Here is a 72,089-nt window from a genome sequence, read left to right on the forward strand (position 1 = left end):
TAGTGTCCATGTAAACACAGCTATTGACTATAACAGCTACAGAGGACAACACTTCAGTCTAACCTGATTTAGCATGTGTGTTTTTTAATCGAGTAACTGTTCATTGACTAAAACCAACATAGCCTATATTATTTTATTTACATATTTATTATATTATCAGGTAAATTGTATTTGTGAATTGTTATCATTTCACAGAAAGACCAAAAGCCAAAGTGAGTATTAAACCTACTCAACGTGTATTCAGAGGAGAGATAGTCACTCTCAGATGTGACATTGATGGTGGAGGAGTCACTTGCTGGCAGTACAGCTGGTATAAAGATGATTCAAACAGTGTTTTCAGTGAACTACGGGAACACACATTCAGTCCTGTTACTGAGTCTGACGCAGGTAAATACTCCTGTTATGGAGCAGAGAGAGGAGGATCACGAACATCAAACATCAGTGATGAAGTTACACTGACAGTATCAGGTGAGTTTGATCATCTCTTCACATACACACACAAGTTATTATTGTTAACATGTTATTAAATGTTTGGTTTTTCTATTTCAGATAGAGCCCAGGCAGGTTTAAGTGTTTCTCCACAGAAGTGGTTGACTGAAGGAGATCCATTGACTCTGATCTGTGAGGTTTATGGCTCCTCTACAGACTGGACATTCAGCTGGTTCACTCTAACTGCTTCATCAGGTAAGATATAATGTGCTTCATGCGGTAACTTTGAATTAAAGAAATAGTTCACATTTTTCCATCATTTACTCACCCTCATGATGTTCCAAACATTTATCATTTTTTTCTTCCTCTGTTGAATACAAAATAATTAAAAGAACTATTTGTCAGTAACCAAACAGTTGTAGACACAGACTTCCATTGTATGTTTCCCCATACTATGGAAATTAGTGGCTACCAGCAACTGTTTGGGCAGAACTTGAGGTTGACTAAATGATGACAGACCTATCCCTTTAACAGATTTTATTCAAGTCAAAATTATTATTTAATAAAGTCAAGCTGATCTAACTACATCCCGACCCAAATTTGTTTACGTGGACCAGTGTTACTGTAAAGCTGAATGCGATGCTCAAACAAAAGCAGCATTGCTCTGATATTGCTACAGTGTTCACACATCCCTGGGAAGTCAGACTGTAGTATGAATGGCTTACCAATCCCACTAAAGAAGGCTTGAAGGCCAATGGACATCAAAACCATAAGTAGCCTATGCATTCATTTAAACTGTACTTACAAATAAAAAAAAAAGTTTTGAGAATTACATAAATATTAGTCTTCAAATGTTTGCTGCTAAACTGCTTTTAGATCTTTGTTTCAGTTGTTTCTGTGATGTACTGAAATATAATTACAAGCACTTCATACGTTTCAAAGACTTTTATTGACAATTATGTGACATTTATACAAAGAGTCAGTATTTGCAGTGTTGGCCCTTCTTTTTCAGGACCTCTGCAATTCGACTGGGCATGCTCTCAATCAACTTCTGGGCCAAATCCTGACTAATAGCAACCCATTCTTTCATAATCACTTCTTGGAGTTTGTCAGAATTAGTGGGTTTTTGTTTGTCCACCCGCCTCTTGAGGATTGACCACAAGTTCTCAATGGGATTAAGATCTGGGGAGTTTCCAGGCCATGGACCCAAAATTTCAACATTCTGGTCCCCGAGCCACTTACTTATAAACTTTTGCCTTATGGCACGGTGCTCCATCGTGCTGGAAAATGCATTGTTCTTCACCAAACTGTTGTTGGATTGTTGGAAGAAGTTGCTGTTGGAGGGTGTTTTGGTACCATTCTTTATTCATGGCTGTGTTTTTGGGCAGAATTGTGAGTGAGCCCACTCCCTTGGATGAGAAGCAACCCCACACATGAATGTTGTCAGGATGCTTTACTGTTGGCATGACACAGGACTGATGGTAGCGCTCACGTTTTCTTCTCCGGACAAGCCTTTTTCCAGATGCCCCAAACAATCAGAAAGGGGGCTTTCATCGGAGAATATGACTTTGCCCCAGTCCTCAGCAGTCCATCCACTCTACTTTCTGCAGAAGATCAATCTGTCCCTGATGTTTTTTTTGGAGAGAAGTGGCTTCTTTGCTGCCCTTCTTGACACCAGGCCATCTTCCAAAAGTCTTGGCCTCACTGTGCGTGCAGATGCGCTAACACCTGCCTGCTGCCATTCCTGAGCAAGCTCTGCACTGGTGGCACTCCGATCCCGCAGCTGAATCCTTTTTAGGAGACGATCCTGGGGCTTGCTGGACTTTCTTGGATGCCCTAAAGCCTTCTTTACAAGAATTGAACCTCTTTCCTTGATGTTCTTGATGATCCTATAAATTGTTGATTTAGGTGCAATCTTAGTAGCCACAATATCCTTGCCTGTGAAGCCATTTTTGTGCAACGCAATGATGGCTGCACGCGTTTCTTTGCAGGTCACCATGGTTAACAATGGAAGAACAATGATTTCAAGCATCACCCTCCTTTTAACAAGTCAAGTCTGCCATTCTAACCCAATCAGCCTGACATAATGATCTCCAGCCTTGTCCTCGTCAACATTCTCACCTGAGTTAACAAGACGATTACTGAAATGATCTCAGCAGGTCCTTTAATGACAGCAATGAAATGCAGTGGAAAGGTTTTTTTGGGATTAAGTTAATTTTCATGGCAAAGAAGGACTGTGCAATTCATCTGATCACTCTTCATAACATTCTGGAGTATATGCAAATTGCTATTATAAAAACTCCAATTTCCAATATTTATGTAATTCTCAAAACTTTTGGCCACGACTGTAGATATATTTCTCTAGCTCTGATTTAAAAATTTAAATTTGGGCAGCCCCTGAAATGGGTCAGACTGACATTACCTAAGCATTTTTAATTAATATACTATAGTTCTCATTCAAGGATGATCATTTACTGATTGGAAGGATCAAGAACACCTAAGTGTCTAAATGAGTTCAGATGAGTGAATAAAACCATCTCAACCTTAATGCTGTTGATCTGAATGTAAAAATCAAACAATTTGCAAAAATTGCAGAGCTGCAGACAAAGTAGACATAACACCAAAGTTTAAAAATATCTATATATCTGAATATTTATTGTATGGTTTTATAAAAAAATCTTACTGACATTAAAAGTGTAGAATCGATCTGAATACATCAGTTTACAGTGAAAATCATTCATAAGGAGCATACAGAAATTAAGTATCTTCGGGAATATTTTCACATTCTCACTTTAAATAGAAAGCAGCAATAATTATCAGCTGCTCTCAGACCGCAGCAGAGGAGCTGGAGGAAACTACACTGTCAGTTCTGCTGCTCTAAAACACACAGGAGTTTATGTGTGCAGAGCAGAGAGAGGAAAACCAGCATATAACACAACCTACAGCAACACACAGCCAGTATGGGTCACTGGTGAGTTCAAACACTTAAATTATTGGTTTTCATTATTTTTAAAAAATCTCAAACATTTCTAAATGCTTAACTCTAATTGTCTTCTCAGATGTTTCTCCTCGAGTCTCTCTGATCATCAGTCCCAGCAGAACTCAGCACTTCACATCTGTCTCTCTCTCTCTGAGCTGTGAGGACCAGAGTAACTCTGATAGATGGAGAGTGAGAAGATACACAGAGAGTAAACAGCTGGAAGATTGTTCATCATCAGTGTGGGGATCACAAACAGGATCTACATGTACAATCAACTCCACCAACACATCAGACACTGGAGTGTACTGGTGTCAGTCTCAATCTGGAGAGAAATATCATCCTGTTAATATCACTGTACACTGTGAGTCTGTGTGAATTTATTAATTTCACTGGTAGTTTATAATCAAAGCATAAAGCAGGTTGATTAAACACATGCAGGACGCATCAGTGAGGCAGGCGGCACAAAGAATAGTTTTGTCAAAATATATAAACTATTTTTTATTACTATCTTTTTCATATAATTTTACTATTTTGCCAACATTGCATGCATCCTCTGTTTCTGTAGCTGGTGTGATTCTGGAGAGTCCTGTTCATCCTGTGGCTGAAGGAGATACTCTGACTCTACGCTGTTTATATCAACATTCAACTCCACCAAACCTCAGAGCTGATTTCTATAAAGATGGATCACTCATCCAGAATCAAACTACAGAGATGATCATCTCTACTGTCTCAAAGTCACATGAGGGTTTCTACTACTGCAAACACTCAGAGAGAGGAGAGTCCCCCAAGAGCTGGATCTCAGTCAGAGGTGAGACTAAGAAATATAAAAACTATTGCAATGTTCCTGTATAATTTACAGCACTAATCTGAATTTAAACTGTATTTATCTCAGCTTCCTCCAGAACATCAAGATCTGAAGTGTTCAGTCTCGTCATAACTGGAGTCACTGCAGGACTGACCGTCACATTTGTGATCATTGTCTTCTTGGTACTTCTGTGGTGCTACAGAAACAAAAAAGGTTCATCATCTGCCATATTAAAATTCAGTGGCACATCTGCAAACACTACGGTCTGTTAGCCACCCTATGTCAATCTAAGCTGTCTTTCTGGTCTTAGCTGGTCTCCCGACCTGGTAAAGCTGGTAAATTGGTTTGTTTCAAAAGGTTTTGGGGGTAGTTTTCAGACTGGGACATTTTAAACAAATTTCTGAGTGTTGCTGCATCAGTGTTTCAAATTAGCCATTTATGTATGCATTAAGAGATCAGAAGTCAGTTTTTATTTATTTTTTATTTTTATAATTGATCCCATATATTTCCTCAAAATATGTACATAATAATTTTATGTTTTCTTAGGTGTAAGGTCTAAGTCTCCCCCTCGTGTCAGTCAACAGCAGAACAGTAGTCAGACATCAGAGCAGAAACAGAGTGACGTGGGTTACAACACACTGCTGATTGGTTAGATTTTACCCATTAACCTTAAATAAATGCTTAAATATTTAGCCCTTAATTATTTATATTTTCAGTGACAACAATATATTCTGTTGGATTTAAAGAATTCATGATATGCATGACAAAAATTATTTTATTTTTTTATCGAAAATGATTTAATGCATTACTTTATTACAGGAACTGCTCATATTTATGACTCTGTTGGTGCAACTATCAATAAAGACATAAACACAGGTAACTAATGAAGCAATTTAAAGTATTTTATATCATGATGTTTTTTCCTAAACCAGTAGTTATTTTCTACTGTTTGAACTGCAGATTCCTAAATCCTAGGTTATTTTTCTTATTTCCATATTTGCTGTGTCAATGTATGTCAATGTGTCAAAGTAGCATACACCATGTTTAAATAACAGCTCTAGCTCTAAACTGTATTTTTTTTTTTATTCAAATTTATGTATTTTACTTCATCTTTTGACATTTCCCCTTCTAATGGTGAAACGACTGTTCCTACAATGCAAGGTGCTTCTTTGACTGTCTAAAGCATGTGAATATAAGATTAAGTCATAACATTACCAAACCAGCTCTTTTCACATAACCCACATTTTGCACTGTAATAAGCCCATGTGAAACATGTCTTATTTGTTTCGTTATAGACAGTGTAAGCAGGCCCACTGAACTCATTGATGCTGAGATTGAACTGAAATCTTCCAAGAAACAAAAGAAAAAGAAAGAATCAAAGTTAAAACAAAGTCTCTGGGTCCTATTTTAAAGATCTAAACGCAAAGTATAATGCTCACGGCGCAGGTGCACTGAGGGCGTGTCCAAATCAACTTTTGCTACGTTAACGACGGAAAAACGGGTTGTCCCTATTCTTTTAATGAGAGTAATGGGTGTTTTTTGGGCGTAACGTGCAATAAGTTAGAGTCTCATCTTCCATTTACTTTAAGAGCCAGTTGCGCTCGTGCAATGACCGATTTGCTATTTACATGGCGGAATTTTGCAAGCGCGAAGACAGAACGTGTCTCCGAGATGAAACGGAGCTGCTCGTGTGCGAGCAAATAGATAGCCTAATTCTGATACATGCGATGACTATCCATTATGACATGTAGGCATATTTATATTTAATTAGCCTACGAAAAATTCTTATGCATTGCAATCCTTTTAATTTTTAATATTTGGCATGTTTGTGTGCTGCTGTGTGTTCTTGTGTTTAATAAGCAGCGTGTACGTGCGTTGTGGACCCGCCTATACTAGCACGCTCTTTAAAAAACAAAGAAAAAACATTGCGCCAGACTTTAGACCAGGTTTGAGTTGTTCCATGGTGCAGTCTATTTTCAGCTCCATAAAATAGCAATAAGATAGCAATGTGCCTGAACACACCTCTTTTTAAGACCAGCACGCCCATGGGCGCACAAATGGGCACAAATGCATTTGCTAATTAAAGGACGTGGCACTGGACGGGAAAATGCAAATAGCACTGGACTGAAACTAGCAAACACACTTGTGCTGCGCCTTGCGTCGCATTGCGCCGGGCGTATGATAGGGCCCTCTGTTCTTTTTTGATCACAGCAGCAGCTCCTTTGATTTCTCCATCAACTCTAAATAGTTACAAGAATCACAACAACAGTACCATTAAACATTAAAATGTTCAGTTTAGCATTCTGAATGAATTTCTCTATTTTCAGGTGCTGGATCTTATGATATGACTTATGGTCATAGTGTCAGAAGTTCACAATGGATCAGCTAAAACTTCCAACTGAACTTCAAGGAAACATCTCAGAGAACTGGTGAACCTGAATATAGAAGTTTGAGCTGTATCTCATTGCAAGCACAGGAATGATAAAATGTACTACGTTTCTTCACATTGCAGATGATAAAGGACTAATGTGATTCTGATGAGGAATGGATTTTGATGAGGAAGAATCTAATGATTTTGAAGCTCTGAAAGAAAAAAAAAATTATGCATTACTGTGAAGCATGGCACCTAAGGCATTAAAAAAAAATACTGTCAGTGTTGTGGACTTGAGTTACCTTGTTTTACCCCAGTCTTAGTTTCCTTATTTGGTCATGTTTCTTGTTCCTGTCTTCAGTTCCATTAGTTCCAGTTGTTTCCTGTTTTAGTTAATTTGGTTCCAGCCGTGTCCCATCAGTGTCTGTCTTTAAATAGTGTTCTCAGTTCTCTGTCTGCTGTCATATGTCATTAAATGTCATTAATCTGAATGTCATTTATCTGTTGGTATCTCTGTGTGCGCATTTAATTAAATATTCGACTACCACATTCTCCTGTATCTCCTGGTTCCTTCTCCGAGCGAAGTTTGACACTGACTGTGGTGGATTTGAGTGAGATACTCTGTGTAGATTAAATGGACTTGTGTGTTTGACGTGTGATCGATTGATTGCTCTGGCCTGAGAGGCGCATGTGAGTTGATGTAGAAGTAAGACAGTAAAGAGAACACTGGTTCAGGGCATAAGGTCTCATAGTGTGTTTATTGGACATACGCCAAGGACATAAAGCATTCTGACAAATATATATATAGAACATATACAAAACTACAACATGGTGTCTGAAGACGGTGAGTACAGCGAACCGACTGTCGATAAGATCTGAACGTCACACCAGCGAAGTTTTGAATGCTAAAGGCTAGCGAATATGGACCAGTTCAAGCCGACCAACGCCATTATTGTTAACGGGCAATTTAGCAGAAAATTGGCGAAGATGGGAACAACGTTATCGTCTGTACATGACCGCAACGGGAGCGAATACTAAACTAAAGCCAGTCAAAATTGCAATTCTGCTACACACCATCGGAGAAGAAGCATTAGAAGTGTATAATACACTCACCGTCCGTCTTGCTGATCAAGAGAACGAGACGATAGAAGACGTGCTCACAGCATTCCGAGACTATTGTAGTCCACAAAAAAATGTTGTATTTGAAAGACATCAGTTCTGGTCACATCCCATGGCAGAAGGCATCACAGTGGATAGATTCGTCACAGAGCTGAGACAGAAAAGCAAAGACTGTGAGTTTGGCCCGATTGAGAATGACATGCTGAGAGATAAGCTGGTGTTTAGCATAACGAACGCTTCTCTTAAAGAAAGATTACTCCGAGAAAATGATTTGTCGCTGCACAGAGCTTGTGAAATATGCAGAGCAACAGAGTTAGCCAAGACGCAGATACAGGCCATGCAAAGTGCGACAGTTGTTCAAGACTCTCAAGTGAACGCTTTAGACAAGGCAACAGACCAGAAGAAAATAAGCGTAAGACAAAAGAGCAACAAGAAAACAACTATGTGAAACTGCAGCAGATGCGGAAAGAGCCATGAGCCTCGCCAATGCCCAGCCTTCGGTGCAGTATGCCACAAGTGTGGTAAGGATAACCACTTTGCCATGGTATGTCATGCAGTCACTCGCAACGATAACAGATCAAAGACTGTGCACAGCATAAAAGGTGAAACAGAATCCATGTACATTGGCACTTTAACACAAAGTCGAGTGCAAGAGATAGACCACACAAAAGACAGTATATGGTACACAACAGCTACCATCAGAGGCGTACAGATAAAATTCAAGCTAGACACAGGAGCAGAGGTGAATGTGCTACCTGTATCAATAGTCCAGAAGATCCCTGGTCAAGTTAAGCTTCAGCGTACAGTACATCAACCGTCTTAGTGGCATTTGGAGGAATATGATCTTCCCCAACAGGTGTTGTGTTGCTGAAATGCAAAACAGACAAAATCACAAGCAATTTACAGTTTTATGTGTCCGATCAAGCAGATATACCGATCCTTGGAAGAACAGCGTGCGAGCAGCTACGGCTGGTGAAAAGGATTGAGGTGCTTGCAGAGAAGTCTGTGACTACCAAAGAGGACCTGGTCAGAATGCATCTATCAGTCTTTACAGGGCTTGGTGAGTTCCCAGGTGTTCATCATATGCACATAGATCAAACAATCACGCCTGTCATTCATGGATGCAAAAATATTCAACTAGCTGTTCGAGATAAGCTAAAAGAGACACTTCAAGAGCTTGAGCACAGAGTGGTCATAACACCTGTAACAGAACCCACAGAATGGGGTAAACAGCCTGGTCATCACACAAAAAAGAATGGATCACTAAGGGTTTGTTTGGATCCTCGTGACTTGAACAAAGCCATTAAAAGACAGCACTATTCCATTCCCATAACTGAAGAAGTGTGCAGCAATTTGTCAGGGATGTCTATTTTCACCATTCTTGATGAGAAAGATGGTTACTGGCAAATCAAATTAGATGAACCGTCCTCAAAGCTCTGTACTTTTAACACACCCTGGGGAAGATATAGATTCTTGAGATTACCGTTTGGCATCAAGTCTGCAAGTGAGGTGTTTCAACAGAAAAACTGCAAGACCTTTAGTGACATACAGGGAGGCCACATCATTGCAGACGATATGATAATAGCTGCCACGTCACAACAGGAACATGATGACATCCTCGCTAAAGTGATGGAGAGAGCAAAAGCAGCCAATGTGAGATTCAATGGTGATAAGATCCAGTTTATGATAAGTACTGTGAAATACATGGGGCACATCATCTCACCTGAGGGCCTGCGACCAGACGAGGCAAAGGTGAAGGCGATCATGGACATGCCTCCTCCAGAGGATAAGCAAGGTCTTCAACGCCTACTGGGTATGACCAAGTACTTAGCGCAGTACATCCCCAATGAAGCTTCAATCACAGCACCCCTGAGACAGTTGCTGAGGAAGGATGCTGTATGGCAATGGGACCCACACAATGATGCTGCTTTAGAGAGATTGAAGTCAGCTCTCACACAGGCGCCTGTATTGAGGTTCTACGACCACAAGAAGCCACTAACAATACAGGCAAATTCGTCAAAAGATGGGTTAGGAGCGTGTCTCTTGCAAGAAGGACACCCTGTGTGTTATGCATCACGGGCACTCACTGACACTGAGCAAAGATATGCTCAAATTGAGAAAGAGTTGCTCGCCATACTCTTTGCAGCAAGGAAGTTTCATCATTACATATACGGCGAGCCAGTGATGGTACAATCAGACCATAAGCCCCTGGAGAACATCATGCAGAAACAACAGTGCAAAGCCCCTGCAACATTGCAACGAATGCTACTACAATTGCAGAAATATGATCTAAACATAGCATACACACCGGGCAAGCACATGTATATAGCTGATACGCTATCACGTGCGACTGCGAGCAAAGAGGTTGATGAGGCTGGAGATCTCTATGATGAGAAAGTCGTGCATGGCTTGGAAGCCACTGATGCACTGAGTCCACAGACTTTGCAGCAATTGAAAGAGGCCACTGCAGCTGACCAAGTCCTGCAGGATCTGTGTGAAAAGGTAAAGTCAGGCTGGCCACAGAAACGACGCAGTGTAAACATCAATTTGCATGGTTACTGGGCTCTGCGACACAAGATCAGCATTCAGAATGACATTGTGATGGTAGGTGACAAGATAAATATACCTCATACATTCAAAAAAGTAATCCTAGAGAAACTACATAAAGCTCATCAAGGTGTCCAGAGAACAAAAGCCAAAGCAAGAAAATCCCTCTACTGGCCTGGGATGGCTCGGGACATCGAAATGATGGTGGAGAAATGTGCACCGTGCCAACAGCTCCAGCCGCAACAGCAGAAAGAAACGCTCATCAGACACGATGTTCCAGAGCTACCATGGTTGAAGGTTGGTGTGGACATTTTTGAGTTGAGAGGCCAGTCTTATCTATTGCTGATGGACTATTTGTCAAAATATCCTGAGGTCCTCAACCTGTCAGACAAGTCAGCCCACACAGTAATACTGAAAATGAAATCTGTTTTTGCCAGACATGGTATCCCGAAAGAAATAGTGAGTGACAATGTTCAATTTGCAAGTTACGAAATGAAGTCATTTGCAGCATCATGGGATTTCAAGCTCAATACAACCAAAATGCCAAGACACTACCTGAGCTACCTCCTGGCACTATAGTACACATGCAGACCAGACATGGTTGGAAGCCCGCTGTGGTGGTGCATAAGAGAGAAGAGCCTCGGTCATACATGGTGCAGACACCAGCTGAAAAGGCATTCAGGAGAAACAGGCGCCACTTGAGGAAGATACATTCAAGTCTGTTCAACAATGTTGATCCTGACGGACGGAAAATAATAGTGGTAATGTAAGTGAACAAGTTAGTAATGTTCTAAATGTAAGGTTTGGTTAGTCATGCTAAAGTTCATCTAAAGTCACTGTTATATAGGCTTTAATACGTAAATGAGGAGATCTGAGTTAAGTAAATTTGAATGTATAAATCATATCTTCCTTTTGATTTGGGAAAAGGGGATGTGGTGGATTTGAGTGAGATACTCTGTTTAGATTAAATGGACTTGTGTGTTTGACGTGTGATCGATTGATTGCTCTGGCCTGAGAGGCGCATGTGAGTTGATGTAGAAGTAAGACAGTAAAGAGAACACTGGTTCAGGGCATAAGGTCTCATAGTGTGTTTATTAGACATACGCCAAGGACATAAAGCATCCTGACAAATATATATATAGAACATATACAAAACTACAACACTGACAGACTCGTTGATCCGAGAGTGCATAGTGTGTACAATGATTAAAGCTCTTGACGAGGAAACAGAAGTGATTGTAAACAAAATTAGCAAGTTGAAGCTTAGTAAAAGTCACCTGAGAATAGTGATGTTCCAAATTCGTGGGCAAAGAAATAAAGTAATTGTGCCAGATGCCATTACAGGCATGAATAAAGGAAGTGTCCGGCAAATGCGCAAGTATGCAAAGTGTGTCGTAGAAAGATATCACTTTGGTAGAATGTGCAAAACCCAAAAACAGAAAGACAAAAAAAAGTTCACAGTGAGAAAATATCATGAGGTTGAGCAAGAGTATCACACAGAAATGTTTCGTGGCACCCTTCAAGAAAAGCTGGAAAGAAAACCGAGACCCAGGTTAGCAAAGCAAATGATGCCACAGTAGAGGAAAAAGACAAGTGGACAGAAACACTGAAAGTAAATAAAATAGTACTTTTTTTAAATCGGATACAGGAGCAGAGTGCGATTTTAATGTCATATGAAGACTTCAATAGCAGGAAAATCAGTGACAATGTTCAAATGAACTGTGTGTTAGTTGCATGCTCTTGTCATAAGATGGATCCAAAGGGTAGCTCACCTGCCAGTTTAAAGACAATGAAGCAAAATTTTTGTTCCAACTGATAGAGATAGAATCAGGGAAGTGCACCCTGCACAGAATTAGGACTGGTCAAAGTAATCTACAATGTATACTGAGAAGAAAACACAGACATCATGAAGGAGTTGTATAATGTGTTCAATAGCCAAAGACCAGTTAAAGACCCACACAGACCACCAAAAACCTGCTAATGATGTTGCAAGAAAATCAAAAAGATCCTTGCATCCCCCTTCTTGAGGAATACACAACAAGGAAAAGTGAAGTTATCTCATGCACAGCTTCTTATGAGTTGTAAATTGAAACCAGACTACCAACAATGAATAACTTGCTACATTCATAACTGCACAATAATGTTCAGAAAAGCCCGAAAGACAGACAGAGGAAACAAAAGTTCTACTTTGAGTGTGGAGCAAGAGAAAGAAAAAATGTCATATGCTGGTTCTTACCAATAGGCAGAGCCCTGACTTATGTACTTTTGATCAAACACTGAAGAAAATAGATAAAGAAGAGTTTTAATTAGACCAATCAGTGAGGGTTCATCCCTGCAGAGGAGCAGTGCCAAAGCACAAGTTACCCACATAATATAGCTCTGCAAGTAACTTGCAATTTTATTTTTCAAACAGAAATGGTACTAGAGAAGCAAACGTTACATGCTGCAATTTTAAAGGCAGGATAAGTGATTTTGGAGATGGTAGCAATAGCAAGTTAACTTTGAAAGCATAAGATTCCAGCCTCTCTGCAAAACACTCTCCAAAGCCAGGTCTCTTCCAAAACACATGAGCATGAACAGCAGACCAGAGGCTAACCAGCGACACGATAAGAGACAGCGTTGGTGGAGGACTGAACGAATCTGACTGAATGTCAGATTACTTCACGTCTCATTCATTGTTGAGAAAACATTACATTACAAAGCACATATTATTACAATAATAACGCCTTCTGTTCTCGCTATCGGAATGTGAAGAGACTTTTAACCAGCATAATAATGTTTTTGAACCATATCACCTACAATGCCTTTAATGCCGGTCTTCTTTCTACTGTACTTCCTCTTTCACCTGCAGTCTCTCGGTTATATATTGACTCATGACAGATGTAGCCTATATGTTTTTTTGTTTTTGTTTTTCTGAGAAAAGGGTAAACAAATAGCAACCGGTCTAGTCCAAACCTGTATTTTATTCACCATCAAGTTGTTCCAAATGTGCATGTGAATTTTTTTCTTTCTATTGGAAAGAATGTACATAGTCTGCTTTTTAAGTGTGTGATCTGTGAAAATAACAATAAAACACTTAAAACCTTTAGCAAGAATCGAACATATTTCTGAGCAGAGTAAAAAAGGATTGCAATATTTTTTTTTATGTTTTTTATGTTTTTTCCTCAAAAGAACAAAAATAATTATTATTTGAACTGTTATGGAGACATTTTTTTAAGTGTTAAATTGTATGATTCCCAAAATTTCATTAAATTCATGATTCAAGTTCACTAGTATCTGCTGCTTCCATTAATTAATGAATACAGATTAATGAGACATTATATTAATGAGCCATCAAAAGATTGTTTCATTTTCCTTGTTCTTTAAACATGCCAGAATATAATTTATTCTCATAATGACAATTCTGAATTTATCAATTTGATAATGTGATTCATGGCAATATTTTTGTAAAACATGCATGTTATTCATTGTGACATTTTATGAAAGCATGTTACAATATTCTCAACATTACCAAACGATTTTCTATAACACCTGAGGTATGTATTTAATCTGTCATTATGTTCCTAAAGATCTGACTGCAGGTTTCAGGAAGTCTTGAGACTTTAACACAGCCTGTGTCTTTAACCGTCTGTCATCATTGAGTCAGTATGGAGCTCAGTCAACTTCCTCTTGTGCTCTGTGAGTATTATTTTATCTGAATATGGTTAAATGGATGATAATTGTTTATATATCATGTAAATGATCAAGAGAGGTAGAGTTCCTTAACATTTGTCTTTCTGCTCTCAGAGATTCAAATCCACGATAAATTGTATGAGTAAACAATGAACTTTAGAGAGCAAGTGTGCAGTGATGTTTGTGAAAGAGAAATGTTCTGTTGCGTTAACTGTAGGTCAGTCTGTTTTTCAGTCATTCAGTTTTGAGCTTTGTAATGTTATTTGCTGAATCAGTTCTGGAGTTTTGTTTTGCACGTTGCCTACTGACTTATATATTCAGTATTTTACATTTAGTAAGAATGTTTTTTAAGTCCATCGCTTGTCTTTAGATGGTTAACTTTTAATTCCCCTCAAAAAGTTCTCTGCTTTGTCAAGATCTATAAAATATCATAATGTTTATGTTTATACATATATTTACAGTATACAGCACTCCACAAAATAAAACTAGAGCTTGAAACACTTTAGCATGAAATTGGTGTTTGACACCATTCTCTGTGAATCTAAAATGCACTAACGATTTATCTTTGAGGATGAAATCTTCTGCTGAAACACTTTCACAACTCATGCTACCAATGATTTTATATTTACAGATTTTACCACACCAACTCTGATTGTGCTGCCACAGAGTTCATTGTTCACTGGAGACTCAGTTACTCTGAGATGTGAGGTGGATCATTCATGGGATGGATGGGAGTTTCTCTGGACTAAAAACTCAAACACTGAATCTACTGAAGCTTCAACTAAAACAATCGATTCAGTGAAAGTCTCTGATGGAGGAGAGTACAGGTGCAGAGCACGAAGAGGAGGACATTACACACGTCACAGTGAAGCAGTAACAGTGATAATATACGGCAAGTATTTTTTCCTCATAAATAAAAAAAACTGCTCGGCTCTTAGAATTATTCAGAACACACTGAATCAATGACTATAACAGCTACAGAGAACAACACTTCAGTCTAACCTGATTTAGAATGTGTGTTTTTCCATAGAGTAACTGTTCATAGACTAAAACCAGCATATATTATTTTATTTACATATTTTTCACATCACATTATTTCCTTTGTGAATTGTTATAATTTTACAGAAAGACCAAAACTCAAAGTGAGCATTAAACCTGCTCGACATGTATTCAGAGGAGAGACAGTCACTCTCAGATGTGACATTGATGGTGAAGGAGTCACTAGCTGGCAGTACAGCTGGTATAAAGATGATTCAAACAGTGTATTCAATGGACTACAGGAACACACATTCAGTTCTGTTACTGAGTCTGACGCAGGTAAATACTCCTGTTATGGAGCAGAGAGAGGAGGACCACGAACATCAAACATCAGTGATGAAGTTACACTGACAGTATCAGGTGAGTTTGATCATCTCCTCCTATAAACAAACACAAGTTATTAATGTTCACATGTTATCAATTAGTGATTTATCAATTTCAGACAGACTCCAGGCAGTTTTAAGTGTTTCTCCACAGAAGTGGTTGACTGAAGAAGATCCAGTGACTCTGATCTGTGAGGTTTATGGCTCCTCTACAGACTGGACATTCAGCTGGTTCACTCTAACTGCTTCATCAGGTAAGATATAATGTGCTTCATGTGGTAACTTTGAATTAAAGGAATAGTTAACCCAAAAAATTAAACATTTGCCATCATTTACTCACCCTCATGTTGTTCCAAACCTTTTTGATTTTGAACACAAAATAATTTGAAGAATGTTGGTAAAAAAACAGTTGTAGACACTGACTTCCATAGTATTTTTCCCCCATACTATGAAAGTCAGTGGCTACCAGCAACTGTTTTGGCAGAACTTGAGGGTGACTAAATAATGACAGAACTACCCCTTTAACAGATTTTATTCAAGTCAAAATGATTATTTAATATGACTACGTCAAGCTGATCTAACTACACCCCAAACCCAACTTTTTTACATGGACCAGTGTTACAGTAAGGCTGAATGCGATGCTCAAGCAAAAGCAGCATTGCTCAGATATTGCTGCAGTGTTCACACATCCCTGGGAAGTCATACTGTATTGTGGTTGGCTAACCAATCCCACTAAAGAAGGCTTGAAGGCCAATGGACATCAAAACCATAAGTAGCCTATGCCTAAAATGAAACTGTTCTTGTAAATATGAAGATGCATTTCTGTAGCCCTGATTTTAAATTTTATTTTTGGCAGCCCCTGAATTGGGTCAGACTGACATTACCTAAGCATTTGAAGTTAATACACCATAGTGCTCATTCAAAGATGATCATTTACTGATTGGAAAATCAGTAAACACCTAAGTGTCTAAAATTATTTCATATGAGTAAATAAGTCTACCATATCTACCTTAATGCTGTTGATCTGAATGCACAAAGCAAACTACAAACTAACTGCTAAAATTGCTGAGCTGCAGACAAAGTAGAAAACACTAAAGTTTAAAAATGTCTTTATATCCGAATATTTATTGTATGGTTTATATAAAAAAAACCTTAATGAGATTAAAAGTATTGAAACAATCTGAATAGTCAAGTCAAGTCACCTTTATTTATATAGCGCTTTAAACAAAATACATTGCGTCAAAGCAACTGAACAACATTCATTAGGAAAACAGTGTGTCAATAATGCAAAATGATAGTTAAAGGCAGTTCACCATTGAATTCAGTGATGTCATCTCTGTTCAGTTAAATAGTGTCTGTGCATTTATTTGCAATCAAGTCAACGATATCGCTGTAGATGAAGTGACCCCAACTAAGCAAGCCAGAGGCGACAGCGGCAAGGAACCGAAACTCCATCGGTGACAGAATGGAGAAAAAAACCTTGGGAGAAACCAGGCTCAGTTTGGGGGCCAGTTCTCCTCTGACCAGACCAAACCAGTAGTTCAATTCCAGGCTGCAGCAAAGTCAGATTGTGCAGAAGAATCATCTGTTTCCTGTGGTCTTGTCCTGGTGGTCCTCTGAGACAAGGTCTTTACAGGGGATCTGTATCTGGGGCTCTAGTTGTCCTGGTCTCCGCTGTCTTTCAGGGCAGTAGAGGTCCTTTCTACGTGCTGATCCACCATCTGGTCTGGATACGTACTGGATCCGGGTGACTGCAGTGACACTCTGATCTGGATACAGACTGGATGTGGTGGCGACAAATATTAGCGTAGATGCCATTCTTCTAATGATGTAGCAAGTACATAGGGTGTTATGTGAAATGTTCCCGGTTCCGGTTTACCTAATTAATGCAGCCTAAAAATCCTTTAACGGATTTGGATATTAAAAGCATATTAGTATGTTATGTGTAAGCCAGGTTAAAGAGATAGGTCTTTAATCTAGATTTAAACTGCAAGAGTGTGTCTGCCTCCTGAACAATGTTAGGTAGTTTATTCCAGAGTTTAGGCACCAAATAGGAAAAGGAACTGCCGCTCGCAGTTGATTTTGATATTCTAGGTATTATCAATTTGCCTGAGTTTTGAGAACGTAGTGGACGTAGAGGATTATAATGTAAAAGAAGCTCATTCAAATACTGAGGTGCAAAACCATTCAGGGCTTTATAAGTAATAAGCAATATTTTAAAATCTATACAATGTTTGATAGGGAGCCAGTGCAGTGTTGACAGGACTGGGCTAATATGGTCATACTTCCTGGTTCTAGTAAGAACTCTTGCTGCTGCATTTTGGACTAGCTGTAGTTTGTTTACTAAGCGTGCAGAACAACCACCCAATAAAGCATTACAATAATCTAACCTTGAGGTCATAAATGCATGGATTAACATTTCTGCATTTGACATTGAGAGCATAGGCCGTAATTTAGATATATTTTTGAGATGGAAAAGTGCAGTTTTACAAATGCTAGAAACGTGGCTTTCTAAGGAAAGATTGCAATCAAATAGCACACCTAGGTTCCTAACTGATGACAGAGAATTGACAGAGCAACCATCAAGTCTTAGACAGTGTTCTATGTTATTACAAGCAGAGTTTTTAGGTCCTATAATTAACACCTATGTCTTTTTCAGAATTTAGCAGTAAGAAATTACTCGCCATCCAGTTTTTTATATCGACTATGCATTCCATTAGTTTTTCAAATTTGTGCGTTTCACCGGGCCGTGAAGTAATATAGAGCTGAGAATCATCAGCATAACAGTGAAAGCTAACACCATGTTTCCCGATGATATCTCCCAAGGGTAACATATAAAGCGTGAAGAGTAGCGGCCCTAGTACTGAGCCTTGAGGTACTCCAAACTGCACTTGTGATCGATATGATACATCTTCATTCACTGCTACGAACTGATGGCGGTCATATAAGTACAATTTAAACCATGCTAATGCACCTCCATTAATGCCAACAAAGTGTTCAAGTCTATGCAAAAGAATGTTATGGTCAATTGTGTCAAACGCAGCACTAAGATCCAATAAAACTAATAGAGAAATACACCCACGATCAGATGATAAGAGCAGATCATTTGTAACTCTAAGGAGAGCAGTCTCAGTACTATGATACGGTCTAAATCCTTACTGGAAATTCTCACATATACCATTTTTCTCTAAGAAGGAATATAATTGTGAGGATAACACCTTTTCTAGTATCTTGGAGAGATAAGGGAGATTCAATATTGGTCTATAATTAACTAGTTCTTTGGGGTCAAGTTGTGGTTTTTTGATGAGAGGCTCAATAACAGCCAGTTTGAAGGTTTTGGGGACATATCCTAATGACAATGAGGAATTAATAATAGTCAGAAGAGGATCTATGACTTCTGGAAGCACCTCTTTTAGGTTTTTAATGCTTTAATGCACCTCTTTTCAGTTTTTAATGCTTTTCTGTAGGATAGGTTACTTTTCCGCCAAGCAATACGAAATACCTCTAGTTTTGTTTTCCTCCAGCTGTGCTCCATTTTTCGGGCTGCTCTCTTTAGGGTGCAGGTATGCTCATTATACCATGGTGTCAAACTGTTTTCCTTAACCTTCCTTAAGCGTAGAGGAGCAACTGTATTTAAAGTGCTAGAAAAGAGAGAGTCCATAGTTTCTGTTACATCATCAAGTTGTTCTGAGGTTTTGGATATGCTAAGGAATTTGGTTACATCAGGAAGATAACTTAAAAAGCAGTCTTTTGTGGTAGAAGTGATGGTTCTTCCATACTTGTAAAAAGAAGTAGAATTTACAATTTTGGCTATATGAAGTTTGCACAAAACTAAATAATGATCTGAGATATCATCACTTGGCTGCATAATTTCAACACTATCGACATCAATTCCATGTGACAGTATTAAATCTAGAGTATGATTTCGACAATGAGTAGGTCTAATGTCTATAAATGCTGATCCCAATGCATCTTTTTCATTATCAACATGGATATTAAAATCAACAACTATTAAAACTTTATCTGCAGCCAGAACTAACTCGGATGTAAAATCACCAAACTCTTTAATAAAGTCTGTATGGTGCCCTGGTGGCCTGTATACAATAGCCAGTACAAACATAACAGGGGATTTATCATTAACATTTGTTTCTCTGGATAATGTTATATGAAGCACCATTACTTCAAACGAGTTATACTTGAAGCCTGCCCTCTGAGAAATCCTGAAAACGTTGTTATAAATTGAAGCAACACCTCCCACTTTGCCTTTTAGACGCGGCTCATGTTTATAACAGTAATCTTGGGAGGTGGACTCATTTAAAATAATGTAATCATCAGGTTTTAGCCAGGTTTCTGTCAAACAGAGCACATCCATATTATGATCAGTGATCATATTATTTACAAAAAGTGTTTTCGTAGAAAGGGATCTGATATTCAATAAGCCAAGCTTTATCAGTTGAATACATCAGTTTACAGTGAAAGTCATCCATAAGGAGCATGCAGAAATTAATTCCCTTAGTGAACATCTTCACATTCTCACTTTAAACAGAAAGCAGCAATAATTATCAGCTGCTCTCAGACAGCAGCAGAGGAGCTGGAGGAAACTACACTGTCAGTTCTGCTGCTCTAAAACACACAGGAGTTTATGTGTGCAGAGCAGAGAGAGGAAAACCAGCCTATAAAACAACCTACAGCAACACACAGCCAGTATGGGTCACTGGTGAGTTCAGACCATTGATCTATAATATAGAACTGGATTCCTCATGACGTCAGTGAAGACATGAAGTGAAGCCGCCGCTCCGTCATATTGGTAATCCCTAGTGTGCGTAAACGTTCTTTTGAATTAATAGGAAACAGTATGATTTTAATGAAAAAAAAAACATCACCTAACAAGTCAGTATTTATAAATCTTAAGTATTTCTGTACATTATTACAATGCAAACACCCTAGGCATGTAAAAGGTTCTTTTTTAAAATGTCGGGAATTTCCCCTACCCTACTTATTAAAAAGCTATGTTCATGACAGTAGTGAACATTATGAACATGATAAACATCAGACAGATATGACCTCAACATATAAAACAAACGACAAAGTGCTCATTCTGAAATCTGAATTTATTCAGAGAAATAACTGACTAACATTATATACAGCACAGATTTAAAGACATAAAGCTTTATTTCCAAGATAGTAAGTTAAGCTTTTAATTTCATTATAGAGCAATATTAACAACATAATTGTATTATTCATTGTAATATATTCAAATCATTTTCCGATACTAATACGTTCATGTTTAATAATTCCTGTATAATTATGTTTATAAAGAAATATATTATATTTAGTGTTGGATCAGTTTACCTGTGTCGTCAGTGCGAAGCAGACACACCCACCTAAACGATTTAAATATATCGCTTATACTGCCCCAAGAGACCGTAAACACTGCAGATAACATCTGAAGTAAAGATGAATTTACATACACATAACATAAAACGAATGCCATTTGACTGATTTGCTTCAAATCGGGTGATTTTAGGTCAGCGGTTTGAATGTGTCTCAATGGTGCTCTCTGCTGGTAGGGATTAGTAAGATGGCGGATCGAACACTTCTGGTGGCTTCACTGTCTGTTGGCGGTTTAGAACGCGATGAGCGATCCAGTCATATATATAGATCAGTGGTTCAGACACATAAATTATTGGTTCATATTTATTTTTAAAAAAATCTCAAACATTTCTAAATGCTTAACTATCTTCTCAGGTGTTTCTCCTCTAGTCTCTCTGATCATCAGTCCCAGCAGAACTCAACACTTCACATCTGTCTCTCTCTCTCTGAGCTGTGAGGACCAGAGTAACTCTGATAGATGGAGAGTGAGAAGATACACAGAGAGTAAACAGCTGGAAGATTGTTCATCATCAGTGTGGGGATCACAAACAGGATCTACATGTACAATCAGCTCCACCATCACATCAGACACTGGAGTGTACTGGTGTCAGTCTCAATCTGGAGAAAACTCTCATCCTGTTAATATCACTGTACACTGTGAGTCTGTGTGAATTTATTAATTTCACTGGTAGTTTACAATCAAAGCATAAAGCAGGCTGATTAAACACATGCAGGACGCATCAGTGAGGCAGGCAGCACAAAGAATAGTTTGGTCAAAATATATAAACTATTTTTTATTACTATCTTTTTCATTTAATTTTACTATTTGCCAACATTGCATGTTCCCTCTGTTTCTGTAGCTGGTGTGATTCTGGAGAGTCCTGTTCATCCTGTGACTGAAGGAGATACTCTGACTCTACGCTGTTTATATCAACATTCAACTCCACCAAACCTCAGAGCTGATTTCTATAAAGATGGATCACTCATCCAGAATCAAACTACAGAGATGATCATCTCTACTGTCTCAAAGTCACATGAGGGTTTCTACTACTGCAAACACTCAGAGAGAGGAGAGTCACCCAAGAGCTGGATCTCAGTCAGAGGTGAAATATTATATTATGTAAATAATCAAGTCAACTAATCTTCCTTAACTTTTTACTTTCTGCTCTCAGAGATTCAAATCCACGATAAATTGTATGAGTAAACAATGAACTTTTGAGAGCAAGTGTGCAGTGATGTTTGTGAAAGAGAAATGTTCTGTTGCGTTAACTGTAGGTCAGTCTGTTTTCCTATCATTTGGTTTTGAGCTTTGTAATGTTATTTGCTGAATCAGTTCTGGAGTTTTGTTTTGTACGCTGCCTGTTGACTTACATATATATTCAATATTTTACATTTAGTAAGAATATATTTTTAGTCCATTTCTTGTCTTTAGATGGTTAACTTTCAATTCCCTTAAAAAAAGTTATCTGCTTTGTCAAAATCTATAAAATATCATAATGTTTATGTTTATACATATATTTACAGTATACAGCACTCCACAAAATAAAACTAGAGCTTGAAACACTTTAGCATGAAATTGGTGTTTGACACCATTCTCTGTGAATCTAAAATGCACTAATGATTTATTTGTGAGGATGAAATCTTCTGCTGAAACACTTTCACAACTCATGCTGCCAATGATTTTATATTTACAGATTTTACCAAACCAACTCTGATTGTGCTGCCACAGAGTTCATTGTTCACTGGAGACTCAGTTACTCTGAGATGTGAGGTGGATCATTCATGGGATGGATGGGAGTTTCTCTGGAGTAAAAACTCAAACACTGAATCTACTGAAACTTCAACTAAAACAATCTATTCAGTGAAAGTCTCTGATGGAGGAGAGTACAGGTGCAGAGCACGAAGAGGAAGAAATTACACACATTACAGTGAACCAGTAACAGTGAAAATATACGGCAAGTATTTTTGATCACATAATGATCTTCTCTGAGAACACAATAAAAATGATTCAAAAGACACTGAATCAATGACTATGTAGCCGCACTGGGTAGCACATTAAAAGTTAACTCAATTGATACATAGGGAATTTTAATAATTAATCAGGAATATGATTAATATATATATATATATATATATATATATATATATATATATATATATATATATATATATATATATATATATATATATATATATATATATATCATATGGCAGTTACATTAAAATTATTGAAGATGAAAAATAGGTCAATTGTATATATTAATAACTCATTACAAGGCACTGTAATTTACTCCTTAATATGTCGATATTCCATTCTTCACATCAGTTATCGTGATATCTTTTACTGGGAATAAATGCAAATTGAACAGTGGTTTGTCCAGCAAACAGCCGTATGATTAACTTATCAACTTTCAATAAAGTTGTCACTTCTTATAATTCCAGGAAAAATAGTTTCTGGCCATGAAACCATTTTCCTGTCCTTATAAAATTTAGGTTACTGAAAAGTAGCAAATAAGCTTTGTAGCTAAGATCAAACATTTCATTGACTTCGTGATGTGAGCATTTTAGACAGAAGCAATCATGAATATATATTGGATTTTAATAATTGAACTAATAATACATCATACTACGATTCACACAGAGTAAATATGCGTACAACAATACAAACAGTAAAAACAAATACAAGACATAACGGAATACAGATGAAAGAGAGAGAGAGAGGGGATGAGAGAGGAAGGTGAGAGAGAATAGGCGAGATCACAGAATGATCGCCCAGTATGGGCAAAATCACAGACAGTAACCTTTTGACAGACAACAAGGAATCAGATCACCATTAAAAGGGAATAGACAACCTTTAAGCAGCATTTAAATCTCTCTAGAAAATATTACTTGCATGTAGGTCTCTTTGTTGCAATGGACGAGACTCACGCAAAGATTCAAAGGTTCACCGAATGAAATGATTCAGAGTTCGTCTCCCTTGTGTAGGGAGAGGCAAATATGAGAATAAACTTAGTAAAGAAAAAACCGAAAAACAGAGATGAGAGCTCCCTAAGGAGCCCTCGAAACAAACGTTCTCTCAGACGAAAAAAAAGGAATGAGAGCTTCCTGGGTCAGTCTCTTATGGAGCGACTGGTTGACGCCTCTGTTTGCGCGAACAACCAATGAAAGTCCACGATCTGACGCGGGAAAAAGTTCCTTTGTCTCTGGGGAATAAGGTTATAAAGTTTTATGACCTGGTCAGGGGTAGGGTTACAGAATCATGACTTTACTTGAGAACATTAATTAGGAGCAACTTTCCAAGTTACAAGTCAGAAAATTATAATCATCGCATAACAGGGCTAGCCAGTTATGCAAAGCACAAACCTATCAAACACATCTTAGTAGTGACTTACATGAGGAGTGTAAAGAAACATTTGTGTGTGTGTGTGTGTGTGTGTGTGTGTGTGTGTGTAAAGGTGCAGAGAGCTGTTCAAACGTGACTGTCGAACGTCTGTTAACACTTCAGGGCGTCATAAAGAATTTAAATCCAGCCACGCTGGCGCCAGGCCGGTCATTTAGCTTGTATAGAGATTGGTTTATATGCATGAGTTCAGAGGCTAAAAGCTTTGGGTTTTAGCAAAAGAAAACTGCATTGTTTTAGATTCAACGAGCCATGATTCATTAATTCAGAACCAATGAATGAATGAACTGCTCATACGTTACAACTGTAACAGCTACAGAGAACAACACTTCAGTCTAACCTGATTTAGCATGTGTGTTTTTTCCATAGAGTAACTGTTCATAGACTAAAACCAGCATATATTATTTTATTTACATATTTATTATATTATCAGATAATTTTTCTTTGTGAATTGTTATCGTTTAACAGAAAGACCAAAACCAAATGTGAGCATTAAACCTGCTCAACATGTATTCAGAGGAGAGACAGTCACTCTCAGATGTGACATTGATGGTGAAGGAGTCACTAGCTGGCAGTACAGCTGGTATAAAGATGATTCAAAAAGTGTTTTCAGTGAACTACAGGAACACACATTCAGTCCTGTTACTGAGTCTGACGCATGTAAATACTCCTGTTATGGAGCAGAGAGAGGAGGATCACGAACATCAAACATCAGTGATGAAGTTACACTGACAGTATCAGGTGAGTTTGATCATCTCCTCCTATTAACACACACAAGTTATAATTGTTAACATGTTATTAACGAGTGATTTCTCTATTTCAGATAGAGCCCATACAGTTTTAAGTGTTTCTTCACAGAAGTGGTTGACTGAAGGAGATCCAGTGACTCTGATCTGTGAGGTTTATGGCTCCTCTACAGACTGGACATTCAGCTGGTTCACTCTAACTGCTTCATCAGGTAAGATAAAATGTGCTTCAGGTGGTAACTTTGAATTAAAGAAATAGTTCAATTTTTTATCATTTATTCACCCTCATGTTGTTCCAAACCTTTATATATTTTTTTCTCCCTCTGTTTAACACAAATTAAATAATTTGAAGAATGTCGGTAATCAAACAGTTGTAGACACTGACTTCAATAGTATTTTCCCCCATACTATGGAATTCAGTGGCTACAGCAACTGTTTGGGCAGAACTTAAGTGTGACTAAATGATGACAGATTTACCCCTTTAACAGATTTTATTCAAGTCAAAATGATTATTTAATATGACTAAGTCAAGCTGATCTAACTACACCCCGAACCCAACATGTTTACGTGGACCAGTGTTACTGTAAAGCTGAATGCGATGCTCAAGCAAAAGCAGCATTGCTCAGATATTGCTACAGTGTTCACACATCCCTGGGAAGTCAGACTGTAGTGTGGTTGGCTAACCAGTCCCACTAAAGAAGGCTTGAAGGCCAATGGACATCAAAACCATAAGAAGCCTATGCATAAAATGAAACTGTTCTTGTAAATATGAAGATGCATTTCTGTAGCTCTGATTTTAAATTTTATTTTTGGCAGCCCCTGAAATGGGTCAGACTGAAATTACCTAAGCATTTGAAGTTAATACACTTATAGTGCTCATTCAAAGATGATCATTTACTGATTGGAAGGATCAAGAACACTTAAGTGTCTAAAATGAGTTCACATATGAGTGAATAAGTCTATCATCTCAACTTTAATGCTGTTGATCTGAATTTACAAAGCAAACTATTTGCTAAATTGGTGAGCTGCAGACAAAGTAGACATAACACTAAAGTTTAAAAATGTCTATATATTTGAATAATTGTTGTATGGTTTAAAAAAAACATTACTGAGATTAAAATTATTGAGATAATCTGAATACATCCGTTTACAGTGAAAGTCATTCATAAGGAGCATACAGAAATTAATTCTCTTAGTGAACATCTTCACATTCTCACTTTAAACAGAAAGCAGCAATAATTATCAGCTGCTCTCAGACAGCAGCCGAGGAGCTGGAGGAAACTACACTGTCAGTTCTGCTGCTCTAAAACACACAGGAGTTTATGTGTGCAGAGCAGAGAGAGGAAAACCAGCCTATAACACAACCTACAGCAACACACAGCCAGTATGGGTCACTGGTGAGTTCAGACACTTAAATTATTGGTTCATATTTATTTTAAAAAATCTCAAACATTCCTAAATGCTTAACTCTAACGGTCTTCTCAGATGTTTCTCCTCGAGTCTCTCTGATCATCAGTCCCAGCAGAACTCAACACTTCACATCAGTCTCTCTCTCTCTGAGCTGTGAGGACCAGAGTAACTCTGATAGATGGAGAGTGAGAAGATACACAGATAGTGGACAGTGGGAAGATTGTTCATCATCAGTGTGGGGATCACAAACAGGATCTACATGTACAATCAACTCCACCAACACATCAGACACTGGAGTGTACTGGTGTCAGTCTCAATCTGAAGAGAAATATCATCCTGTTAATATCACTATACACTGTGAGTCTGTGTGAATTTATTAATTTCACTGGCAGTTTACAATCAAAGCATAAAGCAGGTTGATTAAACACATGCAGGACGCATCAGTGGGGCAGGCGGCACAAAGAATAGTTTTGTCAAAATATATAAACTATTTTTTATTACTATATCTTTCATATAATTTTACTAATTTGACAACATTGCATGCGTCCTCTGTTTCTGTAGCTGGTGTGATTCTGGAGAGTCCTGTTCATCCCGTGACTGAAGGAGATACTCTGACTCTGCGCTGTTTATATCAACATTCAACTCCACCAAACCTCAGAGCTGATTTCTATAAAGATGGATCACTCATCCAGAATCAAACTACAGCGATGATCATCTCTACTGTCTCAAAGTCACATGAGGGTTTCTCCTACTGCAAACACTCAGAGAGAGGAGAGTCACCCAAGAGCTGGATCTCAGTCAGAGGTGAAATATTATATTATGTAAATAATCAAGTGAACTTATCTTCCTTAACTTTTTACTTTCTGCTCTTAGAGATTCAAATCCACAATAAATTGTATGAGTAAACAATGAACTTTTGAGAGCAAGTGTGCAGTGATGTTTGTGAAAGAGAAATGTTCTGTTGCGTTAACTGTAGGTCAGTCTGTTTTCCTATCATTTGGTTTTGAGCTTTGTAATGTTACTTGCTGAATCAGTTCTGGAGTTTTGTTTTGCACGTTGCCTGTTGACTTATATATATATTCAATATTTTACATTTAGTAAGAATGCATCTTTAGTTCCCTGTCAAGGGAACTTCGAACTGCGTCCTCTGAGGTGACACAATGGGGAAAACCTCGTCGTGGCCCGTGTCTGAAGCATACTTTGAAAAACGCCAACGTGTTGGCCGGCGACAGCCTCTGACGTCACTACCAGTGCGACTATAAATACGCGCCCGTAGGACCCGTCACTTATCTTATTCGTCTTCATTGACTGTTTTGTTTGAAGCGTGCATCTGAGAAACGACCAAAACGGTAAGAGCGATCTATTATTATTATCATCATGGCTTCCACTAGCAAGGCGTTTAGACAGTGTGTGCATCCGTGTCAGCGTTATCTGACACCCGATGACACACACACTCTTTGCGTCTCTTGTTTGGGCGAAGAGCACGTGCGCGATGTCCTTGAGGGGGCAATCTGCTTGCACTGCGAGCGTTTTTCTGTGAAAAAGCTCCGCTCTCGTTTGTCTCTCTTTTCGAGGAAAGAGGGACAGCCATCTGGATCCCGCGGCTCAGGACCAGCCGTTGCCAAGGCACGGAGGAGAATGAGCTCGTGGGGATCACAGGTGGATCTCGCTGAGGAGTGAAGAGAGGGACGTTCCCTTTCACACTCTCCGGCGGCGAATGATAGTGAACTTCGGGAGGAAGATGCGTTGTCATTAACCCATTCTAACACTGAAGTTAGTGCTCTGCTGGGTTCTACCCAGAAAGAGCAGGAGATGTCTGAGAGTGGCGAAGAAGCTGAGGCTGAGCCTTCTCAATCCTCCTGCCCTGCGTATGAGGAGCTGTTAGAGGTTATGGATCGCGCCACGGCAAAATTAGACTTGCCATGGAAGCGTGCCAGAAAGGTAACTTCACGAGGTCGCCTCGATGAGCGTTATTTGTCTGATCATAGCCCTCCAGCCCAGGTGAGCCTTCCATTCTTTACTAGTCGAAAAGTTCAGGGAGGCAAGGGTAAGCTCAGCTGTTTATAAATCCTTCATTCCACGAAGGTCCAGGTCCGAGCCCCAACAACAAAGGGGTCCTGGCCCATCTCGATCTGAGGATCGTAGACGGGCGCAGAAGGCTAGTGTCGCGGCTCGTGCTCCTCCCCCGCCTAAGGGCAGGGGCAAGAGGAACCGCGGGTCACGGAGAGGTAAGCAGGGTCTGAGGGAAGTAATTCAGACGAGGCAGCGTCCTCGCCCGGATCAGAGCGATAGAAAAACCTAGTAGCTCCGGATGTTTTTAACCTCTGTTTTAACTTCTGTTTTTATCCTCCCCTGCCTAATTCCCCTGTAGCCACCAGCTCTCCACCTGATCGAGGTTAGGTGGAAAATCTCTCACATAACAGTCTCCTTTCCTGGACCTATGATGTTGTGGTTGGTTCTATGTTCATAGTAACCGCCTTACTGACGGTCCGGACCAGAAGGGGGCGCCCCTTACTGACTCCAGTACAGGAGGGTGGGTGAGTACGTAACCCTTGCTTTACCTGCTTATGGATGTTATGTTGCTGGTGGTTATATGTCTACTAACAAACTCTGTGAGTTTCCTTTACAGTGCTCTGGAAAAAGCTAGGTGGCCAAGATTACAGGCTTTCGGTAGACGGCCGCGCCGCGTGGGTTCCGCCCCCCGGGGCGCGGCACCCACCGCGGAGTGAGACCCACGCGTGGGAAGCAAGCGCTCTGCGGTTGTCCATCCCACACCCCCTCCCGAGGAGCCTGGCTGATCATCAGAATTGGCAAAGCACTGCAGGGAATTCCATGGATGTCCGGCCAGGTCACCCTGAGGGGCCGCTTGGCCGCTTGGCGCATCCGGGGAGGTGGTAGTTACGGAATCCTCTGTATGTACTGCCTCAGGTGATGCTTCCCTCGCTTGAGGGTTGGAGCTCACCTCTCCCGTGCGATCCAGCGCCTCTGCGAGGCCTGGGAACCTTTCTGTACACACGCTAAGCCTGTGTACTTTCTCAAAACCACATGGTGGTCAGTGTGCACGTGAACACTTTGCACACTGTCTGAAATCCACGTAAGTGGTAAGTGTGCACGCAAGACTTTGCGCACTTTCTAAAATCCTGTTCGGTAGGGGTTACGCGCTCCGCTTCGTTGCCTTTCTTAAGATGATTAGCCCTGGGTTCCATGGGCTTCATTCAACCAGTGTGTATTTGTTATACACCTCAAGCATTGCTTCCCTCAACATGAGGGGCTGGGTGGACTCCCACATATTGTGGTTATCAGGTAGTAGGCTTCATCAGGCCTCTCTGATGGTGAGCTCCCACATTCTGTGGTTGTCAGGTAGTAGGCCTCACCAGGCCTCCCTGGAGATTTAGCTCCCACATACTGTGCGTTTCCACTAAATAGCATATTGTGGTTTTCAGATAGTAGGCTTCACCAGGTCTCTCTGAAGGCGAGCTCCCACATACTGTGGTTGCCAGGTAGTAGGCCTCACCAGGCCTCCCTGGAGATTTAGCTCCCACATACTGTGCGTTTCCACTAAAAAGCGAGCTCCCACGGTTTGTGGTTGTCAGGTAGTAGGCCTCACCAGGCCTCCCTGGAGTCGAGTTCCATATTACTTTCAGTTTCCACTTGAGGTGGTTATCTGGTAACAGGTAGTAGGCCTCTCTGTAGGTGAACTCCCACATATTGTGGTTATCAGGTAGCAGGCTTCACAGGTCTCTCTGAATGTGAGCTCCCACATACTGTTGTTGTCAGGTAACCTTTCAGTACACACAAAACCACATGGTGGTCAGTGTGCACGTCTAGCTTTGCGCACTGTCTGAAATCCACGTAAGTGGTAAGTGTGCACGCAAGACTCTGCGCACTTTCTGAAATCCACGTAAAGTGGTAAGTGTGCATGCAAGATTCTGCGCACTTTCTAAAATCTTGTACGGTAAGGGTTACGCGCTCCGCTTTGTTCCCTTTCTTGAGATGATTAGCCCCGGTGTTCCTTGGGCTTCATCCAACCGGTGTGTACTTATTGTACATCTCAAGCCCCCTCAACATGGGGGGCTGTGTGGGCAATTCTCGCGGTAGTTTAGCAGCGCTCCCCTTTTCTGAAAGGGTCACCTATGAGCATGCTGCTCGGAGCTCGGAGTCCTCCTCTCATGGGAGACTGATTCTCGGTCCTTTCAGAGCGCTCCAGTACTACATACTGTTTTGAAATGCACTGTGAGAGCAGACATCCTGCTGAGGCAGGGGCTAAGGCTTGGGGAATGGCGCCTTCGCACCAAGGTGTTGAGGCAGAGTTAAAAAGGTTGGCCAGACTTGGGTGGATCGGTTTTGCGGCTCGAGAGAGCATCGCACTATCCCCTCTGGCTTCCTCTGACTCATCCAGCTCCTTTGGGGGCTGGACGTCATGGTACAGGCATGGCCGAGGCTTCATCTGTACATTCCGTCCTCCAATTGCTCTGCTCCCGGGCCATTCCATCTACGAGCTGCTCTATCAGAGTTCCACGAGAGCCCCTCCTTAGAACAGTATTTGTAAATCCATGTTATGGTAAGTGTGCATGTGAAGTCTTTGCACACTTTCTGAAATCCACACTGTGGTAAGTTCGCACGCTAGTACTCTGTGTTCTTTCTAAAATCCTATATGGTAAGGGCTTTGCGCGGCTGCTTCGTGCCCTTTCTTGAGTCGGTTAAAGCCCTGTTCATCTTGGGCACCACTCCACCCAGGTATCCGCTGATACCTATCTAGAACAGGGCGCCGCTACTAGAGTACTGTTGGGACAGCTCTTTCGGCAAGTTTTTGCCAAAGCTAGCAGTAGCCCCTGTGTGACAGGCAAAGACTTGGTAGAAGAAAGTGCCAGGTTCTTAGCCGTATCCCTTTAAAGGAATCTTTTGTGACTCCAAGCCTTCAGCTCTACCCCGGGCCAGGTCCCTACAGGTAAGTTGGGTATGTAGATTAGGCCTTTGGCCGTAAGGGATAATGTCATAGACAGCCGCCGAACCGTCCCAGGGGCGACTCCCGGTGAAGTGGTAGAGTTGGTACTTAGTGTTTGCCATGATTCTGGTCTGCACTCCCCTCAGCATGGCGGCGTGGGTATACTGTTCCCCATAGTGTCCCCTCAGAGGACGCAGTTCGAAATTTCCTTGACAGGGAACGTCTCAGGTTACGAATGTAACCATGGTTCCCTGAGAGGTTTATCTTTGAGGATGAAATCTTCTGCTGAAACACTTTCACAACTCATGCTACCAATGATTTTATATTTACAGATTTTACCACACCAACTCTGATTGTGCTGCCACAGAGTTCATTGTTCACTGGAGACTCAGTTACTCTGAGATGTGAGGTGGATCATTCATGGGATGGATGGGAGTTTCTCTGGAGTAAAAACTCAAGCACTGAATCTACTGAAGCTTCAACTAAAACAAACGATTCAGTTAAAGTCTCTGATGGAGGAGAGTACAGGTGCAGAGCACGAAGAGGAAGATATTATACAGATTACAGTGAACCAGTAACAGTGAAAATATATGGTAAGTATTTTTGATCACATAATGATCTGCTCTGAGAACACAATGAACATTTTTCAAAAGACTATAACAGCTACAGAGAACAACACTTCAGTCTAACCTGATTTAGCATTTGTGTTTTTCCATAGAGTAACTGTTCATAGACTAAAACCAGCATATATTATTTTATTTACATATTTATTATATTATCAGGTAATTTTTCTTTGTGAATTGTTATCATTTAACAGAAAGAACAAAACCAAACGTGACCATTAAACCTGATCAACATGTATTCAGAGGAGAGACAGTCACTCTCAGATGTGACATTGATGGTGGAGGAGTCACTAGCTGGCAGTACAGCTGGTATAAAGATGATTCAAAAAGTGTTTTCAGTGAACTACAGGAACACACATTCAGTCCTGTTACTGAGTCTGACGCAGGTAAATACTCGTGTTATGGAGTAGAGAGAGGAGGATCACGAACATCAAACATCAGTGATGAAGTTACACTGACAGTATCAGGTGAGTTTGATCATCTCCTCCTATTAACACACACAAGTTATAATTGTTATCATGTTATTAACGAGTGATTTCTCTATTTCAGACAGACTCCAGGCAGTTTTAAGTGTTTCTCCACAGAAGTGGTTGACTGAAGAAGATCCAGTGACTCTGATCTGTGAGGTTTATGGATCCTCTACAGACTGGACATTCAGCTGGTTCACTCTAACTGCTTCATCAGGTAAGATATAATGTGCTTCAGGTGGTAACTTTGAATTAAAGAAATAGTTTTTTTTTTTTTTTTTTTTTACATTTATTCACCCTCATGTTGTTCCAAACCTTTATAAAAAAATTTCTGTTGAACACAAAATAATAAGAAGAATGTCGGTAATCAAACAGTTGTAGACACTGACTTCCATGGTATTTTTTCCCCATACTATGGAAGTCAGTGGCTACAGCAACTGTTTGGGCAGAACTACCCCTGATTTTGCTCAAGTCAAAATGATTATTTAATATGACTAAGTCAAGCTGATATAACTACATCCCGAACCCAAACTTGTTTACGTGGACCAGTGTTACTGTAAAGCTGAATGCGATGCTCAAACAAAAGCAGCATTGCTCTGATATTGCTACAGTGTTCACACATCCCTGGGAAGTCAGACTGTAGTGTGGTTGGCTAACCAGTCCCACTAAAGAAGGTTTGAAGGCCAATGGACATCAAAACCATAAGAAGCCTATGCATAAAAGGAAACTTTTCTTGTAAATATGAAGATGCATTTCTGTAGCTCTGATTTTAAATTTTATTTTTGGCAGCCCCTGAATTGGGTCAGACTGACATTACCTAAGCATTTTAAATAAATATACTATAGTGCTCATTCAAAGATGATCATTTACTGATTGGAAGGAGCAAGAACACCTAAGTGTCTAAATGAGTTCATATGAGTGAATAAGTCTACCATCTCAACTTTAATGCTGTTGATCTGAATGTACAAAGCAAACTATTTGCTAAAATTGCTGAGCTGTAGACAAAGTAGACATAACACTAAAGTTTAAAAATGTCTATATATCCGAATATTTATTGTATGGTTTATAAAAAAAAATAAAAAATAAAAAACATTACTGAGATTAAAAGTATTGAAACAATCTGAAAACATCAGTTTACAGTAAAAGTCATTCAAAAGGATCATACAGAAATTAATTCCCTTAGTGAATATCTTCACAATCTCACTTTAAACAGAAAGCAGCAATAATTATCAGCTGCTCTCAGACAGCAGCAGAGGAGCTGGAGGAAACTACACTGTCAGTTCTGCTGCTCTAAAACACACAGGAGTTTATGTGTGCAGAGCAGAGAGAGGAGAACCAGCATATAACACAACCTACAGCAACACACAGCCAGTATGGGTCACTGGTGAGTTCAGACACTTAAATTCATATTTATTTTAAAAAATCTCAAACATTTCTAAATGCTTAACTCTAATTGTCTTCTCAGGTGTTTCTCCTCGAGTCTCTCTGATCATCAGTCCCAGCAGAACTCAACACTTCACATCTGTCTCTCTCTCTCTGAGCTGTGAGGACCAGAGTAACTCTGATAGATGGAGAGTGAGAAGATACACAGAGAATAAACAGCTGGAAGATTGTTCATCATCAGTGTGGGGATCAAAAACAGGATCTACATGTACAATCAGCTCCACCAACACATCAGACACTGGAGTGTACTGGTGTCAGTCTCAATCTGGAGAAAACTCTCATCCTGTTAATATCACTGTACACTGTGAGTCTGTGTGAATTTATTAATTTCACTGGCAGTTTACAATCAAAGCATAAAGCAGGTTTATTAAACACATGCAGGACGCATCATTGAGGCAGGCAGCACAAAGAATAGTTTTGTCAAAACATATAAACTATTTTTTATTACTATATCTTTCATATAATTTTACTATTTTGGCAACATTGCATGTTCCCTCTGTTTCTGTAGCTGGTGTGATTCTGGAGAGTCCTGTTCATCCTGTGACTGAAGGAGATACTCTGACTCTACGCTGTTTATATCAACATTCAACTCCACCAAATCTCAGAGCTGATTTCTATAAAGATGGATCACTCATCCAGAATCAAACTACAGCGATGATCATCTCTACTGTCTCAAAGTCACATGAGGGTTTCTACTACTGCAAACACTCAGAGAGAGGAGAGTCACCCAAGAGCTGGATCTCAGTCAGAGGTGAAATATTATATTATGTAAATAATCAAGTCAACTAATCTTCCTTTACTTTTTACTTTCTGCTCTCAGAGATTCAAATCCACAATAAATTGTATGAGTAAACAATGAACTTTTGAGAGCAAGTGTGCAGTGATGTTTGTGAAATAGAAATGTTCTGTTGCGTTAACTGTAGGTCAGTCTGTTTTCCTATCATTTGGTTTTGAGGTTTGTAATGTTATTTGCTGAATCAGTTCTGGAGTTTTGTTTTGCACATTGCCTGTTGACTTATATATTCAGTATTTTACATTTAGTAAGAATGCATCTTTAGTTCATTTCTTGTCTTTAGATGGTTAACTTTTAATTCCCTTAAAAAAAATATCTGAATGGTGCAAACACCATTTTCATGCTAAAGTGTTTCAAGCTCTAGTTTTATTTTGTGGAGTGCTGCATATATATAAATATATCTATAAACATAAACATTATGATATTTTATAGATTTTGACAAAGCTCTGTGAACCTGCAATGCACTAACGATTTATCTTTGAGGATGAAATCTTCTGCTGAAACACTTTCACAACTCATGCTACCAATGATTTTATATTTACAGATTTTACCACACCAACTCTGATTGTGCTGCCACAGAGTTCATTGTTCACTGGAGACTCAGTTACTCTGAGATGTGAGGTGGATCATTCATGGGATGGATGGGAGTTTCTCTGGAGTAAAAACTCAAACACTGAATCTACTGAAGCTTCAACTAAAACAAACGATTCAGTGAAAGTCTCTGATGGAGGAGAGTACAGGTGCAGAGCACGAAGAGGAAGATATTATACAGATTACAGTGAACCAGTAACAGTGAAAATATATGGCAAGTATTTTTGATCACATAATGATCTGCTCTGAGAACACAATGAACATTTTTCAAAAGACACTAAATCAATGACTATAACAGCTACAGAGAACAACACTTCAGTCTAACCTGATTTAGCATGTGTGTTTTTCCATAGAGTAACTGTTCATAGACTAAAACCAGCATATATTATTTTATTTACATATTTATTATATTATCAGGTAATTTTTCTTTGTGAATTGTTATCATTTAACAGAAAGACCAAAACCAAACGTGACCATTAAACCTGATCAACATGTATTCAGAGGAGAGACAGTCACTCTCAGATGTGACATTGATGGTGAAGGAGTCACTAGCTGGCAGTACAGCTGGTATAAAGATGATTCAAAAAGTGTTTTCAGTGAACTACAGGAACACACATTCAGTTCTGTTACTGAGTCTGACGCAGGTAAATACTCCTGTTATGGAGCAGAGAGAGGAGGATCACGTACATCAAACATCAGTGATGAAGTTACACTGACAGTATCAGGTGAGTTTGATCATCTCCTCCTATTAACACACACAAGTTATAATTGTTAACATGTTATTAACTAGTGATTTCTCTATTTCAGATAGACTCCAGGCAGTTTTAAGTGTTTCTCCACAGAAGTGGTTGACTGAAGAAGATCCAGTGACTCTGATCTGTGAGGTTTATGGATCCTCTACAGACTGGACATTCAGCTGGTTCACTCTAACTGCTTCATCAGGTAAGATATAATGTGCTTCATGCGGTAACTTTGAATTAAAGAAATAGTTTTTTTTTTTTTTTTTACATTTATTCACCCTCATGTTGTTCCAAACCTTTATAATTTTTTTTCTGTTGAACACAAAATAATTAGAAGAATGTCGGTAATCAAACAGTTGTAGACACTGACTTCCATGGTATTTTTTCCCCATACTATAGAAGTCAGTGGCTACAGCAACTGTTTGGGCAGAACTTAAGTGTGACTAAATGATGACAGATTTACCCCTTTAACAGATTTTATTCAAGTCAAAATGATTATTTAATATGACTACGTCAAGCTGATCTAACTACACCCCAAACCCAACTTTTTTACATGGACCAGTGTTACTGTAAAGCTGAATGCGATGCTCAAGCAAAAGCAGCATTGCTCAGATATTGCTACAGTGTTCACACATCCCTGGGAAGTCAGACTGTAGTGTGGTTGGCTAACTAGTCCAACTAAAGAAGGCTTGAAGGCCAATGGGCATCAAAACCATAAGAAGCCTATGCATAAAATGAAACTGTCCTTGTAAATATGAAAATGCAGTTCTTTAGCTCTGATTTTAAATTTTATTTTTGGCAGACCCTGAAATGGGACTGACTGACATTACCTAAGCATTTAAAGTTAATACACTTATAGTGCTCATTCAAAGATGATCATTTACTGATTGGAAGGAGCAAGAACACCTAAGTGTCTAAATGAGTTCATATGTGTGAATAAGTCTACCATCTCAACTTTAATGCTGTTGATCTGAATGTACAATGCAAACTATTTGCTAAAATTGCTGAGCTGCAGACAAAGTAGACATAACACTAAAGTTTAAAAATGTCTATATATCTGAATATTTATTGTATGGTTCATAAAAAAAAAAAAAAAAAAACATTACTGAAATTAAAAGTATTGAGAATACATCCGTTTACAGTGAAAGTCATTCATAAGGAGCATACAGAAATTAATTCCCTTAGTGAACATCTTCACATTCTCACTTTAAACAGAAAGCAGCAATAATTATCAGCTGCTCTCAGACAGCAGCAGAGGAGCTGGAGGAAACTACACTGTCAGTTCTGCTGCTCTAAAACACACAGGAGTTTATGTGTGCAGAGCAGAGAGAGGAAAACCAGCATATAACACAACCTACAGCAACACACAGCCAGTATGGGTCACTGGTGAGTTCAGACACTTAAATTAATATTTATTTTAAAAAATCTCAAACATTTCTAAATGCTTAACTCTAATTGTCTTCTCAGGTGTTTCTCCTCGAGTCTCTCTGATCATCAGTCCCAGCAGAACTCAACACTTCACATTTGTCTCTTTCTCTCTGAGCTGTGAGGACCAGAGTAACTCTGATAGATGGAGAGTGAGAAGATACACAGAGAGTAAACAGCTGGAAGATTGTTCATCATTACATCAGGCATCACAAACAGGATCTACATGTACAATCAGCTCCACCATCACATCAGACACTGGAGTGTACTGGTGTCAGTCTCAATCTGGAGAAAACTCTCATCCTGTTAATATCACTGTACACTGTGAGTCTGTGTGTATTCATTAATTTCACTGGTAGTTTACAATCAAAGCATAAAGCAGGTTGATTAAACACATGCAGGACGCATCAGTGAGGCAGGCGGCACAAAGAATAGTTTTGTCAAAAAATAAATAAACAATTTTTTGTTACTATATTTTTCATATAATTTTACTATTTGCCAACATTTCATGTTTCTTCTGTTTCTGTAGCTGGTGTGATATTGGAGAGTCCTGTTCATCCTGTGACTGAAGGAGATACTCTGACTCTACGCTGTTTATATCAACATTCAACTCCACCAAACCTCAGAGCTGATTTCTATAAAGATGGATCACTCATCCAGAATCAGACTACAGAGATGATCATCTCTTCTGTCTCAAAGTCACATGAGGGTTTTTACTACTGCAAACACTCAGAGAGAGGAGAGTCACCCAAGAGCTGGATCTCAGTCAGAGGTGAGATTGAAAACTATAAACACTTTCAAAATATTCTTGTATTAATCACAGCACTAAAATAAAATATATGTATCTCAGCTTCCCCCAGAACATCAAGATCTGATGGTTCCTGTTTCATGATAGTTGCAGTGACTGCAGTACTGCCCGTCATATTTTTGATCATTGTCTTCTTAGTCCTGCCGTGGTGCTACAGAAACAACAAAGGTTCCTTTTTTTATTATACTAAAATTCAAAACTCTGTTCCCAAACCTTTTGGCCTGTCTCTCCTGCTGTTTGGGGTATATTTTTGGTAGTCAGTATGGGAGACCATTCTAAGCAAGCTTTGGAGTATAATTCATTAATTACCGAAAAGTATTGATAAAAATAATGCTAAATAATCACAGATTATCTGTACTGTAATAATCATCTGTACTGAACACAACTGTGAGTCAAGCCCTCTATCATGTTCACTATTTGTATTAGGCATATACTGTAGGTTGTTAATCATCCATGTGTGTATAAAGGAGATCAGCAGTCTGCATTTTATTTTTTACCTCCCTTTTCATCAAACCATTTAGCTACATAATCATTTTATGTTTCACTAGGTGTAAGATCTTCCTCTAGTGTCAGTCAACAGCAGAATAGAAGTAAGACATCAGAGCAGAACCAGAGTGACGCAGGAAACAACACACTGCTGCCTGGTCAGTCTGGTCAGTCATGAAATATGAAATGAAATGTATATGTATGATAAATGTATATGTATGTGTGTGTGTGTGTGTGTGTGTGTGTGTGTGTGTGTGTGTGTGTGTGTGTGAGAGTGTGTGTATATATATATATATATATATATATATATATATATATATATATATATATTTATATATATTTGATGTATAAAGATATAATAAAGATGTATAAAGGTATAATAAAGATGCCAATTAAACCTTTGTAATTAATATAGTACTAGACACAATTTTGAAATACATAGGACTACACTTTATTGGCTGAATAACTGGCGCGAAGATGACGCACAAGCTCAGTCTGCAGGTAAAAATGGAGGCAGCAAGAGAAAAGGTGAAGACGCTGTTTTTGGTAAAACATGATTTTGACGACTTCATTAATTTTTGTTTTATAGAAAACTCTTTTCAAAAGATTTTCGTTTTGTATAAATTGTATCTTAATTTTGATCAATGTTTTATCAATCAATTGCCCATATTTTATAAATAAGAAGCAAATATAGCAATGTTATAAGACGCCGACACGATCACTTGCATTGCATGTGAACTGGAGGATGCCGAAACTCAGCTTGTGCCCCACCGATTTGAGAAATATAGGCTATATATTACAGAAAGCTGGAAATGTCTACTTTTAAACGAAAATATTAAAACCAAAATAAATGGGCTACTCTCTGATTATGTAATCCATATGAAATGTGCATTTCTCTCTGGCGTGGCGAGTCCTCATCGTCAACTTCATCTTAGCAGCGACACAGAAAACACCAGTTTATTACTACACAATTAAATGTCTCCTTGCATATTTTCGAACCAGCAGGCCAATCTGGGTTGAACGAGACCCCACGGAATGAGCGAGCGGAGCGCAATATATGGAGAAAGGCACTCTCCGCTCACGAGCTCTGATAGGAACAAACCCAAACCTCACTGTCTGCTGAACAGAAACATCAAAATAGACATAGCCAGACTACACTATTTTAGAACAAATTATGAGTTTGTTGATGATTTTTTTTTTATAATTCTTGACAAAATTAGAATATATAAAGGATTTTTTTTGGTTGTTTGTTTTTTATTATTATTATTTTTTGCCTAGTTCCTACGTCTATGGCCCAATGACGCTGCATTAACTACTTTTAAAAAATGCGGGTCAAGAACCGGGTTGGGTACAATATTTTCTTTTTCTTTTTTTGCTGTCCGAGTTGGGGGCGGGTTAGTTGAAAACGTCGGTCGGGTGCGGGTTATTAATACATTGACCTGCGCATCACTGATGTATATATATATTGGAGGTCGACCGATATATCGGGCCGATATTTGTCATGTTTTTATATATCGGCATCGGCCGATATCCGTGTTTAGTAGCGCCGATTTAAAGTCAGGCACGTCGGCGGGCATCCCCGTGTTATTGGTGCGGTGGAAAGTGCTGTTGCTGCATGTGAAGGACCCCAAGCCAAAACAACAGTCCTGAGAGATAAAGGTAGTCAGATAATTTCACTCTGTAAATGGGGTGGAGAAGTTGGCAGATCTTACAAACACTGCAGTGTGATTGATGGCTACTTTACTCCGCCCCGCTCACAGACAGCACCGTGCTCAGAGAGACAGCTGTCCTGGAGCTGCCCAGAATGGTGAATGCCATTTGTTCAGAAGCATGGTTTGATGCAGACAATAGCCAGGTTTCCATCCAACTCATTTGCATTTAGGGATGTCAATATTCGATAATTTCCATGATCGATCGTCGTTTAAATTAACAATCAATTAATGCTGCAGCATTCTGGATTAGTTGTAAAGGTAACTGTAACTGGTTGGAAGACCTGCCAAGAGAGTATTGCAATAGTCCAGCCTGGACAGAACAAAAGCTTGAACAAGGATTTGTTTAGCATGTTCAGAAAGAAAGGGCCTGAATTTCTTGATGTTGAATAAAGAAAATCTGCAGGACCAGACAGTTTTAGTAATGTGGTCTGTTTTTAAAAATAAACATAACTGCTTCAAAATTCATGTTTTCGAAACATCCAAGTATTTACCTCAGACTGTGTTATGTGTCAATTGAAACAGCCCATTATAAAAATCCACAGGAAAATCTTGAGAGATCCCCTTGTTGAATATTTTTTTCCAGGTTTTGACTTCATGGCTGCAGCACTCTATTATTAAAACACACTGCTGGGTTAATTGGGTTATTGTTCTTATTTGCATATTTGCTGTGTCAGTGTAATGTCACGATCGGTGTTATGGAAAACACAGGAGAGAGAACCAATTGCGAGTATGTCTTTAATAAGGGGTAATCCAAAGAGAATACACAGTCCAGGCAGGGTCAAAACCGGTAAATCCAAACATAACATAAACGAGGCAAGGCAAGGCAAGACAAGGCATTGACGGACATGAATTAACGTTTAACACTAAACAAGGACTCCGTGACTAAGACTCAGACAGACCAGGTATAAATACACAAAAGGATGATGGGGAAACAGGAGACAGGTGGGGAACAATCAATTAACTAAACAAGGAGGAAGGTGACCAAATAAGGAGGCAGGAAGTGATAAATGATAAACACTGTGGGAACTGAGGACACCTAGTGGAAACCCAGGGAACACAACCCAGACACTGTGACAGTACCCCCTTACTAAGGAGCGGCTCCCAGACGCTCCAAGACAGACACAAAACAGAGACCAGGAGGGAGGCGGACAGGTGGAGGCTCAGGGGGAGGGACGGAGGGCCAGACTAACAGAAAGGAACAGGGACCGACATTAACACAAAAACAAAAGGAGAAAAAAAAAACAACATGAAGCCCCCCAGGGCGGAGCAGAAGACCACCACACCCTTGTGGTCAAGGCCAGAGTCCTCCAGGGCGGAGCGGAAGACCACCACAACCGTGTAGTCAGGGCAAACGCCCCCCAGGGCGGAACGGAAGACCACCACGTCCGTGTGGTCAGAGCGGAAGCCCCCCAGGGCGGAGCGGAAGACCACCACACCCTTGTGGTCAAGGCCAGAGTCCTCCAGGGTGGAGCGGATGACCACCACGCCCCTGTGGTCGATGCCGGAGTCCAAAAGGGCGGAGCAGCAGACCACCCAGTGACTTGACTTAACTCTGAAAGTTCAACGGTGACTGGCCCTGACTCTGGAGAGGTCACTGGCACCTGACTCGACTCTGGAGAGTTCACTGGCCCCTGACTCGCCTCTGGAGAGTTCACTGGCCCCTGACTCGCCTCTGGAGGGTCAACTGGAACCTGACTCGACTCTGGACTGCCTGTGGAGACTTGAGACGCCTCGGCTTCGGGCACCGCCTCTGGAACGGACTCGGGCACTGCCTCGGTCACGGCCTCGGGAGCGGCCTCGGGAGCGGCCTCGGGCACCGCATCGGGAGCGGCCTCGGACACCGCATCGGGAATGGCCTCCACCTCGGCATCGGGCACCGCCTCGGCCTCCACCTCGGCATCGGGCACCGCCTCGGCCTCCGGAACAGCATCGGGCACCGCCTCGGCCTCCGGAACAGCATCGTGCACCGCCTCGGCCTCCGGAACAGCATCGTGCACCGCCTCGGCCTCCGGAACAGCATCGTGCACCGCCTCGGCCTCCGGAACAGCATCGGGCACCGCCTCGGCCTCCGGAACAGCATCGGGCACCGCCTCGGCCTCCGGAACAGCATCGGGCACCGCCTCGGCATCGTGCACCGCCTCGGCCTCCGGAACAGCATCGTGCACCGCCTCGGCCTCCGGAACAGCATCGTGCACCGCCTCGGCCTCCGGAACAGCATCGGGCACCGCCTCGGCCTCCGGAACAGCATCGGGCACCGCCTCGGCCTCCGGAACAGCATCGGGCACCGCCTCGGCATCGGGCACCGCCTCGGCCTCCGGAACAGCATCGTGCACCGCCTCGGCCTCCGGAACAGCATCGGGCACCGCCTCGGCCTCCGGAACAGCATCGGGCACCGCCTCGGCCTCCGGAACAGCATCGGGCACCGCCTCGGCCTCCGGAACAGCATCGGGCACCGCCTCGGCCTCCGGAACAGTCTCCTCCTCCTCCGCCCTCTATTTTGGCGAGTCGGTGACACCTTGTCTGGAGACTCAGGCGTTGAGTCGGCCATCTTGTGCTGTGGTTGCAAGCTGGCGGCCATCTTGTGCTGTGGCTCTGGGCTGGCGGCCATCTTGTGCTGTGGCTCTGGGCTGGCGGCCATCTTGTGCTGTGGCTCTGGGCTGGCGGCCATCTTGTGCTGTGGCGCTGGCTCAGCAGCCATGACGTCAACCGTCTTGGGAATCTCTAGGATCTTGGACAGCGTAGCGAAATAGTCCAAGAATGAGTCAGCGGCCCTCTTGGGCGTTGGCGCTGAGCTGGCGGCCATCTTGCACCGTGGCGCTGGACTCGTGATCGCCTTGGGTTGTGGTGCTGTGTTGGCGTCCATCCTGCCTCGTGGCGCTGGACTAGCGGCCATCATGGGCAGTGACGCCACTGTGGCGGACGTGCGCTTCCTCTCTCCTCTCCGTCCGCCATGGTGAGACGGTGGCTCTAATCCATCCCACACGAGCCCCGGGTCGAAGGGCGGCCCTGGTTGAGAGCGGTGCTGAGTATCCTCTCGACCACTCCCTCCTCGGCGACCTCCTCTGGTTCCCCGGAAAACCACCAGGCGAGTTCCTTCAAATCCACTCCTCTCCCGCACTGTGGCTGGGGAGGAGACATAAGCCGACATACCGCTGGCTCTTGCAGTGACAGAGTCCTTCTGTCACGATCGGTGTTATGGAAAACACAGGAGAGAGAACCAATTGCGAGTATGTCTTTAATAAGGGGTAATCCAAAGAGACTACACAGTCGAGGCAGGGTCAAAACCGGTAAATCCAAACATAACATAAACGAGGCAAGGCAAGGCAAGGCAAGGCAAGGCAAGGCAAGGCAAGGCAAGGCAAGGCAAGGCAAGGCAAGGCAAGGCAAGGCAAGGCAAGGCAAGGCAAGGCAAGGCAAGGCAAGGCAAGGCAAGGCAAGGCATTGACGGACATGAATTAACGTTTAACACTAAACAAGGACTCCGTGACTAAGACTCAGACAGACCAGGTATAAATACACAAAAGGATGATGGGGAAACAGGAGACAGGTGGGGAACAATCAATTAACTAAACAAGGAGGAAGGTGACCAAATAAGGAGACAGGAAGTGATAAATGATAAACACTGTGGGAACTGAGGACACCTAGTGGAAACCCAGGGAACACAACCCAGACACTGTGACATGTAATTGATTGGATGAACGCAGCAAACAACATATCTACATAGCTCTGCTGCTGTCTAAAAACCCATATCTTATTCTTTTTCTCTCTTTTTCATCATAGACAGTGTAAGTGGACCTACTGAACTCACCTATGCTGAAATTGAACTCATATATACAAAGAAACAGAGGCAAAAGAAAGAAAACAAAGGTATGCCCAAATAAAAGTTTGTCCGTTTATGATAATAATAGTATCTCCTTTGTTTTTAATTTCTACCATAAATTTCAATAGCAATAAAAATAATATATATATATATAAATATATATATATATATATATATATATATATATATATATATATATATATATATATATATATATATATATATATATATACACAATATATTGATACAATATGATATGTTTAGAAATTTCATAATTTCTAGTTAAAACTTTAGGATAGGGATCAGTTCTCACTAATAATTAAAGGGTTAGTTCACCCAATAATCAAAATTATGTAATTAATAACTCACCCTCGTGTCGTTCCAAACCACTGAGACCTCCATTTATCTTCGGAACACAGTTTAAGATATTTTAGATTTAGTCCGATAGCTCTCAGTCCCTCCATTGAAACTGTGTACACGGTCTACTGTCCATGTCCAGAAAGGTAAGAAAGACATCATCAAAGAAGTCCATGTGACATCAGAGGGTCTGTTAGATTATTTTGAAGCCTCGAAAATACATTTTGGCCCAAAAATAGCAAAAACTAAAACTTTAGTCAGCATTGTCTTCTCTTCTGTGTCTGTTGTGAGAGAGTTCTAAACAAAGCAGTTTGTGATATCCGGTTCGCGAACGAATCATTCCATGTAACCAGATCTTTTTGAACTAGTTCACCAAATCGAACTGAATCGTTTGAAACGGTTCGTGTCTCCAATATGCATTAATCCACAAATTACTTAAGCTGTTCACTTTTTTAATGTGGCTGACACTCCCTCTGAGTTCAAACAAACCAATATCCCAGAGTTATTCATTTACTCAAACAGTACACTGACTGAACTGCTGTGAAGAGAGAACTGAAGATGAACACCGAACCAAGCCAGATAATGACTCGTAATGACCAAAATGTATTTTCGATGCTTCAAATATTCTAACTGACCCTCTGATGTCACATGGACTACTTTGATGATGTTTTTCAGACCTTTCTGGACATGGACAGTATACTGTTCACACAGCTTCAATGGAGGGACTGAGAGCTCTCGGACTAAATTTAAAATATCTTAAACTTTGTTCCGAAGATAAACGGAGGTCTCACTGGTTTGGAACGACATGAGGGTGAGTTATTAATTACATAATTTTGATTATTGGGTGAACTAACCCTTTAAAATGTTGGCTGTTTATAAGTACTTATAAAACACATATTTTACATTATTATACTGTACATCCCTAATTCTACGCAATACCTAAATTTAACAACTACTGTTAATAAGCAGCAAATTAGGAGTATGAGGAAAATGTAGTACTTAATGGTTTGTTAAAAGCAATAATTGAACCTTAAAATAAAATATGATCCATTTCTATATTTTCAGGTTCTGGATCTAATGATGTGACATATGCTCAAATAAATACATATCAAGAGAAGAAACTTTAAATCTCAGGACACTGATGGGTTTTGGTTGAGAAGGGTTGGAGAATGACCAGGATCATCAATGCTTCTTTGTGATACTAAGCACTTGGTGGCAATAGATTTATCAATAGGCTACTTATTACTAATGATGCAATCCTACCTGTGCTTCAGAGACTTTGCATGCTAATCTTTGAAAAGCAATGAGCTGATTATACATTGAAAAAAAAATAGGAAAGATGTATCATCATTTAGTTCTGTACAGTGTGTATTCTTATAGTACTCCAAAAAGTCCATAAAAACAGGTTCCAAGTACTGTTAACTCTTTCCTTTAGTTTTAAAAGATATTCCCATAAATGTAATGGAAAATCTCCTTGCAGATTTGCATAAATTAAAGGCTTTAGTTAAAACATTATTGTAGTTCACAAAAGGGATAAATGCAGAGAGAAGTTTTTAGTTTGCTGACTTGTATTTTCTGCAGTGCACAGTGGCTTTTTCGTATGTTTGTTTATAGTTTTGAGAAATCCTAATGTTGGTGACATTTGGCTAATATAATGGATTTTAGAGTGTAAGCAATAAAGAAAAATGTAATAAGGTTTGAGATTTATGAAAAACCTTTAACCCCAAGAATGAGCAACAGTAATATTTACTCTTAATAGGCCTTTTATTGTGTTTAGTGTTAGTTACATTCTCATTTAGCATGAAACATGAATAAAACAAGATCTAAAGACTACTGATATTAGCTTCTTTTTCTTCATTCTGAGGTTTATATTGCATCATGGCACCAGTAATGCCTTAATGCAGTTTTTTTTTCTTTTTAAAATACTCTTCCTCTTTCACCCAAAGTCTCTTGGTTCTATATCTACTCGTGTCAGATGCATCCTACTTTTTTTTTTCTGATAAAAAAAACAATTATAGTCAGTCTTTTTGTTCTTCTTTTTTCTTTTTTCTTCTTATCTGACTGTGCCACTATTCAAATTACATTTCATCCATCCATCCATCCATGTCAACAAAACCTTTGCATGTGTAACCCTCCCCAGGCCTTACATGTAATGGGGAAGGTGTAAAAGAAGGGCAACAACCACAGTGTGTTTCCTTGCAAGCACAAACAAATGTATTAAACACGAATGTTAATAAGAAGTGACAAAGAAACGAAAAGAACAAAAAGGTTTAACCCACTACAGACCATAGGGTTCCCCAATCCCATACAATGGCAATTCCACTGCAAAGATTACACTCAATCACAGCACAAAACCAATAACAGTACAAGTGTAATAGAAAACCAACACGCACTTGACTCAAAGTGTAATGTAAAAAGTGTAGTGTAACTTTTAAAAGTCATATCTTACAACCCAACATTAAGCCACCAATATATTAGATAAAAGTAAACGGCAATCATGCATCATCTGCAAAAAAAAAAAAAAAAAAACATGATTGCCCCCTTTAAAATATTAGAATTAAAAACAGAATTAAAAACACTTAACACAATAAAAAAGCAAATTTCACGTACTCCAATATTCAATTAAAATCAGTACCTGTGTTAATAAACCTACTCAATCTCTGAGGCATCCACCAGTATATATCCTTTAAGCATACTATAAAACAAACAAACAAACACACGTTAAAATGGACCGCACTAACCATAACCATGAGTCACAACCCTTACTTCCACAATTTACTTTACTAATGTTCACAAGGCAACGACTAGTTTCATTATCACAAAGCGTTGAAACATACCACACAGCTTCTCCTACTTAAATTAATTTGAATTTGAATTTTATTGAAAGGATAGCCCCTTGAGATGTAACATCTCATTTTCAAGGGGGTCCTAAACACATAGCCGGGTATTTAGAGAAACGAATATTTCCCCCGCTCCGTTTTCAAAAATAACATCGTGCACACAACATCGTTTTCAAAAAAGTTGTCGTTTACATCAACCCGCATAAATACGCCGTCGAGCGCCATCATAACTATGCCAAACCTATGGGCGGCAGTGTAGGGAGAAGGATAAAGCCATGCAAGCCAATCAGAATCCTCAAAATCGAGCAACTTCCTGCTGACCTTTGTGCACTCCTTCGCCTCTGCTCCTCGATATAATACAGCAGTTGTGTTTGCAAATGCAAACAGACCAAAAGCGTTTGCACAAACGTAAAAATGAGTACCACCTTAACAGCATCCATGATCAAACAGTAACGTTACCCAAACAAACTCTAAACATAGGGCGCTCACATGACGTTAAGCATTTTCTGGCGCATAATGTGACGTTTGAGAACCTAAAACCCCGTTTCTCCCAGTTGACACGGCAACACATAACCGGCGTTTTCAGAAATCTCCACTTTGGCCGGAGTTTTTAGAAATAATCGTTTTCAGGGATAAAAACTGCGTTTTCGTGTAAATTACAGGCCAAAACGCAAAATTTGTTACAAGATTATCAGCAATACAAAACATGTTCTTTAAGACATGAAGGTACATTTTCATTTCTTTAATCTGTCATGGTGTTCCTAAAGATATGACTGTAGGTTTCAAGAAGTCTTGAGGCTTTAACACAGCCTGTGTCTTTAACCGTCTGTCATCATTCAGTCATTATGGAGCTCAGTCAACTTCTTCTTGTGCTCTGAGAGTATTATTTTATCTGGATGCATTTCAGTGGATGTTCATTACTGTTTTTTATGCTACTGTCAGGGTTTCAAATCAAGTTCTAGTTCATGTTATATGAGTGGAAGATGAGCATGATAGAGAGCAAGTGTGCATTGCTGCTTATGAAAGTGAAATATACTCTGTTGTGCTGTATGTCATTATGTTTTTGTCGGTCAGTTTTGTGCTTTGTAATGGTGTTTGTCTATTTATTTATTTAGTTTAGATATCATCTCTGTTGGTCTTGAACTTGCTCCTTCTGTCCAGACTTTGATGGTCCTGTTTACTAGCCTGGATAATTTTAGAAGTGGCCTTTATGCTGGGAAGAGCAGCACACAGAGGTGGTCAAATAGTCCCAGGTGGGGCCGGGAGATGGTTTTATGTGAGTCACTGACATTTGTGTAAAATAAATCCAGCATATTGTCTCCTCTGATGTCAAAGTTGACACGTTGGTGAAACTTTGGTGCAAAAGTTTTCAAGTTCACATGGTGCTCACTGATGGTGTTGTGAAGCTAGCGCAGTGGCTGGGAGGGATATACACTGCTATTATGCTATAATTGCGGGAATTTCACCACCAAAAACTCTATCTGTGGAGAGCAGAAGATAGCGATTGCCTCAGTATTAACACACCAGTCATTGTTTATATAAACACAGTGACCACCACCTCACCCCTTACCAGAGGTCTCAGTGATCCTGTCCGAACAGAACGATGTTCACCCCAGTAGCTGAATGGCTGTGCTGTGTCGGGCATGTTGCTCTGCAGCCATGTATCCGTAAAGATAAACACACAGCAGTTTTTTTTCTTTTGTATCTGGGAGGTCATTCGGAGTCTGAGATTGTACATTTTGTTAACCAGAGACTGATATTAGCCAGTAGTATTGAAGTAAAAGCTGGTCAGATTAGTATCAGACTACTGTAGTTGTTTGAGAAAATGGTTTCTTTTGAAATAATTTTTTTGTTGTTGTACTAGTAATATGTTCAATTTTTTTATTTTTTTTTTTTCATTGCAGAAAATTAAAATAAAATTATAATTTGCATATGTCAGAGGTGCACAAGGTAGTACTGCCACTTTTTTTCTCACTTCAAGCATGTATTTTCTTTGTTTAGTTCCTTTTTCCAGTTTTGCTTAGGTTTCCAGTTCTTTCAGAGGTTAAGTACCACCTGTTCCTTGTTCAGTTCCTCGTTCTCTCTCAGTAGTTAAATCTGAGTTTTAGTTCCCTGTTCTGTCCATTCTCTTTCATGGTACATTCACATGGGGTTAGTATTATCTAGGGACCTCATGTGATTTATAAACCAGGGAAGAGACAGGAGGGATCTGGAGCAGGAGGAGTCCAGCAGGACCCAGGCCACAGCCATAACGACTCAAGGTGGAGCCAACAGTGTGAGGAGACATGGAAGAGGAATGGCCACCAACTCCAGGGGGCTGAACTACGGCAGCGGAGTAGGTGGAGGAGGAGCCCAAGGCAGAGAGGGAAAGCCTAAGAGCCAGGTTGACGGGGAGGATATGGAGGTCCTGGGCAGAACTGATGGCTCTGGTGACCGAGCCAAAGGCAGAGAGGGAACGCCTAAGAGCCAGGTTGACGGGGAGGATATGGAGGTCCTGGGCAGAACTGATGGCTCTGGTGACCGATGCGGAGATGAGGATCTGGAAGGCCACAGTGGAGGCAGAGTGACAGAGGAATGAGGTGGAGCTGAGGGGATGAAGGAGCCTCACAGAGCCAGAGGGATGGAGGGATGAGGCAAAGCCAGAGGAGTGGAGTCCTGAGGTGTAGGATGGTCAACGCCAGACGAAGGTGGAGCCGGAGGGACGAGGGAGCCAGGCAGAGCTTGTGTACTACCGAGTCACCACGGAGAAGAGGGAGCTAGGAGCCATGGTGGAGCCGACGGGTCAACAGGCTGAGGCGGAGTCCAGGCCTCGGAGGCAAGAGGCCAAGGTGAGGGAGACTCCAACTACAGCGGCACTGGAGAATGGCAGTCCTGCAGAGCTCATACCGCAGTGATGGTGGGCTGATGGCAAGCAGAGGGGCTGCCACATGACAGCGGTGGAGGAAGCATAAAATACCAGTGGCTGGGATAGATTTTAAATATAAATTATACTTTAAAAGATGCAATATAATCCTGTTTACATTAAAAAAGCCTGTTCCTGAGCTGGTTTAAGTTTATGGACCTGTTGCTATGACAATAAATCCAGGATAAGCTTAGAAAAACAAAATAATCCAAGATCATGCCAAATCGTCAATAATCAAGTCTAGCTATCTAGCGACATATGAAGAACGGGCCCCAGGGACCTATACCATGATGATATCTGAACAAATTCAATTCAATTCAATTCAAGTTTATTTGTATAGCGCTTTTTACAATACAAATCGTTACAAAGCAACTTTACAGAAAATTATGTTTCTACAATATTTAGTAGTAGCTAGTAGTTTGTGCACGTTTGACAGGATTTTAGAAAAATAAAAATAATAATAATAATAATACAAGACGTAGTCAGCTAGATGATGAACTATCAATATTATTAATTAATAGTAATTATAGGATGCAGTCACACATGTAGCAATAATTGTTAGTTCTGTTTGTTGATTCAAGGTTAGCATCATCTGGGGTCCTCTGAGGGTCAGCATCATCTCTTCTCAGGTGTTCTGGATCCAGACTGGAGCTTGTGTAAATCCTAGTTACCACGGGATGTAAATCCCGTGGCAAAACATAGAAACAAAATAGAGACATCATTAGCATAGCTGCTGATCCAACAAAGTAAAATTAGTTTAACCCAAGCTAAAGAATAAAAATGCAGATGCAACTACACTCACAATTTAAGAGATACATTATTCGAATGCTTGGCGAAAGAGATGCGTTTTTAATCTAGATTTAAACAGAGAGAGTGTGTCTGAACCCCGAACATTATCAGGAAGGCTATTCCAGAGTTTGGGAGCCAAATGTGAAAAAGCTCTACCTCCTTTAGTGGACTTTGCTATCCTAGGAACTACCAAAAGTCCAGCGTTTTGTGACCTTAGGGTGCGTGATGGGTTGTAGCGTGGTAGAAGGCTAGTTAGGTACGCAGGAGCCACATGCAGTCATTTTTAAAATAGTGTTATCTATTGATAGTACAGCTCATTTATATTACATGATCTATATACAATACTATTAATTTAAACTAAATGATTTATAATAACTGTTAAACTAAAATTGCTTGTGTGTAATTAATTAATAATAATATGAATCATATAATAATTATATAAATCATATAAAATAACTCTAATTGTCATTAAAGCCAGAGATTTTTTGTCGGTTAAATTTTTTTTTATTATATATATATATATATATATATATATATATATATATATATATATATATATATATATATATATTTTTTTTTTTTTTTTTTTTTTTTTGTATGAGTGATCTTAAATTTGGAGCAGGAGAAACTGGGGGAGTGACTTTTTGTGTCAGACATGTGTCACTTCGCTCACAGCTGATTGGTCCAACTTCAGTTTGTGATCTTTAACCCAGAAAGTAACCTGCCCCGGAGCAAGTTTAGAGTGTAAGTTACTATGGCAATGAACGCCGCTAAAAGCCAAGCCACATTCATGATACCAAAAACCCAGGATTGGTGCTGGCTAGCCAGCTAATCCGGCTTCATGGAACAGGCCCTAGGTCACTGAAACCAAACCTTTTTGAAAACTTCTGGCAGGGTGAAGATTTTCAGAAACTTTGGTTGCAGTGTTGTCGTGTAGCTGATGAAACCAAAGATTTTGTTTTGTGACGGCGGAGTGCGCGCTATTATCTCCTTTGTTTGATGTCAGATTGTGCGCTTCTATCTCCTTTGTTTACACGAAGCGAGTCTATGATTGCCCAACATGGCTTTACGGTTAGGGTTATATCAACAATTGTTGGTTTGGCTCTTGACAGTGCTTCATAGCGTGTTTTTGCATTTTCATGTGTTTTTCTTTATTTCTTTATTTCTTTTTTAAAAAAGGAGGAAAGATTTGGTTTATAAAAATCCTAGTGTACAGGTGGACTAGGCCTAAAAGTGTTTATTTACTCTTTTGCCTTATGGACCATATATAAACATCCGCATTTTCCTATAACACGCCTACGTTTTGAAATGCATTACCTGTGTTTATTAGGAAAGCTGTTTCCCTGAATTGTTTTAAGAAACTTCTTAAGATGTACCTATTTACTAAAGCTTTTAATTTATGACTATTACTATTATTTTATTTATGATATTGTAATTTTGTTTGACTCGGTTTTTTGTTTGTACATGTTGTAGCACTTTAAATATTAAGAAAGGCGCATTACAAATAAAATGTATTATTATAATTATTATTATGTCATTCAGGTTTTGCAGGTCAACTTTTAAAGACTTTCTACTCTTCACACATGATTACAGTAAGTGTGCAGATAAAAGGTTTAAACAACTCTTGACATGCATCTCTTGTACAGCCAGTTCACACATGCTTATTTTTACACATCCTGTTTTTCTGACTGCTGTGTGATAATGTTGCATACTAGAGTTCACATGGTAAGAATTGTGGGCTGTGGTTATTTAATAATGGTTTTTGAATGCTACTGAAGATGAACGTATGGTGTCAAATACTGCATATGTGTGAAAAGAGTTGTGAAAAATAATGATAGATTTAGTTATGGTTTTGTGTATTGCAATAATAGAAATTAGACAGTGGGAATAAATGTAACATTTTATTGTATATTAAAATCATCAAATCCCTGAACATTGGGATTTGAAATGAGTATGCAGTCAACAGACATATTGACTGCACTAAATTAACCCTTGTGCACAATTTTAGAGGTTCGAAAATGTCAGAATTTTTTTTTATTTATTTTATTCATTTCATTTTTCTTTACATATTGAATACCAAAAATATAAAACAAATCAGTATGTTCTTAACATATTCAAAAAATCATGTTTATCAACTTAAGGATGGATTTACTACATAAAATATATCAAATTAAATTAATATTAAATTAAATGAATTAAACTGAACCAATATCAACAAATGACGTAATGCTTACTTTCATATCTCACTATGACACTGCACTTTTTCTAGTTATACAAACACACATGCCATCTTACGTCTAGGTTGTTAATTGTAGGGAAAATTATGTCACAAGACTTAACAGGGTTAAAAAAAAAGCTAGGACAGTTTGTTTCCTAGCAGAAGACTTTTGAACCATCTGGGTTTATTTTGTCATATATGGCTGATTACATTATTCTTTATTATTCTTATTTATTTTTAATTTATAGTTTTGTTTATGTAGTCTTTTAACCTGGATCTGATAAAATGTTTTGGATTAAATGTATGGCTAAAATCTGTGAGAAGTCATTAGGCTTTTTAGTAATGGTCCCTTTAAAGGCTGGGCAACTTCGGTCCAGGAGGGTCGTTGTTCAACAGTTAAGACTAGATGACATACACTAAAAACTACTGGGCATGTGCACATCAGTATAGCATAATTTTGCATGATTGTAAAGGGTAGGTTTAGGGTTGGGGTAGATGTAAAGGTTTATCAAACACAATATCGAAGGTATAAAATTCTATTTATTGTCCGCTTCCGTTTTTGCTGTATCTTTATAGCCACAACCCTGTTCAGCAGGTACTGACATAAAAAGACATTGTGACATTGTGTTGCATTGTGCTTTTGCTATTTTGGTATCTTTGTTCTTCAGAGCTTACCTCACAAATGTCAGTGCCTAGTAAACTGTGCAAGTAAATGTTGCAAATGACAATAAAAGGCAGACCAATACGTGGGTTACTTTTCAGAACTCTTTACACCGTTTTCCTTACCAACTTTCAGTTCTGCACAACAGTACACTTCACATTCAAAATGTACTAAGACTACCAAAACACTTTATACTCTGTAACACTAGCACAGCTAGTCAGCCAACAAGTTCACTTTGGCACTGATAAAACAATAAAAATACTTTTATAAACATGGTAATATGTCAATATACGAGGAGAAAAAAATATTTTTTATTCATTATTAGTAAGTTTTATTTGCTTTACTCTAGTAAAAGGAGTTTTCTTTCTTTATTGAATGTCTAATTGATGTGCATAAGTTTGTCATGAGATATTTGAGACCTAACAGGAAATCTAAGTGCAAGACAAGTGTTGAAAGAAAAAAAAAAATTAAATAAAATTATGACAGCTTTTTAGATGTCCTGGCTTCTTAGAAACGCACCTGAAGGGTAAAATTAGGCTCCTTAAATGGACATATATGTTGAATATGCATTATGATTGGATGAGATCAAAGCATCCGGATTTGATGAAGGCATAATGTTGAGTTGGGGTGTTGCCTCTTTGTCACACTCTGCAATCTGTATCCCTGCTCACCTTTCTTGAAAGAAAATAAATCTTCAAAATACTTTTGTCTCGTACCGTTATTGAAATAGAAAATTGCCACAAGAATACGGTCTTGCAAATTGATGGTTTATCTGGGTTTTTAGTGTGTCTATATAGGTTTCAGGAAGTCTTGAGGCTTTAAAACTCTGTGTCTTCAACTGTCTGTCATTATTCATTCAGTATGGCGCTCAGTCAACTTCCTCTTGTGCTCTGTGAGTATTTTCCTCTGGATATGTACAGTATGTAATTGTTATTATATTAAAAAAAATCTTAAGTGATTTATTTTTTGTGGATGTTTTTTTTATGCTGCTCAGAGTTTCAAAGATGAGCTTAAGAATAAGTGTGCAGTTAGTGCTGTTTGTGAAATGTAGTCGGTGTTGTAGATCAGTGTGTTTTAGCTTCAAATTAAAAAAACTCTTAAAAATTGTTTAATGAGACACATGCATATATGCATAAGATATAACATTATGAATTATTCTTTATAATCAGCTCAATCATATTTAACAAAACCAGATCATGCGCTCAAGTTTGTTTGATAAACAAAGAAATAATAATCTTTATATAGTAATAAATATCTTTTATAATATGGCTAATCTAAAATGCACATTATCAGCTCCATTGTAACACTCCATTGTAACACAATGATTATTTTACTTCACTTTTTAGTGCTGATTTCAAACATTAATTTCGGACACACTGAAGGTGAGTAAATTTCATCATATTCACATTATGAGTGTACACCAATCTGAGAGGATTTTTCTTTTTTTTATTGAATTATTATAAAAATAAATAATTGCCTATTTTTTTTATGAGTAAAGGGCATGGTGAAAATAAAGGTACATCACTGTGTTTGTGAACATCATGACACCTGCAGTTTACTGAGTTTTTAAGTTTCACAACACGTTTGCAATTAATCTTTGTTGCATTCTTATTATTTTAAAATATTTGTAGAAATGCTGATAGTTGAGATTGCTGGGATGTATACTTAGTTTTAATAAATAGAATGTTAACTATTCTTCACATTAACTACTGTTATTGTGAAGAAAAAAGCATAATAGAATTTTATTGGTTGTTTTTTGATACTGTACTATAAGTGATGTAACCTGTAACCTGTAAAATGTCAAAATTAAGTCTAACTGGAACATTACATTAGCTTAGCTGAATTAAGCTTACCGTGGTCTTGTATTATTTATCTTATTCATTTATGGCCTAATTCACTTTTATGGTATATTCATATGGGGGTCGGTGCCTTGCTCAATGGTCTCCTCTCAGTTATGGTATTGAGGGTGGAAAAGAGCACTGGTATTAACTTCTGACAGTACTTACCAGACATTAGAATCGAACCCACACCCTACAGGTTACAAGTCTGGCTCTCTAACCATTAGGTCACAAATTATATTTTTGTGTGTGTGTGTTTGTGAACTCATTTTTCCTTTGCCTCACAGGTACAAAAGATTGTAGGTTTGAACCCTACCAAGGATGGTCTTTGCACCTTTTGTAGTCCTTTAACTCCATGCATTATACTCCTGAGTCTGAATGAATGTTGACCTAACTTGTCCATGTAATTGCTTCTAGCAGCTGTATTTCTTACATTGTTTGTGAAATCAAGATGCGCTAATGATAGTGAGAGGATGAGACCTTTTGAAAAACTTTAACAACTCATGCTGCTTATGATTTTATACTGACAGATTTTTCCAAACCAACTGTGACTGTTGAGCCACAGAGTTCAGTGTTCACTGGAGACTCGGTTACTCTGAGATGTGAACTGGGTCAAACTTTGGTTGGTTGGGAGTTTCTCTGGATAAAAGACTCAAGAAGTGAATTGACTGAAGCTTCAACTAAAAAAATCGATTCAGTGAAAGTCTCTGATGGAGGAGAGTACAGGTGCAGAGCACGAAGAGTGGGACAATACACAAATTACAGTGAACCAGTAACTGTGACTATATATGGCAAGTATTTTTCCTTTTCTCTGAGTTCAACATTTGTCACATGCCTCAACAAGTAAAGTCATCACATACTGATATCTTTGCAAATCATTAGCTAATGATTCATTAAAGCAGACAGCACCGTACAGCCTTACATCTGATTAAGCTCAACAGAGACTAGAACTGTTCTTGACTAATATAAATAGTATGCATAATGCTAAAGTACTCTAACTGAAAAAGAAAATTAAAATAATATTCTCTTTGCACTTCATCTGTGGGCTTCCACTCGCATACACAAAGTATCAAAAGGGGATTGACAGTCCTAATGCCAGCAGTTGATATTGCTGAAATTCAAAATACATGGAACTGTTTGACTAGCCTAAATTTTGTCAACATCAGTAACAAAATCAGAATGCAGATTTCGGTGCCTAATTTCAGTGCCACTTAAATGCAATCTGTGTGTAATTTAGTGATAAAGCCTATTTGATCATGTCAGATTGCACATCATTACAACACTTACCATATTATGACATATACAGTATACTGTATATCGCACACCCCAGCCTCAAATTGAGTTGAAAATGAAATCATCCGCAGTTGTGTGCGCACTTGTTTGCACGTGAGCAAAGGTGTTTTAAGGAGTCTAACTTGCAGATTCCAGACCACTGATTTATCAAACCTGTTTGCTTGCAGTTAGTGTTCTTCTGACTATTTCATAGTTAGTAACGAATATGCTTTGGGGAAATGTATAAATGAGTAAAAGTATAAAGAATAAATTTTAAAAGTATACATTTTTATTTGGAAATGTAGTGGAGTAAAAGTAAAAATTGGCTGATATATAAAAACGTATGTAAAGTACAGATATTCCCAAAAAATGCTTGTACATAATAACCAAGATCGTGAAATAAATGTATTAGCCTTAGAGTAAGGCAAGTACAGCTGGGGAAATGAGATCATCCGAGAAGAATGTGAATGCTATGTATATTTATTTTACATTTTTTAAATGTTCTCCTATCATGTTGTTGTTGCTGTTTTTGTTGTTTTTATTCATTTTATTTAACCAGTTAACTGTTCATACAGTACATTTTTGTCATTATACAGAAAGACCAAAAGCCAAAGTGACCATTAAACCTACTCAACATGTATTCAGAAGAGAAACGGTCACTCTCAGATGTGACACATATTCGGAAGGAGTCACTAGCTGGCAGTACAGCTGGTATAAAGATGATTCAAACAGTGTTTTCAGTGAACTACAGGAACACACATTCAGTTCTGTTACTGAGTCTGACGCAGGTAAATACTCCTGTTATGGAGCAGAGAGAGGAGGATTACGCAGATCACAAAACAGTGATGCTGTTACTCTGACAGTATCAGGTGAGTTTGAACATATCTTAATATACACACTCATTTGACATGTTAGTAACAAGCTATTTCTCAATTCCAGAACTCAGAGCAGTTTTAAGTGTTTCTCCACAAAAGTGGTTGACTGAAGGAGATCCAGTGACTCTGATCTGTGAGGTTAACAACTTTTCTACAGACTGGACATTTACCTGGTACACTGTAACCATTTCATCTGGTGAGACGAATGTGCTTCATTTGTTAATATTATTAATACTTGATGTCAAAAATGTTATTTAATGTGTATTACAACAGTATTACATTGGGTTCATGAAGTGTCATTTAAGTGCTACAAGTCTTCAAAAGCAAACAAACAAAAGGTCAAGGGGGAAATTATCAAACAAGTTTCCTAAACGAGTATTCCCATCCTAAATGCATATAGTTAGCCAACAATACTGTGTCTCACTGGTCTGCACAAATGGATCAATATTTTGATAGAATCAGTATAATTTATTTTTCTGAAAAATCAACCTATTAATGGCTTGCATATAGTGATCTCTGCATATTATACTGGGTTAGGAGACCATATTTTAAGCTTATATTTAAAGGGATCAGGAAGATGTGTTTATGGTGATATTCTCACTTCATGCAGACTACAGCAGTCATCATTATCAGATGCTCTCAGACAGCAGCAGAGGAGCTGGAGGAAACTACACTGTCAGTTCTGCTGCTCTAAAACACACAGGAGTTTATGTGTGCAGAGCAGAGAGAATAAAACCAGCTTATTATAAAACCATCAGCAACACACAGCCAGTATGGGTCACTGGTGAGTTCAAACAGAATTTAAAATATTGTATCAGATTTGGTAAAGAAAGATTTCATGCACAAATCTGAAACATTTTAGCTGTAACTTCTTTCTCAGGTTGTTCTCCTCGAGTGTCTCTGATCATCAGTCCCAGCAGAACTCAACACTTCACATCTGTCTCTCTCTCTCTGAGCTGTGAGGACCAGAGTAACTCTGATAGATGGAGAGTAAGAAGATACACAGAGAGTTGGGGGCTGCAAGATTGTTCATCATCAGTGTGGGGATCACAAACAGGATCTACATGTACAATCAGATCCACCATCACATCAGACACTGGACTGTACTGGTGTCAGTCTCAATCTGGGGAGAACAGTCATCCTGTTAATATCACTGTACACTGTGAGTCTCCGTTTCTGTATTTATTCACTTTACTGGCAGTGTACAATCAATTCATGAAGCACAATCAAGAAATATTAGATCAGGGGTCTTCAACTATTTTGAATCCAAGGACCCACTGCTACAGGTCCATCAGGTCCATACAGGTTCATCTCAATAAATTAGAATGCCATGGAAGTTCATTTATTAATTGCTCCAAAACTTCCTGGTGAATGGGTGCAGTGAATTTGGTTTTCAAAAAACACAATGGAGCAACACCAGCAGACTGTGGAAACTTTACACTGGACTTCAAGAAACTTGGGCTATGAGCTTCTCCACCCATCCTCCAGACTCTAGGACCTTGGTTTCCAAATGAAATGCAAAACTTGCTCTCATCTGAAAAGAGGACTTTGGACCACTTAAGGGCAACAGTCCAGTTCTTCTCCTTAGCCCAGGTAAGACGCCTCTGACGTTGTCTGTGGTTGACAACTCTTTACAAGAGTTACAAATTCCTCAACATGTCTATTTGTGGTGGCTCTCAATGCCTTGACCCTAGCCTCAGTCCATTCCTTGTGAAGTTCACTCAAATTCTTGAATCAATTTTGCTTGACAATCCTTCATAAGGCTGTGGTTCACTCAGTTGGTTGTGCATCTTTTCCTTCCACACTTTTTCCTTCCACTTAACTTTCTGTTAACATGCTTGGATACAGCACTCTGTGAACAGCCAGCTTCTTTGGCAAGTAATATTTGTGGCTTACCCTCCTTGTGAAGGGTGTCAATGATTGTCTTCTGGACAACTGTCAGATCAGATCAATCCCCATGATTGTGTAGCATAGTGAATCCAAACTTGGAGACCATTTTGAAGGCTCAGGAAACCTTTGCAGGTGTTTTGAGTTGATTAGCTGATTGGCATGTCACCATTATTCTAATTTGTTGAGATGGTGGGTGTTTGTTAATTGTGAGCCAAAATCATCACAATTTGAAGAACCTTAAGACTTAAACTACTTCTGTCTGTTTTCATTGAATTTATTTAATACACACATTTCATATTTTCAGTTGAATTACTGAAATACATGAACTCTTCCATGACATTCTAATTTGAGATGCACCTGTGTGTGTGTTTGTTATACATGTATATGTATATGTATATGTATATGTATATGTATATGTATATGTATATGTATGTGTGTTCGTTTGTTTGCTTTTCTAGTTTTTGTGATTCTGGAGAGTCCTGTTCATCCTGTCACTGAAGGAGATACTCTGACTCTACGCTGTTTATATCAACATTCAACTCCACCAAATCTCAGAGCTGATTTCTATAAAGATGGATCACTCATCCAGAATCAAACTACAGAGATGATCATCTCTACTGTCTCAAAGTCACATGAGGGTTTCTACTACTGCAAACACTCAGAGAGAGGAGAGTCACTCAAGAGCTGGATCTCAGTCAGAGGAGTCTCAAATGAATGCTGCTGTATATGTGAGCTGATTTATTTCTTATGCTCTCGTTCAGATATAGCACATGATAAAGTGCTTGTGTGTCTGTTTTTCAGTGTCTCCTTCAGAATCTCAGATCTCTGTCCTCCACACACTCAGTTCTGTTCTGGCAGTTTGTCCATATCTGCTAGTGACAGTCGTGCTGATTTTCAAATGCTACAGAATGAGAGGTGAAACATCTGACTGATTTATTAGATGATAATTATTATATTTCAATAATCATTATATTTAAGCCATCAAATGAGTCAGTATTATCATATCATATTATGTGGCTATCATCTTTGGCTTACTTACTGAGGGTTTGTTCTATGTACAGTAAAGTACATAGAAAAATTAAAAAAAAAAAAAAAAAACCTACCTATGCGTTCTATACTAGACTGACTGAGACTTGTCATGGCACTTGTATACTGTTGTTGTTCTCTTGTTGACCTGACTGCTTCTATTGTTCTCATTTGTAAGTCGCTTTGGATAAAAGCGTCTGCTAAATGATTAAATGTTAATGTAAATGTAAAGTTGCTTCAGGAACTATGTGTTATTAATATTGCATTGACTCCATCTCTTCCTGTGTATTTTATTCCTAAAAATACACAACTTCTCTCACTGACACATAATTTTTTTTCAGAAATACAATAGTAGTCCATGAAAACAATTAATGAAGACAGACAAAACATGCATGGCAATAAGCAAATGCTGAAAATATTGTTTTGTGTGTGTGTGTGTGCGTGTGTGTGTGTGTGTGTGTGTGTGTGTGTGTGTGTGTGTGTGTGTGTGTATTTAACAGGTACATCTTGAAGATGAAGAAGCTTTAATGTAATCTGTTGTGACGGTGAGAAAAATACAGAAGTCACTCCTGATTCATGATGAATAACTTTTTGGCATCTCATGGTTGTCAAAGTCAGTATGAACCAGAATTACCAGCCCAATTGACCTCTATTGGTTTCTTTCTCATTTGATTTTATCCATGATGAACTGACTGTTTTAAGTGGTTACACTTTAGAAAAGGCTAAGAACAAGGGTCAATTTTTGATTTAATACTGACTTTAACCAGAAACATGCATGTTAAACTGTGTAACCCAGGGGCTCTCGACTCTGGCCCTCGAGGTCCACTTTCCTGAAGAGTGTATCTCCAGCTGATCAAACACACCTGAACAAGCTAATCAAGGTCTTCAGAATCAGGATTATTAGAAAGTTATACTGTCTGGCAACTTTCATCAAAGATTAACAGATTTACACTGGGTTTAACCCATTTGGTTTTTGTTATTTTTGACCAATAAAATATTGGTAATATGGATAAAACCCCTCTGCCCATTCCTGAGCTTTAGCATCACAAGTACAGTGCATCAGCTCAGTTATATCATCCCAATTGGGGTTTTATTTCTATCTTCTAATATTTAGGTTTTGACATGTTCACTAATGATTTATCACTTAAATAAGTTGAATATTTTTTTTTTTTTTTTTTTTTTTTTTTGAGGTCAACTTTTTTTTGTCTTTAATTAAAACAACAATATCCATTAAAACAAACCAAACAGGGAAGTGGGAGCAACAGACACATCAATAATAATAATAATAAAAAAAGCTTCTGTTCATTCCTTTATATAGTCCAAATTTTTTGAAGAAAAATATTGCCATGCATTGGTAATATTAGGTTTAGCCTTTTTTTTACTTGTGCTGTTGTACCTTCACAAGGAGGCTGTGGATCCAAAATGTTTTTGTGCACACGTGTGGACTGTGGGGTAAACCAATTTTGTATTATTGTCTTCTTTGCCGCTGTAAAACCACCAAACAACATCCTCTTCTTTAATGAACTTTTACAGGAGTTAGAATTGTTATTGAGAAGACATAAACATGGATTAGAAGTGCAATCAGTTTGTAGTAAAAAGGATGAAACAGAATTAATGTGTCCATAGTTTGACAACAATTGGACATTCCCAAAACGTGGAGAAAAGTAGCTGATGATAGTGTTCTACTTTAATATTAAAACACATTATAACCACATTAACATAATGTGATTTGTAAGCAGATGTATTCTTTATTGTATTGTCTCTTGTTTTGCTGCAATATTTCATGTTTTTAACAGTTTATTTTATAATAATTATTTTTTTTTTATAAAGAAAAGTTGCCTTTTCTTTAAAAAAATCTGGATCTGATGCTTTGTTAAAACTTGCAGTGTCACCGTAAGAGCCAAAGAATAATTACTTCTCACTATAATGAATCAGAATTTACTGTCAAAATGTCTACAGTCATGGCCAAATGTTTTGGCAGTGACAAAATTTGTCTGCTTCAGTCAATCTTCATTAACTCTGCAATTAACTCTGGTATGCTGAATATTAGTTTATGGGCCAAATCCTGACTGATGGCCATAAAGTTCTCTGAATCGATCACAATTTGTGGGCTTCTGCTTGTCCACCCGCCTTTTGAGGACTGACCACAGGTTCTTTATGGGATTGAGATCCAGAGAGTTGCCTGGCAACGGATCTAAAATTTCAATGTAGTGATCTTTGAGCCACTTCTTTATCACTCTTGTTTTGTGACATGGAGCTCCTTTAAGCTGGAAAATGTACGAATCATCACCAGACTGCTTTTGGATTGTTAGAAGTCATCGCTCTTGTAGGATGTTTTGATACCATTCTTTATTTATCCAACTGATAACCAATCAAACAAGGCAAAGGGTATTCACAGATGTCATCTACTCAACAGCTAATCCCAGCCGGGATTTCCCTTTCAGCTCAACGCGAGCCAAGGAGACAAAACGACGCCGCGTTTAGCAGCAAAACCACAAGTAAAGGCTAACAAAACCTTTATCTATTGCTGAAATGGTGCAAGGTCGTTATTAAGTTGTAAAGATAAACTTGGGCTCTGTTTTTACAGATTTTTGGAACGCCTGTTAATTTAGAAGAGATTTTCTCCATAACTCACCTCATAAATCCGTTGCAACTGTGTGTGTGTGTATATGTATGTATGTATGTGTGTGTGTGTTCATTAGTTTTAGATCCATATAATCTATAGAATAGTTCAATAAATTCTTGTTTCGTTTATAAAGAAGTATTGTCTTGTGTGGTGTATTTTAAGATTAAACTTTGCCCCGATCCTGTTCTACCTAGCTTATAGCGTATACATTATCATTCTGTTTTTATAATCTTGTCCATGAAGTAATCTTAACAGAATTGTAAGGATATACTAAATTTTAAGTTCGGTGGATGAACCGAACACACACACACACACACACACAGACCTAATGTGACCGCCTCTTCACACTGTTTTATCTTCCAGTGCTTCCTCTTTCACTCTCAGTTTCTCAGTTAAAAATCATTGTATGATGTTTTATTAACAATGTTTGGGAGGAACACAATCAGACACTCAACCAATTTAGTGTTTCTCATTTAGCTAACCATCTTAACTAGCACAACACGTGTGTATATATGCAGCCTTCCTACCTCTGTCCTACGACAGTTTTTGGCATCCCTCCTCCACCCCAACTCCTCACTTCTAATCGATTTTTATTCCACAGTAGGGATAGGGGGAGTTCTTTGGGTTCAGCCAGTGCTTTAAGTGGGCCGGTACATACCAGTACTCAGTACCGCCACTTCCAAATATAGCTCTTGAGCCTACCGCAACCTCTCCGTGCATGCTTTTAGCGTACCGGTATGCTCAATTGGACATCTTTTTTATCCTATTTTATCCTATTTGGCTTTTATCCTACAGATCCTTTTCCTATTTGGCGCCTAAACTCTGGAATAACCTACCTAACATTGTTCGGGAGGCAGACACAGTCTTGCAGTTTAAATCTAGATTAAAGACCCATCTCTTTAACCTGGCATACACATAACATACTAATATGCTTTTATTATACAAATCCGTTAAAGGATTTTTAGGCTGCATTAATTAGGTAAACCGGAACCGGAAACAATTCCCATAACACCCTATGTACTTGCTACATCATTAGAAGAATGGCATCTACGCTAATATTTGTCTGTTTCTCTCTTGTTCCGAGGTCACCTTAGCCACCAGATCCAGTCTGTGTCCAGATCAGAGGGTCACTGCAGTCACCCGGATCCAGTACGTATCCAGACCAGATGCTGGATCAGCACCTAGAAAGGACCTCTACATCCCTGAAAGACAGCGGAGATCAGGACAACTAGAGCCCCAGATACAGATCCCCTGTAAAGACCTTGTCTCAGACGACCACCAGGACAAGACCACAGGAAACAGATGATTCTTCTGCACAATCTGACTTTGCTGCAGCCTGGAATTGAACTACTGGTTTCGTCTGGTCAGAGGAGAACTGGCCCCCCAACTGAGCCTGGTTTCTCCCAAGGTTTATTTCTCCATTCTGTCACTGATGGAGTTTCGGTTCCTTGCCGCTGTCGCCTCTGGCTTGCTTAGTTGGGGACACTTCATCTACAGCGATATCGTTGACTTGATTGCAAATAAATGCACAGACACTATTTAACTGGATAGAGATGACATCACTGAATTCAATGATGAACTGCCTTTAACTATCATTTTTGCATTATTGACACTGTTTTCCTAATGAATGTTGTTCAGTTGCTTTGACGCAATGTATTTTGTTTAAAGCGCTATATAAATAAAGGTGACTTTGACTTTGACTTTTAATAGAGGTTTTAATCTTTGGCCTGCGCTGCCGCTTTTCAGAGCACCCTTCACAATGCAAGCTTCCTAATTCGTCCTACCGAGAGCAGAGACTACATTACCCATACACCCTTGAGTTTTACAAGTGAAAAACGCATGCGTCGCTTTTGCCGCTGTCAGTAACAACTCACCATGGAGAGATTGTGTGAAACGTGCACACTCGGCTCTGTAAAAATTCAAATACAGTGAACAACACTTAATATGCTCTCATGGCTTCAGACTCTGAGTACTAAAACAACACAGTCATAATCAGATGACTCGCTGGCTGACACCCCACCAAGCCTGAATGATATCGCTGTAGGTCAGACGCAAGCTAATGAAGTAATGCAGTAGCTCTTTCAGGAATTTCACGAATCTGGCTCTAATTGTCCCGAAAATTATACAAAAGCTAAATCTTGAGTAGTTATTGTCTGATAAACATTAAAAACTGTCTGCGGAGGTTGAGTCGTCCTGCAACCAGCCCCCACCGGCTGCTCATTGGCTGCAGCATCTTTTTTCTAAGTTCTAAAAAAATACTGTAGGCGGCTAGGCACGTATTTAGATATTCATTTATCTAATTAATCTATATGCACAAAGACAATACAACCTTTTCGTCCCCTTTTTGTTTTAAAGCTTGATGAAGAGAGCGCAAGTTGCTACAGCTGTGAAGACGACAGTGATGCACGTGTACAGTAGTGATTGAGAGTTCGCAGCACTAGCTGTGTACAAAAAATAAGTTTGAGCTCATTAGCGTTACCGTTACAGAAAGGTCTGATTTATGTACTGTTACAATGACATTTGAGTCCATGATTTTAATGTTGTTGTTTCTTGTGGCAGACTAAAGAGTAATGACAGACGGTTGATCTTTGAATAAAAATGTGTTTAGTTAAGGTTTGAAATTCATTATCATTTATTACAGGCTACGAAGTCTAATATCATAAGCCCCCCATCCCGTCACCCAAGACCGCAGACACCCCCCTTACCCCCCCTAAGGCCTATATTCCAGGCCCAGATCCCTCCCTTAGGACAGGATGCCAAAATATGCTTACTATTTGCTATTAGATAAAGGGTGAGGGTGAACTCATGTGAAACAATTTAGGGAACCTTTCATGTCTGTTGGTGATAACTATGTCCTTTAAATACATTTTATTTGTGAAAATCATATTTTATTTTATGATTTAATCAGTATTATAGAACACCATCAGTGTCAGAGGCCTGAAAAAATAGAAATAGATAAAGAAGAGCTCATATTTCATAGTGGTTTATTCCTTTTTAGGTCTCTGGCATTAACCAAGGTTTTATATATATATATATATATATATATATATATATATATATATATATAGATATAGATATAGCTAATACCATAATTACAATACAGATTAAAGTAGTTTCCTTGTTCATTCTCCCGAATGAATCGCATTTTTGATGGCTTAAACATGCTCAAAAAGTCATGAAACTTTGCACACGCGTCAAACCTGGTGAAAATTTACGTCTGATATAGGATTAAGAAGAGGGTGTGGCAAAATGGCTCGACAGCGCCACCTATACTAAAAAAATCAACAGCCTTCCGGCTATGTTTCACATACATGCACGAAAATAGGCACACACATGTAACACACCTAATCTAAAAGGCCTTTATGATGTTAAATTGTGAAGATCTTAAGTTTTCGTTGAAGGGCGTGTCTGTGTCGGCCTGGTGAATTTCGATGATTCGCCATGAAAAATGAAGTTGCTATAACTCAGACATACAATGTCCAATCTGCCCCAAACTTCACATGTTTGATAAGACTCCGAACCTGAACAGATTGACATACCCATATTCAGTTATAGTCATAGCGCCACATATCTGCAACAGGAAGTGACATATTTTATTTCAAAGATGTTATAACTCAGGCATTAAATGTCCGATCTTCCCAAAACTTTACATGTGTGATAAGAGTCCTGGCCTGAACAGATCTGTAGGCCAATATTCCATCGGGTGTGGCAAAATGGCTCAATAGCGCCACCTAAACACATTCAACGGAGTACGCCTCAAACTATGTTTCAGGTACATGTACAAAAATCGGTACACACATGTAACACACCAATACCTATGAAAAAGTCTCTTGGTACGAAATCCGAATCCCAACAGGAAGTCGGTTATTTAGAATTTTCTCTTCAAAATTGGTGTTGTTTTCAGGGGTTGTACTTTAACGAACTCCTCCTAGAGATTTATTCAGATCAACACCAAACTTGGTCAGTGTAATCTAAAGGCCATTGCGATGTTAAATTGCGAAGATCTTAAGGTTTTGCTAAAGAGCGTGTCCATGGCGGCCTGACAAATTTCGATGTTTCGATGGAAACGCGACATAAGGGTGTCCTGGGATATTAATATCGTGCTCATAGGCTATATGCTCTATAGCAGGGATGGGCAACTTTGTCAGTTTAATAATTTACTTCCACATACCTTTTACTTCATTTTACTCAATTTCCTTTTTATTGAAGGAAATTAAAGCATAATTCATGTAATTTGTTTTTAAATATTTTATTAACTATAAAGCTTGTGCAGTTCAGTTAATTCAGAAGTAGAGCTTGCATAGACTAGTCGAGTAGTCAAGTGATCGACTACTTCAACTACCAGTCGGCGCTGTCGGAAACAATCGACTACTCGAGTATGCATTAACCATAATGCATGCACAACGTTTGCAAATACAACGTGAATTTTAGGATTACAATGTTGCGTGTAGCTATTACTTTCTATGACCTTATCTATGTTGCATGTAAAATAAAAATAAATATTAATATAATAATAAGGGGTGTGTCCGAAGCATACCTTATTCGGAATGGCACGGAAAATGGCTTCAAAAATGAATAACAGAACAGCAATAATTTTGCCTGAATAATCGACTGAGGATGGCACAGTCTGGTGATTGCTAGATAACAGCTGAGCCAGTTGATCAGCGCAATATTGTACGCAGACCTCTAAAGACATGCAATAGACTGTGAAGTGAATGAATGTAAACTTTGAGTGAAAAGAGCGCAAATCAAACACCGCATTGCTGTTGCCTTTCCGTGCATCTCTCAGAAATCAGAGCTTGGCGAGATTAATATCAATTGCATGTCTCAGTCTCTGAAAAACCAAACCAGTTCTCTCTCAAGAGTAGGCTAATAATCAACTTAGATATAGCTACATTTTCTATTTGACCTACATGTTTTTATCTTTATTTTTTACTGGTTTGCATGGCACACGCACATTTGTTTGGTGAATTTCTTAAAATAATTAATTCATTCGAGTTGAAATGATCACTAAATGTTTGTCATGACACCTCTCTGCCTGCATGATAAATATTATTTTAGAAATTAATAATTATTTTAGTTTAACACGGCATACTTGTTCAATGATAACTATGAAAAAAAGATAGTCATAACGGTCTTAATGTCAGTGTTGTGGACTTGATTTTCCTTGTCTTACCCCATTCTTAGTTCCTGTTATTCCATATTTAGTCATGTTTCCTGTTCCTGTCCTCTGTTCTATTAGTTCCAGGTTGTGTCCCATCTGTGTTTGTCTTAAAATGGTGTTCTCTGTTCCCAGTTCTTGGTCCGCTGTTGGATGTCAGTTCTCAGTTCATATGTCATTGCATTCATTATCTGTTTGTATCTCCATGTGCATTTCATTAAATATATCTTACTTCAATGCTCTCCTGGATCTCCTGGTTCCTTCACTTAGTGAAGTGAGACAGTACAGTGGTCCTTACCGAAATACGATGGCTAAAGATAGACTTTCAAGCTGATTTTCCTTGTCTTACCCCAGTCTTAAGCCATTTCTAAATATGCGTAATTGTCTGTACTTGTGTTCTTGTGGACTTTTGAAATGTCATCAGTCGCTGCCCAAGTACTGTTCCAATTCAAAGTTCACATCTGGCCAAGTCCAGTTCAAATCCCCGGATGTGTTCTTGATCCGCCCCTTTTACAGAGGATGCATGGAGAGGTGACTTGTGTGGACTTGATACGGGCCATAACCCAGAATTCAGTTAGAATCAGGTTCGCATCAATGGCGGAGGAGAAAACTCACAACTGTAAGTAATACATTTCGAAATACTATTGTTGTTTTTTTTCACATAACTTTTTGTGAGTTAGTATTTTGTAGTCTGTTGATAAGGTGCCTATATGATACATAATGATACATTTTTATTACTTTTCATTTGGATGTACCTGTCACGGATTGGCCAGGTTCCTCCACCACAATCACCCAGCGATCACAGTCACCTGAGTTTTAAACAATACACACCTGCACCCCATCAGCCACCCTGCTTCATAAGCACACACCACGCACCTCTCATTGTCCGGGCTCGTTCATACGAAGCGGACTCTTAGTGCTTCTCTCTGAGAGTGTCACTAACTATACTTACCTGTGTTTACTTACCAGTATTCGGTGCCGAATCCAGTCTGTCAAGATCTCCTCTCCAGTGGTGTGCGAGCCGTAAGCCAATTCAGTCCTGTCAGTGGTGCGTGGGTGTGTGCCGTCAGTCTGTCATCCTCTTCCAACGAAGGTTGTATCCATTCTGGAAATCTCCTCCTGTCGTTCCTGCAAAGGAAAGAACTATTACTCATTCACGGATCGCACTCAATAATTCTCCATATCTGAACTCTGATACTCACCCATTCCTGCACGTTGATTCATCCTGACACTCTGCTGTGTAAATAAACATTACCATCATTATTTATCTGGTTATCCGTCTGCTTCCGTAACAGTACCTAACTAAGTCCACATAAGTATATGGGCAGGTACAAAGCTGGAGAGACATGCTAATATGGCACGACTCTTCGCCATCCTCCGCTGCATCCTGGCTTTTCTTTGAAGGATTTGTCTCCTCCGTTTGGCAGCCTCCTCTTCAGCATCTTGATAAATAGCAATTCTGCAGAATTATTTGATAACTATTTATTAATTCCTAATGGGTTCCCTAAGTTTTCACTTTAGAATACTGTTTCAGATTCTAAATAATTCTTCAGGAATTATCTGATAATTCTTTATTAATTACTAATGGGTTCCCAATATTTTCACTTTAGAATAGGCCTAATGTTTCAGGTTCAAAATAAGTCCTGCATAATTATTTTATAATTCTTTATTAATTACAAATTGGATACCTGTATTTTCACTTTTCCTCAGGCTTTGCCTTACATACAGAAATTGATTTAATGGTAATGTGGTATATGCTGAGGAGGCACACATACAGTACTGTATATAAATTATAAAAACTAAGGTAAGTTATCGCAAGGCACTGGAGTCATGGTGGGGTTCCTATTGGAAGCTGATTTCTCACAAAACACACTCACAAAACAATTTACTACATAGGCAAAACCTCTATAAAATGTATTGCATTTATTAATATTGCATTTTCATACTACTACTACTATTGCTAATAACATTTATATGAAAGGGTCACAATTCAATGTAATTGTGTAAAACTGTTCATTAGTAGTTACTTCATAGTTATTTTTCTTGAACCTTAACTAGTAGATAATTAATAGGAGTTCTTCAGGAGGTATGACAGAATACATTAGTTATTGATTAGCTAACTGTTACTTAACATAATCATAAAATTATATTACATACTGATTAATTAACACATCTTCGTTAGTAGTTAACAGTAGTGAGTTAAGTGTTAATGAATAATCACCTGTTAGTTCAATAATTCCTTATTAGTTATGTAGTAAGTAAGAAACAGTATTCTAAAGTGTTACCGAAAATTCAAATGCTTTTTTCTTTACTGTACTAGCCTTGACAGTATGCCAAATTTCTGGACTCCTTCTGAGAATAATTGGCAGGATGTCAAGGCCCAGTTATTTGCTGCATTCATGTACACAACCTGCAATTACAAAGGGGAAAAAATTAAATAATGCAACAAAAAGAACATAAGTAAATACAACGGGATTAAATGTATTACAAGTTTCTTTTCAATAAACAGGAATCAATTTTCATAAACATCATAGTGAATGGACTGATCTTGATAGTAGATGACTAGTAACTGTCACAGCCACGCCATCATCTTCACTCGCTCCACCCTCTCATTCACTCTCCCCTGAATTCTAATCACCCTCACCTGGCCATCTCATCATCTCATGCCCTTTATAAACCACTCTCACTCACCAGTCATCGTCTGGCCTCGTCAATACCACTGACAACCCGTGCTACTCACCTCAAAGAAAACCACTTACCTTCAGAAGTCTTCATTCCCGTTCATCAGCCGTCAGCCAACCGTCTTCCTTCTGAGAACCTTCCCGAACTCTTCCCCCAGCTCCTAAACCAGAGACTTTGGTTACCATTCAGTTAAGTCACAGAGAACGATATCTTTTGATTTGATTTGATTTTATTTTCACAACAAAAAACATTTAAAAAAACAAAAACAAACAAACAAAAACAAACAAACAGTGTTATACATTTCACAAAAAGAATGTGATGGACAATTGCCGAAAAACCCTCAAGGGGCTTAATTAGTGGCAATCTCCATAGGAACAATTATATTTAACAAATTAAAAACATATTGTAAAACAATGTAAAATTGGATTTAAAGCACAAACCCATACGGAAAATTCAAACAACTTAGTAACAATAATTTTACTCTCTGTTTAAACTGTTCTTTAGAAACCTCAACAAATGATGGGGGAAGACTATTCCATACCTTTGACCCTCTGTATAATATACTAAACTGTGTTTGAGTCGTACGAGAGTAGGGAGGCCTAATAAGACAACTACTACGAGTCGGATACTGATGAAATTCATTATTAAGAATAAAAATATTACAAAAATGCTGAGGAAATAACTTTTTTATAGAGCTATAAACGAATAAAGCAATTTGAAGCTGATTCACTTGGTAAACACTAAGAATACTTGCCTGAGCAAACAGTGATTGGGAGGGGTGTCTACGATTTACACAAAATATTATTCTTAAAGCTCGCTTCTGAAGTCGAAAAATAGATTCTAGTTTAGTTGGGTGGGTACTAGCCCAAGCAACATTACAGTAATT

The 72,089-nt window shown here is 39.0% G+C and overlaps 1 protein-coding gene across 1 annotated transcript; it reads left to right on the forward strand.

Annotated features, from left to right (window-relative positions):
* The first annotated feature begins 9,066 nt into the window (after nt 1-9,066).
* LOC132149741 (Fc receptor-like protein 5) lies at nt 9,067-60,584 on the forward strand. Its single transcript, XM_059559147.1, has 13 exons — nt 9,067-10,576; nt 14,555-14,815; nt 15,049-15,321; nt 15,404-15,538; nt 19,831-20,001; nt 21,033-21,314; nt 21,518-21,760; nt 57,540-57,812; nt 57,883-58,014; nt 58,429-58,602; nt 58,699-58,980; nt 60,167-60,402; nt 60,510-60,584. The coding sequence occupies exons 1-13, from the start codon at nt 9,067-9,069 to the stop codon at nt 60,582-60,584; spliced, it is 4,047 nt and encodes a 1,348-aa protein (XP_059415130.1).
* Nucleotides 60,585-72,089: the final 11,505 nt, after the last annotated feature.

Source organism: Carassius carassius, chromosome 9, assembly GCF_963082965.1.
Source record: "Carassius carassius chromosome 9, fCarCar2.1, whole genome shotgun sequence".
Classification (NCBI taxonomy): Eukaryota; Metazoa; Chordata; class Actinopteri; order Cypriniformes; family Cyprinidae; genus Carassius; species Carassius carassius.

Bases quoted from the DNA above. Each gene is read 5' to 3' on its own strand.
- LOC132149741 (XM_059559147.1), top strand. From the start codon at position 9,067: ATGTCTATTTTCACCATTCTTGATGAGAAAGATGGTTACTGGCAAATC. The intron at 10,577-14,554 runs GCCAGTCTTATC...TTATATTTACAG, and splicing joins GGACATTTTTGAGTTGAGAG to ATTTTACCACACCAACTCTG. The intron at 21,315-21,517 runs GTGAGTCTGTGT...CTGTTTCTGTAG, and splicing joins TGTTAATATCACTGTACACT to CTGGTGTGATTCTGGAGAGT.